The sequence below is a fragment of the Pinus tabuliformis genome, chromosome J, assembly GCF_031772625.1.
Source record: "Pinus tabuliformis cultivar Carrire ecotype Pingquan chromosome J, CPIR1, whole genome shotgun sequence".
In the NCBI taxonomy this organism is placed as follows: domain Eukaryota; kingdom Viridiplantae; phylum Streptophyta; class Pinopsida; order Pinales; family Pinaceae; genus Pinus; species Pinus tabuliformis.
The window spans coordinates 82575085-82647173 of NC_142295.1; the positions used below are offsets into that span (position 1 = coordinate 82575085).

The 72089-nt window shown below is 37.5% G+C and overlaps 2 protein-coding genes and 1 pseudogene across 7 annotated transcripts; 1 reads left to right on the top strand and 2 right to left on the bottom strand.

The window, feature by feature from the left end:
* Positions 1-16219: 16219 nt before the first annotated feature.
* On the bottom strand, positions 16220-16771 carry LOC149225615 (4-coumarate--CoA ligase 2 pseudogene; annotated as a pseudogene).
* Positions 16772-21373: 4602 nt separating this feature from the next.
* Positions 21374-24878, bottom strand: LOC149225616 (uncharacterized). Of its 6 annotated transcripts, none has more exons than XM_089375131.1 (9): positions 24667-24878; positions 24383-24460; positions 24031-24199; positions 23227-23303; positions 23088-23124; positions 22846-22999; positions 22637-22761; positions 22312-22394; positions 21374-22005 (listed from the first exon to the last, which is right to left on the bottom strand). In XM_089375131.1, the coding sequence occupies exons 3-9, from the start codon at positions 24155-24157 to the stop codon at positions 21685-21687; spliced, it is 924 nt and encodes a 307-aa protein (XP_089231257.1). In that variant the 5' UTR covers positions 24158-24199; positions 24383-24460; positions 24667-24878; the 3' UTR covers positions 21374-21684. The 6 variants fall into 6 exon arrangements, with proteins under 6 accessions (XP_089231257.1, XP_089231253.1, XP_089231256.1 ...); XM_089375127.1 differs by having other exon boundaries at positions 24031-24203; XM_089375130.1 differs by having other exon boundaries at positions 24031-24203; positions 24321-24460.
* Positions 24879-41435: 16557 nt separating this feature from the next.
* Positions 41436-42359, top strand: LOC149225617 (uncharacterized). Its single transcript, XM_089379970.1, has one exon. The coding sequence runs from the start codon at positions 41436-41438 to the stop codon at positions 42357-42359; it is 924 nt and encodes a 307-aa protein (XP_089236096.1).
* The last annotated feature ends 29730 nt before the right edge of the window (positions 42360-72089 follow it).

Genomic DNA, 72089 nt, shown 5'->3' on the forward strand with positions numbered 1-72089 from the left:
GTTTTATGGTTGATTGCTAGATCAAATGTGAAAGGCAGTTTTGGGTCCAGGGAATGAACTCAGTCTTGCAGAGGTTTCTGTGGGGCGAGGTAGGCAAGTGCTTTAGTACTTTGAATTAGGTGAAATGGAGAGTCTTAATATTGGTGAGGAGTTGGAGAGGGCATGGAAGTGTCATGACGCCTCTTCAAACAGTAGAAAACAAGTAAAACTAAAGAAACCTTAAGGTGGAGCACTGCAATATCAATGATTTCCACCTTTATAATTGATTCATTTAGTTAAGCAGAAAAGAGAGAGATAATGGCACACATAAACGTATGATAACTTGAATCATAGAAGGAAAAACAATACTAAGTCACATTGCCACAAGAATCTCACAAAATGTTGCAAACCCTGGTCTATTTCCTCGCCAAACTGCAGAAATGATGTACAATAGTGCTCAAAGCATTCACAGGAGTCTAACCTTTACAAATGACTGAAAAAGTACTAGATATAGGCAAAAAACAGCTCATGCTGGCCTTTAGGGGTCGAACTCATGATTTTAGGAGCTTTTTCAACAAGATCTAAGCTAAGAACTGAAAAATAGGAAATGGAACAGCTTGCCTCTAAAACCTAGGAAACTGATTCATTTAGTTCAAAATCACCTATACATGATGTATCTACCTCCATGAGTGAATTTTCATCATTTTTACATCAAATTCCATCAATGTACATCAATTTACATCATGAATTTGACCATGAGATAGAAAAAGTCAAACTGAGAAAAAACTAAGCGAAAAACAGAGTTTTTTTTGCAAAAATGGCACTTTTCCATCCTGTGCGTAGTGCCACTTTTCTTGTGCGTAGCGCTTTTTCCCAGCTGATTTTGGAAGCCTTCCCATGCACCAAATTTTCCCCAAGTGGGCTCGTTGGAAAGGTCTGTCTATCTAATTTCTAGGACAGATGGAATTTTTGAATTTGGTGTCCATTGGCACCTCCAAAAATCAGTTCTCCCAACACTATTTCCTGTGTGGCCAAAAAGTGGCAGACATGGCACTTTTGAGGTGTTTTTGACCCTTTTGGAAGCCCAAAACTTGACAAAACTTTCTAGTAATTTCTAGGTATGCATGATTTTTCACAAGGAATATGGAACTGTAGAGTTTTCCTCAGAGGAGGTCCCTATCAAAAGCGAGCGCCAGGTGGCGCTACGCACCAGGCTGAAAAACCTTTTTTTTTTCCTTCAAAATTTCAAAATTGTCAAAAAGTGTGCCAAATTTCTTGAAATTTGGGATTAGTGACCTGCATCAAGTACTATGTTGGGCCAAGGAAGCTTCAGCCAAGATCTTAAGCTTATCTTTGTCTTTCTTTCTCCTCAAAGTTTTCCTCAACTTGGCTTTTAGGCCCCTTATTCTCGCTTTGCAAATCTTGTTTCTTGCAAAATAATGAAAAGTCATGTGCCTCAACATCTTTTTCTCCTTTTTGGCCTTCTCAAGAAGCTTCTCCAAGTGCATATTTTCCCTCTCTAGCCAAGATTCCCGGTCAACATCAACCTCTTTCTCAAGCGGTGTCAACTTGACTTTCCTCCTCTTGGCTGCTTGCCTATTTTCTCTTATGTTTTGCAGCTCCATGATTGTTTGTTTGTCTTCCAACTACTTGTTCCGTTGCTCATGGTAATTTATGATCCACTTAGCTCTTTCAATGTTAAGAGATAAGTCATGAATGTCAGCTTCTTTGTCTTTGATGATCTCCTTGAGTTTTGAGCTTTGGGAGCCCAAATCAGTATCCTCATCCTGAATCAAAATGAAATCTTTCTCCTGACCTTCAGAAGGCTCTTCATCATGCAATGGTTGTTTCCCTTTGTCTTGTACCTGCTTTGCTGAAGAACAAGGAAAAGCCCCTTTCACCCCGGGTGAAGATAGCGTTTGCCTATGGTCTGATAAAGGAAACGAGACCCCTTCCACCTCGGCTGGAGATAATACTCGTTTGGAAGCTACAAATAATCTCCTTGTGCCCTTTTGGTAAGTGACAAATACTGGCACTCTGGTAGTTTGAGTCTCATGTACTTCTTGCTGATTTGAAGGCCCTCCTGCCTCATGAAATACTGATGGGGTCACTTGAGGGCTTTTGAAAACCTTGTGTGAAATGAAATCATCCCATGAAACATTCAGCAAACTCAGCTGAAGCAAAACTACAATCTTTATCAATGAAAAGTGATAAATGTTGTTGTACTGTTGATGAGGAGGTTTACTTTGCACCAATGTGGTCATTTATTCTATGTTTCTGCATATGAAATAGGGGAGGTTCATCATCCCCACTCTAATGAAATGCATCAATAGTCTAACATGATAAGTGTATAAGCGAGAAAATCTGCCTTCACAGCTGAAGTCTTTGATAATGAGCTTCATGAGTGGAGCATATGTGTCTTGTAGGTATCTGAAAGGGAAGACCCTATTGATTTGCTTCTAATATCTAGCCTTGATATAAGGCTCATAATGCTCTTTGTCCACAAGCTATCCTTTGTTCCACTGTTCACCCACATTAGGAATACCTGTTGCTTCAGTTATAGTTTCAGGTGTCAAAGTGAAGGTAACACCTACTAAGTCGACCTGACCATTGTGAAGATGAAGGAAAAATAGTCTAGCAAGCTCATGGTGGTATTTCACTCTTTCCACCATCTCACAAAATTGGTAGCAAGACTGATGTTTGAAACATGCTACTGCAAGAGGACAAGCCAATAGCTCTGTGAGTGTAGTGGGCTCCTCCTGGATGTGTTTTCCTCCCTTGTGTGGTTTTCTTGGTGCATGAATTTCTTGGGAGGAATCACTCACAGTTTCCTCATCCCTTTCATAAGCTGAATCTGTTTCCATATTTGCCACTGTATGGTGTTTCAATGATGAGTATGAAGAGATTTTATATCAAGAATAGGTGATTGCTATTTGATGAATAGGGATGATGAGTGGGACTGATCAGGGGAGGATTTGATGGTGGCTGTAGGGTTTTTAGGGAGTGATAGGGTTTGGGGATGCAAATTAGGGTTTGTGTTGGGTGTGGAGCCTGATTATCTTATGTATTCAAAGGCATCGCCACATTGGACCGCAGTTCGAAATGGGGCGACAATGCTGCCCAAAAAATATTCGCTGCAGGGGGGGTCCAGGGGGGGCGGCTGCAACCTTTCGGGAGCCCCCCCTGGCAAGGGGTTTGGGGGGTAGCACCCCCGAAGCTAAGAATAGATGTAAAATTGTCTTGTAAAAGTATAGTAATTTCTAGTCAATCTGGGTCGTTTATTAGGCAGAGATCTGACGATAGAAGTTATGTTTAATTTAGGGTTTTTTGCCCTAGAAGGCAACCCCTCACTATATATGAGGGAATTGTATTGCGTCTATGTAGATCTGTATTCTGAGTGAGAAAGAGAGAGGAGATTGAAAGCGAAGAGGGTGTTACAGCGGATCTGCTGTAGGTTGTATCTCTTAAGTTTGCTGGATAATATAAATGGAAGGACTGGTTGTTTCTCCGTGGATGTAGCCCAAACTGGGTGAACCACGTATATCTGTGTCTCTCTTGTTTTATGTGTTTTCTGTGTTTATATTTCTACAGTATTTTATTTGTTCCATTGCTCTGTAATATATAATTTTCTAACAGTTTGGGAATAGTGGGAATTTGTATTAGGGTTTTAGGGTTTTGGGGATAGGGGGTAGGATGAGTGGAAATGAGAGGGGGAAAGGGAAATGAAATTAGTGAAATGTAGTGAAGGGGAACGTGAAAATGATGCAGGGGAGAAAAACAGAAAGACTGTCAAAAATTGCAAAACCTAGACAGTTTTTGTAGTGCAACTGTGCAGCAAACTAGGGTTTGTTTTTTCACCTATTAAAATACCATCAAAACTAATCAAATCTCTTGTAATGGCACTTAGGAATCTTTACTTACTTGGAGGAATGAAGTTGGCAAGATTTTGAAGCTAGATGAGGTCGATTGAGTGAAGTTTAGACTTGGAGGACTGGTGCACCGCGCCAACGAACAGGTGCGCTGCGCCCAACAGGTGCGCCGTGCCCATTCAGTTCCCAGTGTATTTTCTGTGCTCTGTGCGCCGCGTTGATCAAGTGCACCGCGCCTCTACCCAAGTGCGCCGCACCAAGAAGCTTTGCACAATTTTGTTGCGATTTCTCTCCTTTACCTCAAAAATGTGATTTCACCTTGTTCTCTCTTTCTTTAGCATGAAAAATGAAGTCTTCAATACAATGGGCACTTTATATACAAGTGAATTTAATTTTTCATTTACAAAAAACCCACTTTCTAATGTTTGCTTTTTCACTTTGTCCTTTAAGACTCTGTTTTGCAATTTGACTTTCTTTTTTATTTTTGATGGATTTGAATTTCTTTTCTCTTTTGCAAGAGATGGAGTGTAGGAGCTTAGCAAGGTGACCAAGGGTTGTAGCTAAAGCTTTATTACATATGAAAACATTAAAATTAGATAAAATTTCTACATAAAATAGAAAAACTCTGTTTTCACCTCAAAACATAGTTTTGAAGTAAAAACCCTTTATGAAGCAAATTATCAGTGAAATTTGTGATTTTATGAACTTATTAAACATTCTCATGTGGTTGCTGACCTCTTATTGAGTTTTTGAAGACCATGGTGACAAACCCTAGACCTAATGAGACCTAAAAACCCTAAAATAACTTTTGCAAATGGAATGAAATAAAAATGACAACAAATGATCTGTACATGTGAAAATAGTCTAGCAGATGAAAAGCATGAGGGAAATTGACAAAGAACCACTACCGTCAGATGATCCATGACCTAATGGAGTGCAGCTGATCGGATGAGACACCTAATAAGCATGCAAAAAGAGAAATTTGATCACTAATGGAGGGATGAAGATACCGACACTAACATGGTGTTCGACTTCAAATCATTTATTCACACCATGCAAAATGTACTATAGTACCTTGAGGGTCATTATCATTATCAGTGATTCCTCTCACGTCTGTTAACAACTTAAATCATTGGCTGGGAATCAAATGATGTCTTCCCATGTTTGACTTCAAATCATCTATTCACATGGTTAGACTTGTACTTGAGCGAAATATTGAATGAGATTGAAGACCCCAGATCTAGTTTCATCCATCTGGGCTATGATATTTTCAGGAGTACTAAATCAAATGTACAATGGCCTTACATTCATGGTCATCCATTCATGCGTCTATATCTGTAGACAACTATATTTGTACATGTAATGAAATTTTAGAATCTGAGCATGGGTATGCCTTCCCTCAGCAAGTTCATGAGAAAAAAAATCAAATTATCATGATATATGTATTGTAATTGATACATGTCACCTTCCACTTCGAAACCTCCTCTCCACATAGTAAATTATTTCACTCGACATACATATTTATGACTTCATGCTTTAGGGGGCAACTGTTACAGATCCATTTGGGCACATCAACCTTGACTTACAGATCAATACTATTAGGGCCCATCAAACCCTAATTTAGTTGTTACATGCCCTAATGAATTCAACCATTAGAATGCCTCCTTCCAAAGAGATTCCATGACTGAAATCATCTAAAAACATCCTCTAAGAAGATTAGCACAGGCAGGCCTTTATCAAGGTGCACTACAGTGTAGCCCAGTACACTGCCAGGGTGCATTGCAACACACTTGAGCCCTCTTTGGCCTGCATTGGGTGAATTTGAGTGAAATATGCATTGGGGTTTGGAATATTCTTATCCATAGGATGCTTCTAGAAGTTTCCCAAGGCTATCCACTCCTTTGGGCTCGAAATTGGATGAGGGAGGAAGTTAAGGAACATCAATCCCTTTATCCCTTCCTCCATGGAACTAAATCCTAAGTTTGGGAGGGCATTCATTGTCACCATTTATGGCATAACTTCCTTCATTCACCTATAAAAATACCACTCATATAAGTGATTAGGGGTTGGAAATCATTGAATTATAGGGAGATGCTATTAGTATGAGACTTGAGTTGGTTTCAAGTATTGTAATGATGTCAGAATGTATTGCTTATCATGAGGAGAGGATGGGATTGAACTGGAGGAGTGGCACTGAATCAAGCAAATTGGGTTGTAACTCTTCCTTTTACTAATAAAGTGTTCAAAGCTTTTTCCATATGTTTGTATTGTTTATTGATGCTTTCATATGTGTATTATGCACTTGATTCCATTTTATGTTTAATCAATAGATCATTATCATATGCTTTGATTAGTTTTTGTCTTCTGTCTATGTGCAAGTACTTTTCAAGCGGATTAAGTATGGAAAGGAGCAACAGAATTGGTAAAGGGATATAAGGAGTAAGCAAAAGCTTCAGGTAGGCTTCTTTACTGTCTTATTTAATCTATTGGTTATAGAAAAAGTAGAGAATGCTTTGCACTGTTGTTCTAGACTTAGCCACTAGTCTAGGGGTTTAGGTGTTTATCCATAGACACTAAAACTTCCCAAAACAATATCACCATCCACTTTTGCAAGTAGAAGAAGAAGATATATCCAAGAAGTTAGAAGGAGGAATGGAGAAACTCTACTTTTTCAACCCATATTAGCAAGGAATGAATGACCCCTAATCTTTTGGTACAAGTTATAATGCACAATTTCAACCTTGGTATCCACCTAGCACCTCAGCTTCGTCTATCCCCACTCCATGATCTTATCCTACCCAATGGGGTGATCGATATTTCCCTGAGTGTAAAAGGTATTATCCTCCCTAACCAACCATTCCTTCTTTTCAACCATATTTACACTAGCCTGCTCAATGGGGTGATCCATATTTTCCTCAACAACTTTAGTATTCTCAATTCTAATAGCAATACCATCCACCTCCACCACAACCAAAACCATATCAAATACCTACTCCCACTCAACTATCTACACTACCATTTCCAAACCCAAACAATAAATTAACTCAACCCACTTATAATGTTGAGGTACAAAATTTTCAAACAACTCCTCTTGATATAAATGATATTCATCTTAGATCAAGAAGAGTATTGCAAAAAAGAGATTCACTTGTTGCCATTGAAGAAGAACATCCAAAAGAAGAATATCCAGATGAGAATAAAGAATCACATACCACATTTTATGGAGAGTAGCCATTGGAGCTTAAGATTGAATAATTTATACTATGCTTATCATCATATCTTGTATGTGTTCAAGAGACTAAACAACAAAAAGTAGAAGAGTGGAATGTAATGGCAAAAGAGGACATAGAGAGTGATCCATATGATCAAGTAAACCAAGGGCATCATATCTATATTGAAAATTAGTTCTAGATAATCATTAATCTAGGCCACCACACTCGTATTCAGCAGTTTTTGATATCATCTCAATTAAAGAAGATGATATCTCATATTTTGGTATATATCAAAGCATATATTTCAAACCTACATATGAGATTATTTTGCATCCTGGTATGTGCATGGATCCATTGGAATTATTCTTATACTTTAAATATATTTTCTTTTTTTCAAGTAGAGTAGGATAGAAAAAAGAAATTAAAAAGGGAAAAAGAGAAAAAAGAAAAGTAGAGGAAAAAATAAAATCTCAAGTGAAAACCTCCTTTGAGGCATATGAGATTGCCTCATTGATTGAAAACCTCTATAAGGTGGTCAACGGGTTAGAAAAAAGTAGAAATGAAATAAGATCCTCGGTGAACACATCCTCTCAAGTACCTAGGTAGACCTGCTCATTGAAAATCTCATTAAGGTAGCCAGTAGGCCTAGAAAAAAGAGAGAAAAAAAAGAAAGAAAGGAAAAATAAAAGGATTTTTTTTGCTCTAATTATACTTCTTTGTTTATATGCATATACTCTCCCACCTACACAAGCAAATGCAACAAGTTAGTACCATAAGGAGAAGTTGATCGAAAAAGCAGGCATCTATTCAAGGGAAATCAAACTTGATTTTTTCACATCTTGTGCCAAGATGCTCCAACATGGCCAAGGCAAGGTCAATCCATCTCTTTTCATCCTCATAATGCATCCCCATGCCATTTCCCTCTAATTCCCATTCATATTCAGCACATTTGGAGCCTTTCCCTAAAATTTTATAGGAAACTCTTGAAATGCTATATGAAACTACCTGTCTCAGTAAAAATCTGTAGGGCACAATTTATTTTGACTTTCAAAGGGAAGGCAACCATAGGTTCAAAACATTTCGTACTACACCTCAAAGTGTCAAAAAGTGGGTTCCATCACTTTGCATTACCTCTACAAGTTTATTATGGTCTTATTTATAGGCGTGTTTTAGGAAAAAGTTACAAAAACAACTTTTCTCACCTATTTGGCTAAGGGAATGTGCCATTAGGGTTCTAATTTAATACCTCATAAATCCTCCAAGTCAAAATCAAGTCCAGAGCACTTTCAAAAATGGCCTTAAAAAACTCCATATATTTAGGCCTATTTCACAAAAATAAAAAATAGATCTAACTTTTTTCACTTTTTGAGGAAAATAAAGCCACCACCATGTCTCTAATTATCATCCTCATCAATCTAATTAAGTAGAATTGAAATCCTAACAGTTTCAAAAAAATGGCATTTTTGTATGGGCTAGTTTCTTGCCTCCTTGCCACAGCCACAACTTGACCTTTCCATTTTCCACTGTGTCCACCTACAAAAAACCCTCACCTAATCCCCATGAAATATTCAGAGTGGTTACAACTCCAAGAAATGGTGATTTTATGGAGCCCTTGTGATTGCTACAGGAAAAAGGGAACTTTGTTTCTTGTAGCATCCTTCAAGGGCCTAACATAACCACCATTTACAATCATAAATTGAAGTAAAAAGGATAGAAGTGACTTTACATCATCATGTTGATCATGAAAGGACCCCAACAATAAGAAGAAGAAGGTTGGGAAATAATGAAAGAAGTAGACCTACAAGTAGTCAAAAATGAGAATCAAATCTCCATGCAATAAAAAATGAAAGAAACAAGCCTCCAATAGCACCTTCAAACATTCTTCATCTCCAAGGCACCATCAAGAAACTTCATAGTGATGCAGGTGAAACATAATTATACATTAGTCAACAATATTGTTACGGGAGAATTTCGCCTGAGCTGGTAGGCTACTTTTAACCTGGTAGATCAACTAAGGATATACTCAGATTTTTGTGTGATCATGAAAATAGATAGAAAGATCTAGCCCTAATTCCTCCCTACACAAGTAAGCATACTCAACACTCATACATGATGCTATAAGAGAAAGGTCCGAGAGTTAGTAACAAGCATCCTCACAGATCAGTGATGTCTCTTAGGCCTGATGTAGAAAAAACTTGCTTCTACTCAATGATCCAACTTCCACCTACAATAATATAAGACCTCGTGAAACATACACAACCAACCAATCCCACAATATCCTTCCACAGAGGGATTATTAGTCTAAAAAAATCATGTAAGACTAGTAAACATGAATAGATCACAAATATAGGAGGGGAACATAGATCTATTCATTATAAATGACAATACAAATGTGTATACCTCCAATCAATGAATTCCTCTTCTCAAGCTTGCAACACAACCTCCTATTCTAAGTGCAATAAGGGCTCTCTAATCACATGAGGCTAAGATCTAAGATCAAGGAAACTATAGTTCTCTCAGTCTCTCCAAGACTAACTAGCCTAACCCTTTAGAATCACTGGTATAAATAGTCCTAGAGGTCTCTCAAGGAGGATGAATCTAAATGCTTGGGGTAAAGAGAAGGTAGGAAGCTTCTCTAATAATGCACCCAAGCCAACTCGAAGACATGATCCTCTAATCCAATCTCATATAGAAAGTAAGACTCTAGAATTTCAACCATCTTTGCTAGGAAAGAATAGTCAATAATGGAAGATCTTTGCTAGGATCACAAGAGCTCCTAACAAAGATAGGGTATCTTTAATATACTCAACACTAGGTCCTAGTGAAGAAGCATAAAAATGGCTAATAAGAAAGACCAAGAATCAACAAAAAGGTCATCAATATACAGGCTCATGTACACTAACTCTAAGGAGGAAATTAGGCTGATAACGGATGCCTCCTAATGCATGAGGTCCTAAGAGTAACTAATGGCTAAAATGTATTACAAAAAGTCTCAGAGGTCAAAATGGGAGGGAGGAGCCATGACTATGAAGTTGGATCAAAGGAAGCATGGAAGAATTTTTATCCCCAAGATGTTAGGGGGATTGAGATTATCTGATCATGAGATATTGAACAAAGTAATTGGAGTGAAACTATGGTGGAGATGGATCCAAGGGGGAGCGTACCCGTGGAAGCATATTTGGGACATAAAATATGGAACCTGCAAACTTAGGCTAAGCAACTAAGAATGGAGGACCTACCTGCAGGTTCATTAATCTAGAATTTAGCCATAAATAACATAAGTTTAATACAGATACATGCCTTTTGGAAAGTAAGAGATGGACATACGACACGATTTTGGTTGGGTGTATGGCAACAAAGGCCTAAACTCACTTCCAAGGATGATATGGGAGATCTCATATATTTTACCACCACAATCATAGATTTTTGGAAACAAGACACAGAGGAGCCACACTGGCAATCCTAGTAAAAGAAAGAAGATTAGTTGAATCTTGTCAACGTGGAAAAATTGGTTGCACTAGATCATGAACTCCAAACATGGAAAATTCCCCTGGACAATAACTTAGACACATTGTGATGGGGATACCAAATGAGAAGGATGTTCTCCTTAAAAATGATTACTCATTACTAGTATAACATCACATGTTGGATCATGAACCTCTATGGAAAAAAATCTAGATAGCTTGCTCATGACCTAAGGTAACTCATTTTTTGTGGTTGGTGGGACATAGAGGATATTAACTTGGGATCAAATCTAGTGTCGACGGGTCCATGGCCCGTCACTCTATATTATGTGTGGTCAAAATGAAGAAACAATGGAACACCTCTTTAATAATTGTCACTTATCCAATTCAATTTGGCAGAGACTCTAGGAGATTTTTGGTCACTCAGACAGATCTCATAATAACATCTTGGAGACATTAGAACTATGGAGGAAATATGTATTCCATTATCCTGTATTCAATCAAGCCTAGGTTCTGGCATTGGGATTCATGTTGTGGACCATTTAGAAGGAGAGGAACAAACACATATTTAAATATGAATAGATGTATGTGGAAAGAACACGGTAATGATCAAGCACAACATCAGAGAAACCATCTTGGTAGAAACATGGAGTCATGATGACATGAAGACTCAACCTTAGGAATCTCTCACCTTGTACAAGCTTGAATTATCATTCTAATATGATCTTCCCCACTTCCTGGAAGATACCCCCTCCTCATATTTCTCCCTCCTTAGCTTATTCCCCACCCTCTAAGGGTTTTTTTCATCTAAATTTTGGTGGAGCCTCAAAGGTAGCCTAGGTCCAACAGGACTTAGAGGAATCACCAGGGACTAGAGACACCAAGTCCTCGAGATTTATGCAACAAACTATGAAATCTCCAGCAACAATGAGGCCAAATTTTATGCCCTAGAGTGTGGTATTAAACTCGTTCTCCCTATGGGGTTTATGTAGATACACATTGCTGGTGATTCTCACTTGGTCGTCCACACTGCTTAGAGACTAATCCAAGGAACTCCCATTGAAAAACTGATAAGGAGCTAGTGACTCATTAATTTGAACCACATAATTCTCAAATTGCTTCAATCATTTAGCTATGTTATTTTGTCCCATACTCATAGAACTGAGAATCAAGAAGTTGATTTCCTAACCAATTTGGGTTGCACACACTAGGGGAGAAGTCTGGAGTGTGGATGGCCCCCGATCTCATAGATGGATGATATCAAAGATTTATTTTCCATTTTTTAATCGGATAGAACACAAAGTGGAATGCAAGATGAAGACCAAAACTCCTCATTGGGGGTGCGAAGCATGGATGGAGGTGGTATGGGCATTAGTTCCCACCACCTTAAAAGCGGATTGAATGACGTGCATTAATGTCGAGGGTTTCCACCCCCATGCATGAAATCACATGTGAAACACGGAAATCTAGAAACTTCCAAGGATGGATAAAGTTCATCGCAATGGGACTTGGAGGTCTTGGTGGAACGCTTGGTTGAGGGAACCTCGACCCCTTACCACTATTGGTAGACCATAGGTTACACCTTGGAAACTCAAAGCAGTAGGAAGGTGATCCAGGTAGATATTGGTGGCCACCCACCTATTCCACTTGGACCCCAAACACTATTTCTTTTCAATTTCCTATTTTCTAGCACGATTTCCTATTTCGACATTTTTCTATTTTTGGCATTTTTTTAGGTCATGAACTTCTAGAGTTTTTTTTAGGCCCTAAATAGATTTTTTGCAGGAAACGGGAAAACGATAGACCATTGGCTCTCCATTTGCAATTTAGAGTTGTTTTTCTCAAATATATATTTCTAACGAGATATTGTGTGTGCCAAACAATCATATGCCAAAGTTACAACCCTGGGAAGTTGACGTTCCAACTAACCCCAATAGGGCCCACAAGATTTTGGCACTTCATCTCCTAAGGTTTTTGCATGTTTAGCATTTTCCATTGTTTCTTGATGATAAAAAGGCCCTTGAGCCTCATTGTAACACATTTTAAAAGGCATGTATCCATCACATCTCTTCTTAGAGATGAGATGTTATCGCTTGAGCTAGTTTGTTTCCATTCTGCATGTAAACTATTTTCAGAATTTGTTATTAATTAATTGAAGTTCATTTTTCATTGTATCTCTATGTTTATATTTAAATTTGTATTTCATTTCATTCCTTCATAAATCTGGATCAACAAGGTGGTGTGTTTTCTTTAGTTTTAGGAATTTGTTTGCAAGCTTGATGGAAACTATGGAGGAATAAAGAAATCCACATGAGGGGTGAACTTGGTGTGTCAGCTCGCATTAGACGGAAGGCACTTGCATTTATATACAACACTAGGAACTTATCAACTAGTTAGTATTTTCTACATGCAAAAGCCAAGACTCATATCTCTCATGACAATTCTAACCTCTATTAGGCCTTACAATTTTTCATTTGTGTTTTGGTTCAAATTTTGGATTTCTCAATGGTGTTTTTATTCCAATATGATAATATAAGTTGGCATATAACTTTCGTTCACTATCAGAATGGTGGTATTTTTGGTGCAATTGTGTTGGTTATTGGGCCTGCATAAGGGCTTCTTTCTTATTTAACTGACCCTTGGGTTTTTTCCTGGAGAATTGTTGTGTGATTTTGTTTCACTATGGTTTTGGTTGGAAAAGTTTACTTGTGGCCACTGAGCTAAGAACCTAGTCATCAGTTTCCAGATGGGTAGAAAATTGAAACTTCCAGTGTAATTTTATTTCATCACTCTGGCTGTGTTATTGGGTAATTGTTGTATGGTTCTACCTTCATTGTGGTTTTAGCTATAAAGTATCTCATGCGGCTCCTAAGCCAAGATCCCGACAAAGGATTGTATTTCATTTAATCTATCGTGCATGGTGTTGTATTTTTAATGGGATATACCCCCATGATCTCACCACCATGCAGACATAGTGTATGAGGAGCTGGAGAGGTGGGGGGGTGGTTGAGGCCCCCAGGACCAGAATTGCGACCACCAACAAGTTTAGGAGGTCGTTTATTCCCTTTGCTCAACCATCCCTGATGAAATTCATAATGAGATACAAAATCTAGAAGCCATGGTAGCCAAATATCATCATGCAATGTCTAACTCAAAATTACTGAAAGGATTTGGGCAACGAATTTTGAATCCTAGCCACCCTAGGTGTCATAGGAAGTAGTACCTCCAAAACTTACTTTTATATTGGAAGTTGAAAATCTTAATGGAAAGAAACTTGTTGGAAATATAAATTGATCAGTACAACATCTTTTCACACAGTGTTGATGTGAAACAAGAGCAGTGTAACATGTGATTCCATATGGAGAGGATAAATGCTTGGCTTGCCCAGATCAAGCGTCACATGTCGTACATTGCCACATCCTCTGATCCTCCATGTTTCAGTGCACAAGATCCTGCACCAGTAAACTCTTATGATTCATTGCTATTAGATGGTTATTGTCGATCTTTTCTGGTATGATATTCTCATAGATTCAATAGCGATGTTGAAGAAGTTACACTCTTTAAAATTTTGGTCTTACTACATCGACAGATGGTCAAAAATACCTGGTTTCCCACTCAGCAAGTTGATACTATATGTCGTAAAGTTTGATGTCAATAAATGGATGAACTATGTAATGGATTTTTGGTTGATCAAAGGTAATAAAAACCAGCTTACAAAAAAATAATAATAAACCAAATCCACCATAAAAATGTATTATTTGAAAACTTTTAATACTTTATGGCTTAAATAGTTGAAGAAATTTATAAATAAATTATGGTTTAGTATTAAAAAAAATATCTATGGTTATTCTTTAGATAAAAAACTAATGCAATGAAGAATATGTGGTTATCCAGTCCATTAAATGTTATTTTATTAATTATATATATATATATATATATATATATATATATATATATATATATTACAAGTAATCACAATGCAACATGAGTGCATAGTCCTCAAGGTTAGTTCACTTGGTCGAGTCCCCATTGTTAAAGCACCTTTGCTCCTAATAGGTTGCAAGTTCAATTATCTTAACTCTCGGGGTTAGGATCTGTAGTTGACCTAGTAGGAAGTGATCCCTTCAAGTGGATCTACCTAGTACAAATATTCCATAGACGTAGTGGTCAGGGATCTCTGGGGTCCATGAACCACATAAAAAATGTGACAATAGTGCATTTATCATGTGCACATTGGTGCACTAAGTTAGTGCATTGGTGTGACTATTGTGAAAAAGATTTAATATGCACTAGTGAACTTAAGTTAGTGCACTAATGCAACATACATGGATGAAGTACATGAAACTTTCAATTACCACCTCCCCTAGAAACAAAGAGAAATTTTTTGGGAATTTTTATAAAAACTTTAGTTAAATGGTGTTTTAAAATCAATGGTGTACTTATGTTGCATGCACAAGAGATTTACTACCTTGAAACCTATGTAGAGGCACATGGGGGATTTGGATAGGAGATATCAATGACTTAAGACTACAATTTTCACTGTTGAAATATAATACATTGGAATTGGTTCTTTGTTCACAAACAAAGAATGTGGTGAAATGCAAATGGGTTAATCAAAATATGTTTTGGATGGTGTTATTGAGAGGTATAAGGTTTGGTTGGTAGTGAAAGGTTTTATCAATAAGAAGGAATTGGCTACACCGTGACATTTGCTCATGTAGCCAATATGAATTTTATTTGAATTATCCTTTTCCTTACTCTAAGTTTTGGTTGGGAGGAAAATAAAATGGATATGAAGAGTGTTTTCTTAAGTGGGGATCTTACTAACTTCATTTGTGCAAGGTTACATTCTCATATGAAGATTAAATAGATCTATATGTGAGTTAAAATAAGTCCCTAGAGTATGGTATGAGAAGATCGATATGTTCTTTCTCTATATAAGTTTCAAGACTTGGGAATCAAATCATAGTTTTTTTTTATTACAAGTACATGTTCAGTTATACTAATTGAGTTGAATGTTCATAATTTGACATTGATGGAATTCTTGGGTTAAAAGAGTAGTTAAATGATACATTTAATATGAAAGACCTTGGTCTTATTTTTTCTTTGTAGTCATCCAAGCTATACAGTTCAATATTGGAATCTTCATTTCTCAGCTTAAGTATGTGTTGGATCCCTTAAAGAGGAACTCAAATGAAAAACTATTAACCTTGTTCTTCTCATTTTCAATTTGTGGTTAGATTGACTAAGGATAGTGATTTTCTAATAGTTTAAGCTACAACATACCACATACTTGTGTTGGAATATGTAATTCCTACTTGTCTCAGTTGTGTCTTTCTAACTAGAGGAGTCTGTTCCTAACTATGTTCCTAGATTTGTATGTGGTTGAGATATTCTCTCAACCAACAGATTGTATGTCCAAGATAGTTTTCCTATCTTGAGCCAATACTCCTGTATATATGTAATATGATATTTGATTAATAGATGTGAACATAGTTTGCACTATCAGTGTTTATCATGGTATCAAAGCCCTGAGGGCCTGGCCCCTCATGGGCTTGGCCCGTCCTGGGCTGAGGAAAATAAAGAATTTGGTGTTTTTTTTGTGTGCGGGTTTTGGGTGTGCCAGGGTCGGTGATGGAAAATGAGATCAGAGTGTTGAGTGCCCCAACTCAGGAGCACCTGCTAGGAAATAAATTCAGGGTCCTAGGCCTTCTCCTTTGAATATTTGTAGGGATTCTCGTAAAATTCGAAAGCTTGCCCCTGTGGTGGCTCCAACTATTCCACACGATCCGGACTTCATCGGAAAGGGCTCCTTAGCGAAGGCCAGACACATTGATAGCACAGGTCTTGCCTCTGTCATAACGTATCCCTGAACAAGAGTGGCTTTGGGAATTCGTAGCCTCAATGCATCCTCTAGCTCCTTTCCGAGAGGCGCAGCACCGGACATCACAATCCAAATGGATGACAGATCATAGCCTTCCACCAGCGTGTTCTTGGCAAAGGCAAGAACTATGGGAGGCATGACAGGTGCCACCGTGACCTTGAACCTCTGCACCAGATCTAGCAGGCTCCCGATCTTGAACTTGTGCATGAGAAAAATAGCATACCCGACCTTGAGTGAGCAGAGCAGCACAGAATTCAATAAGAAGATATGAAACAGAGGGAGAACGCACAACACCACGTCCTCAAAATGAAAATACACATTGGGATTTTCACCATCGAGGTATGCGTGATTTGTTATCTCCATTCATTGTTCTTTTTGAGGATGATGCAGATGCATTCTGGTGCTTTGAGAAGTCTTCTCTGAAGAATGCAACCAAATTTCTAGATGGAAGGTCCAGTTGGTGTGATGAAACAATTAGTTGCCATGGGAAGAATATTGCAGCTGACTTACATCCAATTATTCAAGAAGTTGGCTCAGATTGGCACCGAGAGTCCTCTCTTTACATTTCAGATGTTGCTTATCCTCTTTCACCTGGAGTTATCTTTCGATGATGCACTTTGCATGTTGGAGATGACATGAGTTGTTGATTTTGTAGATTGTGAATGAAACATTTAAAAAGCATGGGGAAAAGGTTGTGGGGGGAGATTTGTCGCTGAGATCAGAGAGATCTGGACAGTGTCTTGCTCATGCAACCCGAGGTTTATCGCCCTCTTCTTTCTCTTCGAGTCAATTTGAGAGAATTGGATTTTGGGAAGGTAAACACATTAAGCATGATCAACTCAATGTAAAAGGTGTAATTTGTTAGAATTACATATTAAAAAAAAAAAACTCAGATGAGAAACAAATTAATGTGGTATATATAAATGTTTTGGAATTAGCAGCATTGAGCTTAGTTAACTCAATGGAGTGGCCTTGTTAGAATTAACTACTCTAATAAATCATGCACGTGAATCCAAGACAATTAAATCAGAAATAGAAAGAAGAGACCAAAGGCGCTCGGTGGTCAAGGTTGAAGTGCAGCAAATATTGATTTTGAGCAACAAAGACACAGGAAATTAAATAATGATGGACAACTAGGTGAATGTTTGTGTGAGTTAGTGTGAGTTTTTGGAATAGACTCACTAGCATGATGTATTATGAGTCACACATTTTATAAGTAAGCAAGTCTAGGATGTTTTGTAGTGGTCTTTGTAAAATATGTACCTCATACCTCCAAAAGTTGGACTTGTGTTGTAAGCCTTGTAAGGCATGTGTACCCCCATACAGTTCGTGGTAATCTAAAAACCACTTTGTATTTGCAGTGTCGGTTTGTGGTAAGCTAGAAACCACATGTAAGAGTGAAGTTGGACAGAGATTCGTGTTCGCATGGTTTCGGGTTAGCTAAGAAAACCGTTGGCCTGGTTGAATCAGGTCTTTGGTGAGCCTTAGTGGCTAGAGTGCCCTAGTGGCAGGTTTGTAGCCCAGAGTGGCTGGAGTACCCTAGTGGCAGGTTTGTAGCCCAGATTGGCTAGAGTGCCCTAGTGGCAAGGTTGTGGTCGAGAGTGGCTGGAGTGCCTTCGTGGCTGAGTTGAGCCTTCATGGCTGAGTTGAGCCTTCATGGCTAAGTTGAGCCTTGGTGGTTGTGTTTAGCCTTGGTGGCTGAGAGCCCTTGGTGGCATGGTTGAGGGTAATCTAATCAAACCCAGAGCATGGTTATAGGTAATCTGATAAAACTCATGATGATGATGGAGGGGGATTTACACGTACAAGTACATTTATGCGGTTATAATGGTTGATGGAACCATGTATGCGAAGTGAATCCTAGTACACTAGAGGTTGCAGCGGTTGGCACCCATGCATTCCCGATGGATGGTTGCTCCTTTATATGGACATCAACATATTCTTTTGTTATGTTTGACCACAACTAGAATTTGCAAATTGATATCAAGACAAGTACTCATTAAGGGGGTGTGTTGGAATATGTAATTCCTACTTGTCTCAGTTGTGTCTTTCTAACTAGAGTTTGTTTCTAACTATGTTCCTAGATTTTTGTGTGGTTGAGATATTCTCTCAACCAACAAATTGTATCTCCAAGATAGTTTTCCTATCTTGAAACAATACTCCTATATATATGTAATATGATATTTGATTAATAGATAGTGAAGATAGTTTGCACTATCAGCTGAAGTATGTGTTGGATCCCTTAAAGAGGAACTCAAATGAAAAACTATTAACCTTGTTCTTCGAATTTTCATTTGTGGTTAAATTGACTAAGGATAGTGATTTTCTAATAGTTTAAGCTACAACATACCACATACTTGCTGGTGATCTTTCTTATTTCACTGATATTAGGTCTAATATTTTCTTCAGTGTTAATCCAATCTTGAAATTTACATAGGATGTAAAGGAGATCACTTTAAAATCTCAAAAGAGGATTATTTGGTATATCAAAGATACATATGAGCTTAGATTTAAGTTCATCTAAAAACCAAATATATTGGGAAAATATATAGGCTCTAATTGGGCACGTGATGGAGATGATCTAAACTTTGCTTCAAGGTATGTGTTTCATCCTAGATTCAGTATAATTACTTATTATGCTAAAAAAAACATAAGGTTGTTTCATTATCAAATGTTGAAGCTAAATACAAAGTTGTAGTGAGGGCTAGAACATAAGAAGTTTGTTTGCACCTTGATGAGTGAGCTTCATGTGCACTATTTTGAACAATTGATAGTGGTGTCCCTTCTCTAGAATAGGATTGATGATGAGATCATTTATATCTTTATAAGGCCTTTCACCCAAACAAGTTAAATTTTAGAAAATATTGATGAAGAAACTACAAGACTTGTTTGGTGAACACTTCACTTATCTTTAGGGACGGCAAGCTTGAATTTTCAAGCTGGGACCGCAAGCTTGAATTTTCAAGCTTACTATCCGTGAATATTGGTGAAGTGTTCACTTTAAACCTCACACATTGCAGTTTCTCTACACAATTTTTTTCCAAATTTGTCTCCAGCATGAATTCAAACTATGAAAATTTGTATTCTAAGTTTTAGGAAGGTGTCATTACATGGGGAATTGTGCAAATTTTTACCTCCTACATCCATCAAATTTTGTTTGGAAGTGGTAAAATGTTAAAACTATAAACCCAACTTAAACTACAACAACACATGGTGTGGTTAGCACATGTTTATATGTTCATTGTGTTGAAGCTGACATCTTATTAAAAAAGTAAGAAGAAGTGACTATTGAGTAGATGTTGATTGTTACCAACTAAGTAGGAAAAATTGACTATTGATTAGATGTGGATAGTTACCAACTATCTATAGATAAATAAACATAGCATTTGAAATCACCTTGAAAGGCCAATTTAACTAGATAAATTAACCTTAATTTGAAGGAAATTAATTAAATATACAAATAAAAATGCATTGATATTAAATATTGAGATAATATATTATGTTTTATTCTTAAAAAATATAAATAATATTTTTTAACACCACTCATAACTATCCTAAACGGGTTTGTTTACTTTTTAGAATATACCACAAAAACAGCCAACAATGTTTATTAACACCACTAATGCCTATATTTACTTTAACAGTACGCCACAAACGCAACTAAAATAAAAAATTAATGATGGCCAACCATCTTCACATCTTTAATTTGCCACACACAACTAAAAATAAAAAAAATTAACGATTGCTAACCATCTTGACATCTTTAATTTGGCACTCACAAAGGTGCCTTAGAGGATCCTCACAACTCAAGTGATTTGCCAATAGATTATTATCATAAATACATCTTCTAAAACAATACATAAGGAAGCCACTAGAAAGGTTGGGGGGTTCTATTGTTAACTAAGCAATAGCTCTAACCTCCCCATACAAAGAGCGAAAACAACACAGGGAAAACAGTACACAGATGACCAACTATCCAAGCAGGGAGTGGAAGTTCCCTTGGGAGAAATGAACATTGTTTCTTTCAGATAGACTAAAGAGGAGCATCTTCCCGATGTTACTCTTCTAAGTATTTTAAAGAAAAAAACACTTTTTGCTCCTATGAATTCAAAAAAATAGGAAGAATTTTTGAAAAGGATGAATTCAAAAAGTGGTTGAATATATGGTATAGGAAGAATTTTTTAAAAAGATGAATTCAAAAAGTAGGTTGAATATATAATATATAAGGAATTTCTTTCGAAAGATGAAGTGATCTTATACCAAAATTTTGATAGATATCTGGAATTCAAAAAGTAGGTTGAATATATAATGTAGGAGGAATTTCTTTTAAAAAGATGAACTCAAAAAGTATATTGAATATATAATATATAAGGAATTCCATTTGAAAGATGAAGTGATCTTATACCAAAATTTTGATAGATATCTGGATCTAGTTATGATTTTCCTGATTTGATTGATAGAAAATGCATGAATATTAAACGTATAGTTTTGTTTTTATTGAATGAGATAGATACACCACTTTTGCTGCGAAAAGAAATTAACAGCTGCACTCAATAAAGAATTATTTCTCTGATATTGAGAACAAACAGCATTGCAAGCAGAACATGAATAAGGATCAACCTGCCACCATCTTATAAATTCTCGTTGCCATCCAAACCTCTTCCAGTGACTTCCATTGCCACGGTATTAAAACCTTTACGATCATAATTGTTCAATACTTTGTGATTATATATAGAAGGGTTATATAATTCCTTCATGGTGTATGCCCTAAAATGGCTAGATGAATTAGATTTAATTTTTGGGTTTGTTTTGGATGTTGTCACTCTGATCTCAATAATATATCTCAAGGTAATTTCTTGATTAGTAAGCCATCGATCCATAATTTTTCCCTTCTGTGAAGAAATATTTACGTTGTGCCATCTGTGCTTAAAAGTTGCATAGATCATATATATATTCTTGTCTGCGTGCTTGAAAATTGCATAGATCATATATTCTGGTGTGTTGGTCTCCCAAGTCCAACACTGTTAAACCGATCTATTACAAGTAAAACGAGAAACAATGAAGAAAAGAAAAAGCACGAGGCATTAAGCTTTTGAAGAATGAAATTCTGAAAGTTTATTGAAACTAAGAGACGAGAATTTAGCAAACTTGGTTATCTTCAACCATAGCGAGGACCCTGTAACTAAGAGAAGAGAATTTAGCGAACTTGGTTATCTTGAACCATCGAAATCAGCATTAATATTCGTTCTGGTCTCTGATTTTTCGAGCGCCACGGTTCATATCGTCAAATCCAGCTTGATATCGTTCTGATCTTGAAAGCTATTATAGTTTAATGAGAGAAGACCGCTTTCTCTTGGGCATGATGTTTTTGTTTTGTTATATGCTGTACTAAGGCTAAGTGATAGATTAGTAATATCAACTGTCTCATGAAATGGATTTTCATCTTTTTCATCTTCCCATTTCCCATTTCCTTGGCATAATCTTCCTGTCAATTGCAGTTCAGAAGGGTATCTCAATGGCTCCTGGGGCTTATCCATCGCATTACTTTGTTCATGTCGCAGTAATAAGATGTGAACCAGATGTTCGACCTCATTCCCCTGTCCACGAAGGAAAAAACAAGATCAACAAAATTTCATAGTTTCACTTACAAATTAATTGTAAAATGAATTTTTGCAAAAGAACTGTGTTGGCTAACTTAGTTGGTCAAACATTTCAGTACACGTCAATAAATGTGTAACAAACTAATTATTTTCCAAAAATTCATCTCACAATAAAAATCTACATCAAAAAAATTATACATTATCAAATTTAAAAAGCTTCTTGCACTGCACAGTAACTCGGAAAATTTATCTAATTAATTAATTTAGTAAAATGAACTAATTATTTAGGGTTTTTTCGCTGACCTTCAAACTTGTCTGTGATCTGCAGTCGGAGTTTCCTTTGTTAAAAATATCAGTTGGAGTTGGAGTTTCTTCCGCGATATGACCTGAGAAATGAAAACACTTTGCTTTCAAGCCAGCAATTTAACTATTTCAAAATGTCAAACATGGTTCATGTCTAAATATTAGAGTATTTGTTACTCAGACATACATTTACAAAACAGGTTTTTATAGAAAAGGTCAAAAGAATCTTCAAACGAATGAAATAAATATATTCATCATCAAACTATGATATCTTAGAATTGTAAATTAGACTGAAAACTATTATGAAATTTTCCAACCAAGTTACCATGACGACCAGTGCCAGGTTGTATGGAATCACTCCAGGTTGGCTGCTGTTCAATTGAATTTACATGATCGAGAGCACTTCGTTCACTGGCCATGATAAAAGAGTCCGTATCTCCCATCCAAAGCCTGTAATTTTGCAGTCATGAATTCACACATTCTTGAAAATCCAAAATTTCAAAATTAAGAAGGATTTATGGTTACAGTGCTTACCTATTATGAGTTGTTCCAAGTGAATACGCAGAGGAGCACGTAGATGTTTTTGAAAAATCAGAACACAGATCCTCTTCACCATCGTTATCTGTGATATGTTGCTTCTGGCCATTTGTTGGCATAGATTGTTGTTGGCAGTTTTGGGTTTGGGATTCTGTAAGCCCAAAGTTGTTACTGTATTGACAAAAGTAGAATTCAATAAAAAATAGTGTAGAAAAGAAGAACTAAACTAAATTAATTACCATGGTTGCGTTGGTTGTTCTTTTCAGTACGGTACATCTGGAAAACATCACAGAATATTCCATTAAATACAATGTCAAACTTTTGTTCTGGAAAAACAATAACTCTGCAGCTTGGAATTAAAAAGCAACGAGTGCATACCTGCAGATGGCTTTTGACATGGGAAATCGTAAGCCCTCTCACATTCATCAGCTGAAGAACAAGCTTTGGGGTTGCCTCTGCAAAATATCAGCACATTTATATGCCCAGTTAACCCTCTTGCTCCATTTTTTTAAAAGTAAAGCCCAGTAATTTTTATTTTTTTTCCAAAAACTGTATTGATACATCTGTAAATCTAAATCTCTGAAGCAATTAAAGGTTTGCAGCGCCGAAGGATTTTAAATTTCCAAGTCTGTAAATTTTCTCAGACCTTTTAACAGTAGCATTTAGATCCAAAACTTGGAAACTAGAAAGGAACTGCAGCATTTAGATCCAAAACTTAGCAACTACAAAGGAAAATATCAAGGAAAAATCCATACAACTTGGTAACTGAAAAAATGGCAAAAGCTAGATAGAACTTTTGGGCAAATATACATTAAGCTCATTATTGGCCTTTTTCTTGTCTACTGAATGAATATAAAGTGATATTCAATGAACCAGGATAAAAGGTATTTAATGCATGGTTTTTAATATTTGACAGTACTGAATGAATATAAAGTGATATTCAATGAACCAGGATAAAAGGTATTTAATGCATGGTGCTTGTTATTTGACAGAACTTCCCTGGCAAAAGCTCAAAAACAAGGTATTAGAATTTTTTACAACAATGATAGATACCATGCCAGGAAAACCAAAAACAAGATATTAGAATTTTTTACAACAATGATAGATACCATGCCAGGAATTAGGTATAGGGTTTACGTTAGGGTTTCGAATATTTCTGAACAAGAGATAAAACAGACTTACTGTCTCGTCCACCAAGGCGTTCCACTGCATTGACAAAACATCGATGAAGACTAGGAGTCCATCTCAGGCGAGGAACCGTAGAACGTATGTACTGTCTCACTCGCCCTTTTCTTTCACAGCTCTCCATTTTGTTCACTCTCAAACTTTGATTCTACCTACAAAGATCCTGCTGTCTGTATAAAAGAACTCACTCAGCAGTCATGAACTTGTTTTAATCTTCATGCAGCTACACGAAAACCTAACATTAAGATAAGAAAATTCTGAACCATTTTGAGAAGAAATTGCAGTACCCAGATCATGGAAGAACATGATAAGGACACCATCTATTTTAAAGTGCAGGGACCTGTCTTACATGAGAGACGTGAAACTCTAAGATAACAACGTTCAAGTCCCCTACGACTCTATGCTGCGCCTGCACGGGCCCTTCCTCCTTAAAAAAGCAAACCATGAACCAGTGAATTTAAACGGTATAAACCGCGAGTATAATTGCCTTGAAAATAAGGAATTTAAACACTAGTTTCTAAATTCCTGGTGCATGACACCTGAAGTTTGACTAAAATTCTAACATCCTTCCGACAAACAGGCCATGTATAATGGGATAATAAATTATGCCGCTAAATTCCTACATCGTCCAACCTGTTGCCAAAGTTTGACCCAATCTCTACCTTCCTTCACACAGACAAGCCAGATGGTATAATAAATTCAAGCTCACTCCTGCCAAATTAGCCATGACATATGTTCAGGTGTTAATGAAGTCAATTCTCGATAGAATTATTGAAGATACTAGTTTCACATTTATCAATATCAATTGATCACAGGGTATGATAATTTGTTCGGCATTGCATCTGGCCACTTTAAAGTTTTATTTTAAGGTGTTTTTTCTTCTACACTGTGTAGGGTTTTTAATGTTTTTAATTTTTTTAAATAAGGATTTTTCGGATTATAAATTTTTAATTTTTTTTTTTTAATAATATCTAAGTTAACATTTTGTTTTTTAGAATTTATTTATTTATTAAGTTATTGTGTTTTAAATTTTATAAGAAAGTTAATAAATTTAGTTTTTTTATAAAATTTAATAGAGATTTGCTACAACTATAAATTTGAATTATATTTTCTATATTATAAAAATTTCAACTAAATAAATTTATTTATGTATTTAAAATATAATTTAAATTTAAATATAACCAATTATTTATATTTCTAGATTTAAAAAAAATAAACTATACCAATTAAATTAAATAAAAAACCATAATCATAAAACAATTATATATATAGATATATAATTTATTTATTCTCCATATTACCAACCATCACTAAATATTATTGATTTCATATTTACCAAAATCAATAACCTGTTTTTAATATAATTGTTAACCTATTTTTAATATAATTGTTTTCATATCGACAATAACCTATTTTTAGTAAGCAATAAAAATCCTATAATGTTTTTAGTAACGAAAATCACCTATTTTTAGTAAGCATCATAAAAATCCTTTTATAATGTTTTTAATAAGTAATTGAATTTTTTTCATAATTAATATATTGTTTATGCTATCAAATTTTTTCATTGATATAATTATAATGTATATAATTTTAAGGGATTAAATATCAATTTTAATAATGATTATTATCATTTTTATTAAAATCATTAACTTATTTTTATAAATATTCATGAGTAATTTTTTAATAATTAATCATAATAATTTATTTTTTTTTTCATAATTAATATATTATTAAGAACTCATTTAAATGTATTAAGATTTTTAAGTGACATTTTATTCAAATTTTTAGTTAAATTTTAATAATTAAAAATATATAATTATGATTAGAGGTGCTCTCTAATCTAATATGATAGATAGAGATATTATAATCTAATGTTTAACATTTTGAATAAATCAAATAAAAATTAAATTAAATTAAAATTTTAAACTAAATAAAAATAAATAAAGTTAGATATGAGACTTTTGTGATCTATATAGTAGATAAATGTCTTTGGAATTAATCACATTATTAAGATTTGGTTGAACCAACTAATGTGGTTCATCCTGAGGACATTTTAGCTCCATCAAAATAAAACAAAAAAGTAAAAATAAAAATAAACCCTATGAAAATAAAATAAAAATGGCCCATGATTGATCCATGAGAATCCATGCTATTAGCTCATGGTATTCATGTGGAATATAGCCTATTTAATGAGGGGAATTAAACCGGCCTACATCTATCTTAACTCCCAATCTACTAAGCACTAGGGGTATCAAATCTCTTTTAACTCTAAAAAGAGGTTTGCATATAAATAAATTTGATCCCTCTCGTTATTTAGTAGATTTAGAGATAAGATAGATCTAGGCTGATTTAAATATTTTAATGTATTTAAGAATAGTGTATTATCTTCAAAAATATAAAATTAAAATTAAAATGGCTCATGATATTGATTCATGGTAGTGAGAATCCATGGTATTAGCTCATGGTATTCATGTGGAATATAGCATATTTAATGAGGGGAATTAAACCAATCTACATCTATCTTAACTCCCAATCTACTAAGCACTAGGGGGATCAAATCTCTTTAAACCCTTAAAAGAGGTTTGTATATAAAGAAATTTGATCCCTCTTGTTATTTAGTAGATTTAGAGATAACATAGATCTAGGCTGATTTAAATATTTTAATGTATTTAAAAACAATGTATTATCTTCAAAAATATAAAATAAAAATAAAAATGGCCCACGATATTGATCCATGGTATTGAGAATCTATGGTATTAGCTCATGGAATATAACTTATTTAATGAGGGGAATTAAACCAACTTACATCTATCTTAACTCCGGATCTACTAAACACTGGGGGATCAAATCTCTTTTAACTCTAGAAAGAAGTTTGCATATAAAGAAATTTGATCCCTCTAGTTATTTAGTAGATTTAGTGATAAGATAAATCTAGCTAATTTAAATATTTTAATGTATTTAAAAATAGTATATTATCTTCAAAATATAATTTAAACCATATAAATTAAGAAAGTAATTAGTAGGACATGTTTAGATTTTTTAGGTTTTAGGTTTTGCATTGGAATGGGGTAATTTTTATTGAAATGTTAAAATATTTAACTAAATTTTAAGTAAAATTTTTAACAGTTTTTTTGTATAAATAGATTTATAACTCTTAAATAATGTGAAATTTATGATACAAATCTATGCTCTTCTTTCTTATTATTGAATAAAATTAAAATTTAAGAGAAAACTTAAAAAACAATCAACCTAAAAGAGTTTGAAGACGGCAATGTATAATGTCAATCCAGCTGAACATCAAATTCAATAAAGGATGAGATGACCGAATTCCAACAGAAAATTGGAAAATCACCGATAGGTCAGTTATCCGGCTCCTTCCTTGAAGTTCCGTCGCCAGAAGTTGGGCAATAGAAAAGTTGTCCTCTGACGGTGAACTTCCAGAGTCCAGACTCCGTGTGTACTATCTCCACCGTGGGTATAACCTAACCATCTGTCCACACATAGTAGCTTTTAAATCGCAATTTATGGCGATTGTCTGGCGAAAGCACATCCCGATAAAAATTAATTAACTATTGTTCAAATTTGACCCGAGCTCTTGAAACTATACAAAATCATGGATAGGTTAGAAGAATATAAAAACCACAACCACCAAAAGTGAAATATTATCGAGGTGGATCGAATCAAGGCTGCATGGAAGAATGTTGCTTTATTCTTCGGCTATTAATTTCCACTCTACTTCCTTTCAATTGGTTGAATTTCATTATTAAAACCCACATAAATAGCACCACCACCACAGGTCTCTCTCACTATAATCTTAATATATCTAAAAACTTGACTCTGTGATTTGTCTTTTTTACTCCATCTTTCTCAATCTCCACACATTTTGAAAATATACAGAGCACTGTAAGACATACGTATCTCCTCCTGTCAATTCAAGGTTCCCATGAAAGCAAAATGAATTTGACATCTTCTAATCCTTCCAAAAGATAAATAAAAATCTTTACACGTCATCAATCATCAACAGGAAAATTTCCACAGAACAGACAAACATAAACCGAATCACCGAGAATCCTGAGATCCTTGCAATTATTTCTCATTCCTTGTACAGACCTGAATGGTCACTTGTGCTTGGAGATAACTGGGTGCTTACCAATGCTAATAAGAATAATTTGAAGCAACCATTATCTTAATTACAATCCAGTGTGATCTCGAAAAATCCCATCTGGGCCCTTGTACCAGCGTGTACGGGTGGTTTGCTTAAACCCTAAACCCTACGTCTAGTCTTGCTTAAACCCTAAAACCCACACGTCATGTATTTGATTTTCGCGTTGACCTGGAACCAATACAGTAAATGTTAACTGCTCATTCCAAGTAAGAGCACATATGTGTAGCTGTAATTCTTGAAAATATGCACTGGAAACCTCCACACGTCCACCTCTATAGCCCCATTAATGCGCGGCTACATGCGCCGGAGACAGGCCGATATAACACGCGGGCGGTGTAACACGCCGTTATTTTTTTTTATCTAGTTATCACCGGCTATCTCCGGCGCATGTAGCCGCGCATTAATGGGGCCATAGAGATGGAAATAGGAGTTTCCCCTCCACACACACCATGCATTATAATTGCGTATTTATACTCTTCAAATTTGAAAGCAAAAGCTCCCCTAGGATTCCTTGCTGAACTGGTACTTTGTCTCTGTGATTTGATGTCTACATGGAACCAAAATTAATCTCTGCTAGGCAGATCCTATTCATGTTAAAATCATTGAACTTTGCATGGCCTTGTCATGTGTCATGGAATGTTTCTTTAGTCAAATCATGAGAGGATTGGTATGGAAAAGTAAAACCAGAAGACGAACATAAAAGAATACTTTGTGCCGTGGAATGTTTCTTTAGTCAATGTCACCGAGAAGCTTGGTATGGAAGACAAACCAGATAGGACGAGTCTAGGGAATAGGTTTGACAGTGAAAATATTTTATTTTTTAAATATCCTTGTTTATAAATTTACTCTGATTTTGATGGATAGGTTTGATAGTGAATAGATATTATTTTTAAATATTTTCTTTATAAATTTATTAGGATTTTTTTTGGTTGATAGTTGGAATTATAAATTGTTATTATTTTGAAATTGTAATATGTAACTATTTCAATAAGAAAAGCAATTTCAAAATTTATAAAGTTGCAGAATGGTAATTTTTTTAAAGTCAAAGTTGTGATTTTCATTGTGAAATTATATCTATTTACTTGTTACATAAATAAAATCATGTAAATACAAAAGTAAAATCATTAAGGGAAAAAATTATTTCCAATAGACGAAGTGAACTAGACAGTAAAATTCCAATAAATTAGAGTTTCAATATGGATTTTTAATGCTCATATTATAACTTCTAATTATATATATATATATATATATATATATATATATATATATATATATTATTATATGTGTTGGTTGCATCATTTGGTGAATATCTATGATGCAAAGAAAAACTGCTTAAAGGTAATTTTCTTTTCATTTCATAAATCCCTTACGTGAACCTGTGGGTTATGGTCCACCTATACATATTGGAAGTCTTTACATTGGTGGATTTAAATAAAAATCCGACGAATCACCAAGCACCGAAATAACACATAATCTGCCAACGAACGTTGGTCACACTCCAAACGCGCAAGACCAGACCCCAAATAAAATAAACCCACATCCATAAACTTCTCGGATCCGCTGAGGCCCAAGCTTTATCGGCTTCAATCTCTGCCATTGATCTCACCTTCCAATCCAATGGTTGATAGTAAACCCGATCAACGAAACTAATCGTCGATTCTCCACCGTTTGATCAAGGCACTTTTGATCCAACGGTCATTAGCGATATCAGACATGGATCATGCATGACGTCTAACCGCCCTTATGGAGCCAATAAGGAATATAAATCCTTGATGTATAAATGTTCGGGTCCGATTTTGAAATTAAAGTTCGATCACTTTATGACTGGATATTCGTTGGATATAAGAGGTCATCAAATATACGGTTTGTGGGACTTCAACTAGCACACGGATTAAAATAGGCTTAACCCCCGCAGTTGACTATGATCTAAGAGGTTGAATATGAGATCGACGGCTAGGAGTGAGTGCAGGACTTCAGCCATGATCAAGAAAATCCGTACTCTCCTACCCCCGCAGTTGTTGATCACTATCGATCTGACGATCCAGATCTATTCCTCCGCCATTCTTCCTTCGTCATTAATATCTGTCGATCTGAACGATCTGACAAATCCCTCTGCTCTTGTTCGCTTATGATGGAATTTGCGTTATAACACAAATTAACTCTGTCGCTCTCTGTTTAAGCCCTCACACACGTATATCATATTAACACTAGATCGCCATCGATCGTTATAGTGATCGATGGTCGATCAACAATCCTGCAACATGGAATTTCACTTATTCAACACAGACATATAACTATTGGTAACCAGACACACGAAATCCACATAACAAACATATTTATATTATACAGAATGAATTACAGTCTAAGGCATTTCAGCCTTAGTCACAATTCCTCTATCGATTACATTGTATTCTCACTCTCTGTCTATGCTCTATCCATCTTACAATACAGAAGCTCTTTATATAGGAAATTACATAAGCGTGGATCATCTCAGATCCACGATTTACTCTCACAAATCGCCTAAATCTCTCAACACACATACATGGCAGATAATTACATTAATTCAAGTCTTCTAAAGACTTATCAATTCCATCAAATTAGCTCGTTTTTGACATAAATTTGCTCTCGGTTTACATGATTGTCCACGTCTCCTCCTCCATAGATCTGAGTTTGAATTTTGATTAAAGGTGCCCGGATTCTCCCGCATTAGACTCCCGAGGCACAAAAATTTATGACCTCCTAGTCATATGCTTCTCCTTAATCCCATAGCAATTCTACCCACTTCCTCAGTGGAACTGCCTTCATGATCTTTCTGTGAGCTGCAACAAAACCTCTGCAGTAATAGTCTTCTCTGCTACACGATACCTCACCAAGCTTCTCTCCCCGAGCTTAGTCTTTCGGCATCTCTCTGGTTCTCTCTTCTTGGAACCATTTGAGCACTCCGTGCTCTAGGTTGCTGCAAGTTTTCTCACCTTCTACTGCTGCTATTGACAGTACAAAGATCATAAACTCTCCTATCTTCAACATAAATGTACCTCCTTCTTTCACACACAAAATCTTCTTTCTCGCAGGAAACCTTTCCCTACTCTGATATCACTTGATGCAAAGAAAAACTTCCTAAAGGCAATTTCCCTTTCATTTCATAAATCCCTTACGTGAACCTGTGGGTTATGGCCCACCTATACGTAACGGAAGCCTTTACATTGGTGGATTTAAACAAAAACTTGCCCAATCACCAAACAATGAAATAACACATAATTGGCCAACGAATGTGGGTCCCACTCCAAACGCACAAGACCGGACCCCAAATAAAATAAACCCGCGTCCATAAACTTCTCGGGTCCGCTCAGGCCCAAGCTTTATCGGCTTCAATCTTCGTCATTGATCTCACCTTCCAATCCGATGGTTGATAGTACACCCAATCAACGAAACTAATCGTCGATTCTCCACCGTTTGATCAAATCACTTTTGATCCAACGGTCAGTAGTGATATCAGACAGGGATCATGCATGACATTTAACTGCCCTTATGGAGCCAATAAGGAATATAAATCCTTGATGTATAAATGTTCGGTTCCAATTTTGAAATTAAAATTCGATCACTTTATGACCCGATATCCGTTGGATATAAGAGGCCATCAAATCTACAGTTTGCGGGACTTCAACTAGCACACGGATTAAGACGGGCTTAACCCCTGCTGTTGACTGTGATCTAAGAGGTTGAATATGAGATCGACGGCTAGGAGCGAGTGGGGGACTTCAGCCACGATCAAGAAAATTCGTACTCTCCTACTCCCGTGATTGTTGATCACCGTCGATCTGACAGATCTGTCGATCTGACAATCCAGATCTATTCCTCCGCCATTAATATCTGTCGATCTAAACGATCTGACGACTCCCTCTACTCTTGTTTGCTTATGATGGAATTTACGTTATAACACAAATTAACTATGTCGCTCTCTGTTTAAGCCCTCACACACGTATATCATATTAATGTTGGATCGCCATCGATCCTTATAGTGATCGATGGTCGATCAACAATCCTGCAACATGGAATTTCACTTTTTCAACACGGACATCTAACTATTGGTAACCAGACACACGAAATCCACATAACAAACATATTTATATTATACAAAATCAATTACAGTCTAAGGCATTTCAGCCTTAGTCACAATTCCTCTATCAATTACATTTTATTCTCACTCTCTTTCTATGCTCTATCCATATTACAATACAAACTCTCTTTATATATGAAATTACATAATTGTGGATCATCTCAGATCCACGATTTCCTCTCACAAATCGCCTAAATCTCTCAACACACATACATGGTAGATAATTACGTTAATTCGAGTCTTCTAAATACTTATCTATTCCATCAAATTAGTTCATTTTTAACATAAATTTGCTCCTCGTTTACATGATTGTCCATGTCTCCTCCTCCATAGCTCTAACTTTTACTTTTGATTAAGGGTGCCCAGATGCTCCTGCATCAGACTCCCGAGGCACAAAAATTTTTAACCTCCTGGTCATATGCTTCTCCTTAATCCCATAGAAATTCTACCCACTTCCTCAATGGAACTGCCTTCATGATCTTTCTGTGAGCTACAACAGAACCTCTGCAATAACAGTCTTCTCTGCTACATGATACCTCACCAAGCTTCTCTCCCCGAGCTTAGTCTTTTAGCATCTCTCTGGTTCTCTCTTCTTGGAACCATTCGAGCACTCCATGCTCTAGGCTGTTGCAAGTTTTCTCACCTTCTGCTACTGCTATCAATAGGACAAAGATCATAAACCCTCCCGTCTTCAACATAAATTTACCTCCTTCTTTTGCACACAAAATCTCCTTTCTCGCAAGAAACCTTTCCCTACTCTGATACCACTTGATGCAAAGAAAAACTGCCTAAAGGCAATTTCCCTTTCATTTCATAAATCCCTTACGTGAACATGTGGGTTATGGCCCACCTATACATAATAGAAGCCTTTACATTGGTGGATTTAGACAAAAACCCGACCAATCACCAAACAGTGAAATAATACATAATCTGCCAACGAACGTCAGTCCCACTCCAAACGCACAAGACCGGACCCCAAATAAAATAAACCCTCGTTCATAAACTTCTCGGGTCCGCTCAGGCCCAAGCTTTATCGGCTTCAATCTATGCCGTTGATCTCACCTTCCAATATGACGGTTGATAGTACACCCAATCAACAAAACTAATCGTTGATTCTCCACCATTTGATCAAGGCACTTTTGGTCCAACAGTCAGTAGCGATATCGGACAGGGATCATGTGTGACGTTTAACTGCTCTTATGGAGCCGATAAGGAATATAAATCCTTGATGTATAAATGTTCGGGTCCGATTTTGAAATTAAAGTTTGATCACTTTATGACCCGATATCCGTTGGATATAAGAGGCCATCAAATCTACAATTTGCGGGACTTCAACTAGCACACGGATTAATATGGGTTTAACCCCTGTTGTTGACTGTGATCTAAGAGGTTGAATATGTGATCGATGGCTAGGAGCGAGTGCGGGACTTCAGCCATGATCAAGAAAATCCATACTCTCCTACCCCTACAGTTGTTGATCACCGTCGATCTAACACATCTCTTGATCTGACAATCCAGATCTATTCCTCCACCATTCTTCCTCCGCCATTAATATCCGTCAATATGAACGATCCGACGGCTCCCTCTGCTCTTGTTCGCCTATGATGGAATTTGTGTTATAACAAAATTAACTTTGTCGCTCTCTGTTTAAGCCCTCACACATGTATATCGTATTAACGTTGGATTGCCATCAATCCTTATAGTGATTGATGGTCGATCAACAATCCTGAAACATGGAATTTCACTTATTCAACACAGACATCTAACTATCGGTAACCAGACACACGAAATCCACATAATAAACATATTTATATTATACATAATGAATTATAGTCTAAGGCATTTTAGCCTTAGTCACAATTCTTCTATCGATTACATTTTATTCTCACTCTCTATCTATGCTCTATCCATCTTACAATACAGACTCTCTTTATATAGGAAATTACATAAGCATGGATCATCTCAGATCCACGATTTCCTCCCACAAATCGCCTAAATCTCTCAACACACATACATGGCAGATAATTACATTAATTCAAGTCTTCTAAAGACTTATCAATTCCATCAAATTAGCTCCTTTTTAACATAAATTTTCTCTCGGTTTACATGATTTTCCACGTCTCCTCCTCCATAGCTCTGACTTTGACTTTGATTAAGGGTGCCTAGATGCTCCTGCATTAAACTCTCGAGGCACAAAAATTTATGACCTCCTGGTCATATGCTTCTCCTTAATCCCATAGCAATTCTACCCACTTCCTCAGTGGAACTACCTTCATTATATTTCTGTGAGCTGCAACAAAACCTCTGCAGTAACAGTCTTCTCTGCTACACGATATCTCACCAAGCTTCTCTCCCCGAGCTTAGTCTTTCGGCATCTCTCTGGTTCTCTCTTCTTGGAACCATTTGAGCACTCCATGCTCTAGGCTGCTACAAGTTTTCTCACCTTCTGCTGCTACTATCGACAATACAAAGATCATAAACTCTTATGTCTTCAACATAAATGTACCTCCTTCTTTTGCACACAAAATCTTCTTTCTCACATGAAACCTTTCCCTACTCTGATGCCACTTGATGCAAAGAAAAACAGCCTAAAGGAAATTTCCCTTTCATTTCATAAATCCCTTACGTGAACCTGTGGGTTATGGCCCACCTATACATAATGAAAGCCTTTACATTAGTGGATTTAAACAAAAACCCGACCAATCACCAAACAGCGAAATAACACATACTCCACCAACGAACGTTGGTCCCACTCTGAACACACAAGACTGGACCCCAAATAAAATAGACCCGCGTCCATAAACTTCTCGGGTCCACTCAGGCCCAAGCTTTATCGGCTTCAATCTCCGTCATTGATCTCACCTTCTAATCTGATAGTTGATAGTACACCCGATCAACGAAACTAATCATCAATTCTCCACTGTTTGATCAAGGCACTTTTGATCCAACGGTCAGTAGCGATATCAGACGGCGATCATGTGTGACATTTAATCGCCCTTATGGAGCCAATAAGGAATATAAATCCTTGATGTATAAATGTTCGGGTCCGATTTTGAAATTAAAGTTCGATCACTTTATGACCCAATATCCATTGGATATAAGAGGCCATCAAATCTACATTTGCGGGACTTCAACTAGCACACGGATTAAGATGGGCTTAACACTCGCAATTGACTGTGATCTAAGAGGTTGAATATGAGATCGACGGTTAGGAGCAAATGTGGGACTTCAGCCACGATCAAGAAAATCCGTACTCTCCTACCCCCACAGTTGTTGATCATCGTCGATCTAACAGATCTGTCGATCTGACGATCCATATCTATTCCTCCACCATTCTTCCTCCGCCATTGATATCCATCGATCTGAACGATCCAACGGCTCCCTCTGCTCTTGTTCACTTATGATGGAATTTGTGTCATAACATAAATTAACTCTGCCACTCTCTGTTTAAGCCCTCACACGCATATATCGTATTAATGTTGGATTGACATCAATCCTTATAGTTATCGATGGTCGATCAACAATCCTGCAACATGGAATTTCACTTATTCAACACAGACAACTAACTATTGGTAACCAGACACATGAAATCCACATAAAAAACATATTTATATTAAACAAAATCAATTACACTCTAAGTTATTTCAGCCTTAGTCACAATTCCTCTATCGATTACATTGCATTCTCACTCTGTCTATGCTCTATCCATCTTACAATACAGACTTTCTTTATATAGGAAATTACATAAGCATGGATCATCTCAAATCCACGATTTCCTCTCACAAATCGCCTAAATCTCTCAACACACATACATGGCAGATAATTACATTAATTCAAGTCTTCTAAAGACCTATCAATTCCATCAAATTAGCTAGTTTTTAACAGAAATTTTCTCCCCGTTTACATGATTGTCCACGTCTCCTCCTCAATAGCTCTGACTTTTACTTTTGATTAAGGGTGCCCGGATGCTCCTGCATCAATCTAGGGGATATTTAGTTTCTCCTACTTTTTTTTTAACATCCTTCGAATTAGACTTATGTAAAATTACTAGTTGATTTTTATCACAATCAAGATGACCTTTGCATGTAAACAAATGTTCAATTTGGAATCAAATTATTTAATTTATGTGATTATTTCAATCTCTTTATAGAGTCCTTTATCTGAAAAAATTGCACAGTAATGTTGGGTTCACTCTCAATCACTAAGTATGGAAAAATTGCATAATATTGTTGGGTTCAATTTCAATCACTAAGTATGATATCCATCCCTTAACAAAGATGGAACCATAAATTAATTAAGCATTAAGCATAATTAATTAAGATGAATGGACTTGCTTAAAGAATTCAATTATAGTAGATTTTGTAACTTTCCCCTTTCTCCCTAGTAAAATCTTGGCCTTAAGGCATACCTCACTTAAATGGTTGGTTTCTTAAAGCACTATGTATCTAAAAGTTGTATTCTCAACATCTCATTCATAGTTTTAATAGGAATCATTCCACTTAGGGATAATCTTATCTATGATACTGTAACTCAATTCGAGTTCTACATAGATGTGACAATGGGAAAAAGTTCCCTTTAGGATCTTGTTAATGTCAACATTCCAATTAATTATACCACTAGCAAAACCCACATAAAAAGGAGATTATTTGGCATGTGCACTTGCACAAGGGTGAAAGTAACACACTCTACAAGGATAATATAGAAGTAATGGGGTAATGTGTTCTAACCAACATAGCTTATCATTGCTAAATTATATTCTTAAAGCTAATGTTTGGAATCTCTCCCTTCTAGGTTGATTGCCTCATGCCTAGTGTATAATGATGATGAATAAGCTTAGAATCTAGATTTCATCCCTATTAAATATGAGGGATGGATCTCATCATGGGAAGAAACTATAAAGAGAACTCATTGCTTTCTAAGGGTTTGGGGATGAATTGTGGATCTAAACTATAGATCAAAATCAATTATAAAAATGATCTATGGGGCCTAGGAGGGAGAAGGTAGCTAATATTCAAGTTGGAACTCATTTAATTGGAGTGGGGGATAGGTATGCTAAATAATATTGGATCCTAGCCAATAAAGAAGATATATGCATATTATTATAGTTAGATTTATTGGCATTGATTTCCCTAATATGAAGATTCTATCATACCTCAATATTTGGTATATATCTCTACCCATGGGGTGATAAAAAATTCGCCCTAGATGACACACCTTGTGACCCTTGATGTGATGACTGTAGATAAGTACACATATCTTTATATATATGCCTCTAATTTTTACAAATCCACTTGGGATTTAATCAAGTTGACATGATATAAGTTTACAATTCATTATTAAGACCAAAATTCTAAGAGACCTTATCAAACTAGGAAATATAAAGTTCATTTGTAAGGCAAGTGATTATAAGTTTATCACTAGTTGGCATCCTATAACATTTTTGAGTGTTTCTTACTCGAATATTTAAGCAAGGTAAAGTAACTTACTTTGCCTATTTCCTTAGCTTCATGCTAACTTAATATGCACCAAAGTCCTTCTTGCCACTCATGTTTGGTAATTGTAAAGTGGACCCCACTCAACAATGCATACACCAAGATTTACAATTATTTCAATATTTTATGTAGCTAATTAAGAATGGAAATGAGGTTTTAATCATAGTGGAATATGTGTAATACCCCAAAGGATCATGTAGGATTTTGAGTTATTAACATTTGAAATCAAGGCCTTGACTTATTATTTGTTTCCTATAAGTGGGCACATTGGTGTGAAAATTGCTCATGTATAAATGTGTTTCCTCTAGCCCACCTTCTAGGACAGGACAATGGGAAGGAATTAACTTGTAATCCCTACTCCTCATTCCAACCTTGGTTAATATAGAGGGATATTTTATTGTTGAGTATATCTCGAAGACTCGAGGCTTTTTATTCACAATATTAAATCAGGGGTGGCAAGAGCAGGAGGGTGTTTTATGACCCTGAGGAAATTAAAGTTGTAGAGTATTCATGGGGCATAGGATGCTTGAAAAATAGTCAATATGAATCTTATGCCCTATACTAGGGGATTTATTTAGCCAAAGAAAATCGAGTAGGTTCTCTCAATGTTTTGGGAGACTCCCTCCTTATTTTTTATTTAGTGAAGGGCTCTTCTCCTAGGCACAAAACATTAGAAATTATTATGAAAGTAATTACGAAAGCAATGTAAGGGTTCTCTTCAATAGAATTTTTTGGTGCTCTACGTGATATCAATAAATATATGGACTTATGTGCTAATGAAGGGTGTAAATTAAGACGGGGAGATTTAAAAATCAATGGTCGAATCAAAACTCTCCTATTCTTTAGAGCTAGATGGATTGTCATTACAAAGTTATGAAGGAAATCAGTAACAGAATGACATGTAATTTATTTATTTTTTGTGGGTTAGTTTTGTAAGGTATATACCTAGAAAACCCCATTTTTTGTTGTCCAAATTGGAGTCCCTCTCAAAAAATTTGTAGTTTTGCTAAATGAGAGGGCTCAAGTTATTTTTTTATACATATTTGAAAACATAAAGGAAAATGAGAAACAATCTTACCATTGTTGTGATGGGAATCTTATAGATACAATGAAGGGCCCTCATATCTTATCATTTCCCCCATTGAAGGTCCCACAAATTGTGCCCCATAAGTTCAATGTTCATGAGAAAATGAAATGAAAGTGAACTTGTTTGTTTCTAATTTATTTCTAAAATTCATACATATTGCAACACAAATCCAATGTTCACACATTTTTTCCCAATCTATCTGTATTTATGTCACATTTGAGTCGAGCTTGCATCACATCAGGATGCAAAGGTTTCATTTCCATCTTTGGGTAAATTTATGTTGTGCATTGATATGATTTCATGATTGGGTCAATATAATTTTTTTCGTAGGTCTTCTAAGTAAAATAATAAAACAATTCCTAAAATAATAAAATAAGGTTATGAATTTTCAATGAGAAAGAAATAAAACTAGTTTTTTAATTTCATTTTCAATATATCTTCTTATGAGTTTAATCAAATTGCAAGTGTAGGATGTAGAATTAAATTTAACATTTAATGGGTACTCACTCTAAGTACTTTTGATAGACTCATAGTGAGATAAAATAAAAATATATGTTTCTTGAAAATAAACATTGATAGAACTTAGACTGGGCGGGAATGGTGGAAACGAGGGTTTCTGAGGGTTTCTGAGTAACTGCAACAGTCTCAGAGCTGGAAGTGAACAGATCACGGATAGCAGCACTGTTAAGAAGGGGACAAAAGCTGACTGTCGAGATGGGTGCAGAGGGGTCCATTGGGACCCCCACCTATAAGCAAATAATCATGCAGAAACAGAGGCAGCAAGCTAAGGAGGGAGTCAGAATCTCGGGGAATGACAGGCTCAAGCAGAGAGGCGGGAAAAACAAGGAGAAAATACAAGTGGAAGACAATGAACCAAAAAGCAATACAAGAATCAAAGGCAAAGAAGATGAGGGTTTGGAAGATAATGAAGATAGAAACGCTTCAGGACAAAACCTGACAGGGAACAAGGAAAAACAACAAGGAGCAAACGGGGAGCCCATAGACAGCAGATGGGGGAACACAGAGAAGGAAGGGGACACAAGCTTGAACCCCAACAAAGACTCAACAGCAAACGATATTTGTAAACCAAGGAAAGCTGACAGTCTTAGAGTTGTAATAACGGATCCAGAGATACAAGCCTATCGAGAGCACATGACAGAACATGCAGTCATATGCAAGTTCATGGGAATGTGGCCAACTGAAAGGGCCTTGTGTCAGTGGATTAGACAGCATTGGAAGCCCAGAGGAGATGTTAAACTGCATTTGGGAGCCAAAGGTTTCTTTACAGTTGTGTTTACTAACCTGGAAGACAAGGACAGGATTTTCGATGGAGGCCCGTATTTCATGGCCTCAGCTGGTCTATACATGCGACCATGGAAACCGAACTTTGTTCCGGAGAAGGAATCCTTCACTCAAGTTCCAGTTTGGATCCGCTTGTTTTCTCTCCCGATAGACTATTGGGGTTTGAATGCTCTGAAGCAAATTGGAGATCAGTTGGGGACTTTTATCAAAGCCTCAGAGGCAACATTGCAGAAGAAATACACATCTTACGCAAGAATATGCATAGAAATGGATGTATCAGGGGCACTGTACGAGGGGTTATGGCTCGAATATAGGGATGAGGATTACTTTCAGGCAATAGACTATGAGCAGATCCCGTTTCGCTGCAGGAAATGTCACGAGCACGGACATCTAATAAGGGAATGCCCTTTGAACAAGAAGGAGGAAGACACTAAAATAGAACCAGCAAATAAAGGTAAAGATAACTTCATAACCCCGAAGTCAAGGCAGAGAGCCAACATAAGAAGGGCATACAGAGCAGGAATAGATAGAAACAACAACAGCAATACCTTTGAGCTCTTGGATCTGGAGACAGACTCAGAGGAGATACAAAAAACCAAAGCAGCAGATAAGGAGCCAAGAGACAAGGAGGAACGAACCAGGAAAGAAGAGGAAGAGGACACAAACAACAACGAAGTCCAAATGGGGGAGCAACCAGAAGAACCGGAGGAGGACACAGACATGTTGACCAGCGATGGAGGGAGCGAGGACATTGAGTTGGAGGAAGTTTTAGCCTGGGAAGGGATGAATCTACCCGCCATAGTGGAGAACTGGAAAAATCAAGGTATAGAAATAGTACCAGAAGAAGAAATCAAAAAAATCAGTGATCTCTTTACAGCAAGGCAGAAAGCAGCACTAGAAAGGCAACATAGAAAGCTAGGCATAGCAAGAGGTAACAGTCTCCACCCGAAGAGTCTTCTATGGAATTCATCAAGCTCAAGGCAAAAGAAGAAAAGGGGCCGAAAGACAAGCAATGAAGCTCTGCAGGAGCTAGGAATGATAATGATCAACTCAGGGAAGATGAAGGCTCTTAGTGCCTTCCCGTCCTTTCAATAATACCTCAAGTTTGTCGTGAAGATCATATCTTGGAATGTAAGAGGGCTAAACAGGCAAGCAAAGCACAGACTGCTGAAACGCAAATTCCAGAAATATAAACCGAAAATCATGTTCTTACAAGAAACCAAATGCAATGGCTCTAGCATGGCAAGGATAACCAAGAAGATAGGAAGGCACATAAATTTTCTAGAAGTTGAAAGCCAGGGCAGAGAAGGAGGCCTGGAAACACTATGGGACACGAGAGAAATTCAAATACTATCTGCAGAAGCGAACAAGCACTTCATTGTTGTGGAAGCTCAACCTACATGTAATTCTGAATCATTTTTATGTGTAAATGTTTATGGACCTCAGAAGACAGAAGATAAAATCAGTTTCCTGAATTCCTTAAATAGGCTCATTAGCAGGCATCCAATGTCCAAATGCATTATGGGGGGTGACTTCAATATGATAACAAACCTTCTAGAGAAGAAAGGGGGTTTAAGGAAACTTAATAGGGATGCAGAGTCTTTTATTAGTTTCATTGAGAATGCTAAATTGGTAGACATTCATATCAAAAGTGGCAATTTCACATGGAACAATAGAAGAGGGGGAAATAGATTGATAGCCTCTCGCTTGGACAGGTTTTTGGTTTCTGAGAGTATCATAATGGATGGCATCCTTGTAGAGTCAGATATCCTTCCCAGTGGAGGTTCGGACCATTGGCCAATATCGCTCATAGCTGATGTTCATGGCACACCAAGGAATAAACCCTTTAGATTTGAAAAATTTTGGTTGGATCATCCCAACTTCCTTCAGATGGTTGATAACTGGTGGTTAGAACCTCTGGAGGGTGAGGGCTCCAAAATGTTCAATTTGCAGAAGAAATTAAGACTTATTAAAGATAAGATAAAAGAGTGGAATAGAAAAGTTTTTGGAGATATCTTCAAGGAGAAAACCCTTATAGAAAATAAGTTGGAACAAATTCACAGAGAATGGGCAGCTGGTCAAAGCAGTGAGGAATCCATCGACCAGGAAAAAACTCTAACCCAACAGTGGCACAGTCGATGTTGGCAGGAAGAAATTCTCTAGAGGCAAAAATCAAGGATTCAGTGGCTAAGAGAGGGAGAGCAGAATACCAAATTTTTTCACAGATCTGCTCTAGATTACAGAAGTTCAAACAAAATTCTTGATATGAGAAATGAAAATGGGGGGTCAGTGAAGAACCACCACGACATATCAGAGTTTCTCTCAGCTCATTTCAGATCCATAGCACAGGAACCGCAGTTAAACAGAGGAGGAGCCATTAGGGAACTGCTAAAAGCCATTCCCAAAGCTGTCACCTCTGAGCAAAACTGGGCCCTTAGAAGGGAAATCACATTAGAAGAGGTAGAGGAGGCTGTAAGAAGCATGCCAAACGATAAAGCCCCTGGGCCAGATGGGTTTACAATCAATTTTTACAAGGCTTTCTGGAATACTGTGAAGCAGGATGTTTGGGAGGTTGTAGAGGATTCCAGACGTTCTGGAACCATACTCAAATCCATTAACTCGACCTTCATAGCACTAATTCCAAAGGTAGAGAAAGCCAATACCCCTGAAAAGTTCAGACCTATTGCTCTCTGCAATGTCATCTATAAAATAATATCAAAATTTATTGCCAATAGGCCGAAGCCCATTCTCCCGGGCATCATCTCTGAAGAGCAATCGGGTTATGTAGAGGGAAGGCAGATATTAGACAACATTATCCTTGCTCAAGAGATGATCCATACTCTCCATTCAAGGAAAAAAGCAGGGATGTTAATGCAACTGGATTTATCGAAAGCCTATGACAAGGTGAGCTGGAAATACCTCGAAGCCATTCTGGACGCCTTCGGGTTCAACAGACATTGGGTTAACTGGATTCTGGCCCTTATCAAATCCTCAAGATTCTTGATCCTAGTTAATGGAGCCCCCTCTGAACCATTCTCACCTTTGCGAGGAATAAGACAGGGCGATCCTTTATCCCCTTTCCTATTCGTTATCCTTATGGAGGGTCTCAGCAGAATTATAGCCAAGAAGAAAGCTGAAGGAGCAATTAAGGGTCTTCAACCAATACTATCTATTCCTGCTACTACCCATCAGCAATTTGTGGACGACACTATGTTACACGGCAGCCCCACAGTGAAAGAGGCCTTGGCATTCAAGGAGATCTTAGATCTCTTTAACAGAGCCTCAGGAATGGAAATCAACTTCTCCAAATCCACGATTTTCTTTTTCAACACTCATCAAGCTATTCAAGCTCACCTTTCTCAACTTCTAGGCTTCTGGATAGGTAGTTTACCTTCAAGATATTTAGGAGCTCCCCTCACTCTGCGGCCTTGGCAAAAAGTGCACTGGGAAAAGATCATAGCCAATATGGAAAACAGATGCAAACACTGGACTCACAGGGTGCTTAACTTTGCCGGAAGATTAATCCTCACCAAGGTTGTGTTACAGGCTATACCGCAGTACTTATTATCAATGCTACCGACCCCAAAAGGGATTCTTCAACAAATCAGAGCTATACAGAGATCCTTTTTATGGAGTGGGAATGGGGACAAGAGAAAATGGGCGTTAGTAGCCTGGAACAAATTATGCAAGCTGAAATATGTGGGGGGACTAAATCTAGTGGATCCGGCGGTTGTCAACACAACCTGTGGAGCAAAGCTATGGTGGAGATGGATCAAAGAGTCCAATCTGCCATGGGCCAGACATTGGAAACACAAGTACGTCCCAAACTGTAATCATCAGGATCTCATAAGATTGCAGGAGGTTCTAGAGGGCTCACCCATATGGAATCTTGCAAAACAAAATCGCAGCCTAGTGCAGGAAAATAGCTTCTGGGAAATACGTAATGGTAGGTTAGCCCTGTTTTGGGAAGATGCATGGCAACAGTTCCCCAAACTAGATACCCCAGAGCTATTACATCTCAAACAGATCAGCCAGAACGAAGGCAGAAGCAGAGTCTACCATTACTGGGACCTGAGCAGCAGAGATGCAAACTGGAGAGAATGGATACATCTCAATGCTGATAACAACATTGAGGGAAATGAAAGCACAAAACAACTCAACAGTCAGATTCTTAAGAGAAAGATAAGGAAAACAGAGGAAGAGGATCAGCTGAGATGGGATATGACAGGAAATGGAAATTTCTCACTAAAAGAAGCAAGGGAAATGATAGTAGAGGCAGAACAGGAGGAATTAGTGCCCTGGTGCAACAAAGTGTGGGACAGCCTATTTTGGCCGAAAATCAAGACATTCCTATGGCTACTAATGCGGAACAAAACCCTGACATGGGACAATCTGCGCAGAAAAGGGTTCGGTGGTCCTTCCAGATGCCCGATGTGCTTAGGAGAAGAAGAATCTATAAACCACCTATTTAATTCGTGTGACTGGGCAAACCATCTATGGAACTGGATGGAGGGAATTCTACGGAAATCAAACCGTGATCGAGAGTCCATCCAAAATACGATTCTAAACTGGCAAAGCAATTTTTCCAAAAACCAGAGAGTCAATAACATCTGGAAAGCCATGCCAGGCTTCCTATTGTGGACAATATGGAAAGAGCGCAACAGGAGGGTATTTCAGGATGAACAGAGAAATATTGAGCAATCAAAAGTAACTATTCTAACAAATATTAAACAATTGATTCAGACTAAGTGCAAGGTAGATCCTAACGAGAAGCCATCGGCTCGGGACTTACATATCTTGAAGTGCTTTCAACTGGAAGCCAACCACAGCATCACGACGCCGAGACACCAGCAACAACCAAACTCGGAGGCCGATAGATGGAATTGCCCGCCAGAGGGAGGTCTGAAGCTGAATTTTGATGGTGCCTCCAGAGGCAACCCCGGGATAGCTGGCATTAGAGGTGTTATTAGAAACCAGGAAGGAGAAATTGTGCATATTTACTGCAGGGCGTTGGGGGAAGGCACGAACAATGAGATGGAGTTCGCGGCGTTAGAGCAAGGGCTGAGAATTCTTAAGAACCTACGGACAAGCAATGCAATGGTAGAAGGCGACTCGTCCCTGGTCATCTCAGTCACAAAGAAAATTCAGAGAGGTACTCAGGCTTGCAAAGCCACGAGACACTGGAGGCTAGCCAAGGTGACGAAGAACATTGCACAGTTAATTGGCGAAATGAAAGGTTTAGTCTTTCAATCGGTGAGGCGTAGGGCAAATGGGCTCGCTGACTACTTGGCAAACTACAACATTGACAACCAAGACAGGGGGTGGGATAGCAGCTGGAGACAAGTGGATAGTCTGAGCCTTAAGGAGAGATGCTTACAGCTGGCAAGAGAGGACGTGGGTAATTTAAACCGGGCTTAACCGGAAACCGGTAGACTATTTCGGTTCCTCAAAATGGAATACTCGGGAGACGGTATGAGTAATGAAAGTTGGCACAGGTCGAAAGGACAAGATCGGCGAAAGTATTTATGGCGACAGCAAGTGCATAGAGTTCAAATCTACAATTTGATTCATCGAAGGGACTACTGCAGCTCCCTCTTCAGCAGGATGGACATTTGGCACGAACACATTCATCAAGGTATGAGCAACATTTATTTTCATATCTGGAGGCATCACGCAGCATTCACGGCCACCCACAGGAACTATGATGATAGTACTCCCACGACGTTTCGGAAGATGAGGCTTAGCATGGGAAACCTCAAGGCGAAAAGCTATTTAATAAATAGTTGGAGCAACGTTTCAATTACTTCTCCTAAGGGTATTACTCTGGGTTACTATTGTTCGCGGCTCCGAGCTAATCACCGAGCGACGGATAACAGGGGCAACATGGATACTGGAGGCTGTTGAAGCATAACTGCAAACCAGGAGCTCCAGGCTGCAAGAGGAATGTATGAAACCCAAACAACAACGAGAAACAAACGAAGGATTGCTGAGATGGAAGCTGCAGTCAAGGAGGAGGAACAGCCGTGCACAGAGGAGGATATCGCAAGGGAGGTTGATTGGATGATGGACCCAGGCACTGCTTCTAGACGAGCGACGCAATTCGTGCGCACACAAGTGGAAAGTTGGAGGATCAAGACCCTTTTGGCGAAAGCTCTGGATTCCACGGATGTAGGGAGCCAGAATTCTCAAGAGGAGAACCATATATCTGAAGCCCAAGTCAAAAGTCTGTTTGAGATTTGTGAGGCACTAGACAACAAAATCTCGGTCGTGCATAACGTTGCGGAAACTGTCAATAAGAAGTTAACTCTGCTCATCAAACTTCTTCGGCAGACGTTGAGTCCGGATCCCCCGAGCTCTGATAGTAAGCAGCAAGCACCGCCGAAGGAAATTCACAATTATCAGTCCCTGCTGGAAAGAGTGAATAAGCACGTCCTGGAGCAAGGATTGGACACTGCAAGCCGGATCGGGATGCCCCCGCAGTAGGTCGGGAATGTCTGTGTGATCTCTTTGGTTTTTTTGTTAACTGTTTCGAAGGACTTCTTGGACTATAGCTTTGTCATTTCCTAATAGTTTTCTAGTTACAGTAGCGCAGTTCAATAATAGTCTATGTTAATGTTATGCGTAGTAAATAAATGGCTATGCCACCCTGCGTGGTGTGCGGTTAGCATTTTGAACGCTTGTAGTATCTTGTTGTCTTAGGGTTGGTGTCTTGTGTCTATTGACCTGTATGCCTCAGGCCTCGATCTGCAACTGCAGATTTTTTGTACTATATTTTGTTCCATAATATAACTATCTGACTTACACAAAAAGAAAATAAACATTTTTCATTTATTTTCAATTCATCTCATTGTGGGTCTACCAAAAGTATGTAAAGCGGGTACTCATTGAATGTGGAATTTAATTTTGTATCCAATGAATTATTGCACTTTGAATTTGAGTGAAAATGCACGGATATAAGTCAAACATACAAAAACAAAGATAATTTTCTTTCATTCCCTCCAAAACTATTTACTCATGGTTGACATGACCATTTTGTGTCCTATTGGTTCTTTCAATGTTGAAGTTGATAACATATTTTTTGTTTAGAGGTTCTTTTTTTATCTGCAAGGTTTCTCTAATAATAATAACAATGATAGTGTTTATAATTATTAACACAAATATGGAGTTAGATGTGCAAGATAGAGTCTAGGTTGAGTATTTTAGAAATATAAACAACCAAAAACAAAATGAATTAAAACACTAATAACATCAAATCTGAAGCAATAGGACTTTAATATAAAAAGTACATGTCAAAGTAAAAAATTGTGTTTCTAATTTAAGAGGAGCTTTAACATAATAAAAACATTGATATGCAAATGGGAAATGGGCTAATTTTTTTTATAGAAAATTAATATGAAAAATAGTGAACCCAAATACTTAGGTCACTAGTATAAAAGGAACAATAATAGAATATAGGAAACTTTTAAAAAGAACCAAGGAAAATGTAGCTTTCAAAAATACATTATTTTCATGTATTTCCACTTCATCTCATTTTTGTTCTATCAAAAGTATGTTGGGTGGGTACTCATTATATGCATAATTTAATTTGTATTCAATGAAAGCCTACACTTAAAATTTGAGTATACATGTAAGGAGATAAAGTACTCATATGATAAGAAAAAGTAGTCTCTTTATTTCGTCTATAACAATTTATCTTTATGGTTGACATAATCATAAAGCATGCTATCAACTCATTTAAAGTTGAGATTGATAGCACATTTTTTAAATATCATTTTACCTCAAAATTTCTCTAATGATAATATCCATAGTGTTGACGATAACAAGAATTAAACAGTTAGCACAAAATTATAGCTAGATGTGCATGTAGAGAATATTGATATGCGTCAAATATTTTTAGTAAATTTACAAATGACTAAAAAACACAATAAACTAAAAAACCAATAGCACTAGATTTAAAATAATAAGCCCTTTATATCAAAAGCATTAAGTAAAAACTTAGATGTTATTGATAAAACTACCTTAAGGCTAAGTAATGAAACCCTCATTTAGTGGGTGAGGCTTAATGATATATGTAGGCATATATGACATATTTATTTCTCCTAAGATTGACAAGAATTTTAAAAAATAAAAGAGAGAAGTAACATGGAAAAAGTATTATTCCAAATGGATATCTAAAGTATCCAATGACTTTCTCTTGATCTCATTCTAACTCCAATACTTCACTAATTAAGCTACAAAATCATTCAACAAAAAACACCTTCAATACTCATCAAACAATAAAGATAACTTGCGTGCAAAAAATATTAATATAATAACTCAAGCTAATTAGAATGACAAAAGACCTCATTAAAGATCCATAAAGAAAAAGACTTTTTTTTTAGTGTGGGTGGGGAGGTGGGAGGGTGGAGAAGCTAAATCTATACTAATTAAGAGAGAGTTACAACATGAATGATTACCTTGATATTTAGTATTATATTCCCATCTCTAAGACCTAAAGTCCTCCTCAAACACAATTACACATTTGTCAAACAATCATGATTGATACCTATATCATGGCAAGATAGTCAAGTGAATGGTTAATATATGCTCACATAATATCTTATCACACTAATGATAATGCCAAACACTTAATAGTGGTATCCAACTCATGAATAAGGATACTTACTATAATTTGATAGCACGAGGATGCTTCAAAATAGATTCCCATCCCTAGCTTTGGCTTTTATACTTGTAGATTCTTAAGGAGAAATAAAGGGATACATGGATTGTATGTTGTGAACTTATTAGCTATGTGAAAAACCACGTGATATTTTTTTTCCTTTTACCAAATGAAATAATTTCATATTTCCCCATGAGTTTGTATTTTCTAAAGTTTTATGGGATGGCCACAAGTTTATATGGGAAAACTACAAGCTATCACATTTAATCTATGGGAAATTTGTAACTAACCACTCTTTTACTAGGAAAAAACATGACCTTAATTTCCCTTAGATAATCAAGACTTTTGTGAGAAAATTTATCTTGATCCAAAAGTGTGTTTTGGTTCACTATGTCTATCTTGGTCTATCATGCTAAATAGTTCACAAGGGAGAAAATTGGCTATCACTTTAACCTTGAAAGGCCCAACCATGATCCAAAATGTGGACATAATAAAACTAAGTAATTCTTGTATATCTATCACACAAAAGATGCACTTAAGTGGATCCAAACAAATGGTATACCTCTAACATATGGTTAATAAACATAAATATCATATGGATGATCTGCATGACTCTGGTATCAAGTGGCTAAATCATCCAAATATGCTTCAACAATATGTTTGATGTCATGAAAATCATATGACATAACCCAATAGAATGTGACACTATAATTTTTAAGACCAAATGACACCTTATGATATGAAAAAGTATCTTGAGGATACATAAATGCAATTTGATACTTCTTTTTGTTCTTTATTTGAATATGATTATAGTTGGAGAAACCATCCATGAGTGAAAAGATTTCACTATCAATAGATATATCATTTATCTAATAAGTGAAATGGGTAGGATAAGTATCCTTAGGACAAGCCTTGTGTATAGGCTCAAATTGAACCTTGTTTCTTTCCAACCAAAACAGGATTAGAAACCCATTCAATCAAAGGAGCTAGGTAAATGAAACCAATATAAAGAAACTTTTGAATGTCTACTTTAATGGTAGTTTCCTTCTTCATATTGATGAGGAATAAATTTAGCTGAATAAGCTTAGCATCATCATATATTGTGATTTTATTTTCGACAATATGAGGATTAACGCCTAGCATCCCCACATAGGTCGAAATGAAAACATCATGAAAATCCTTGCAAGGGGTAGTATAAAGTTCAGTTTTGTTAGGAGCAAAATCTAAAACATTTTATATTTTTTTTACAACACTTAGCTTCAATGAGATATCAATGGGAATCATTTTCAAAATATTTAAAAAACAAATCCTCTTTTGTATATACATCACATGTTAGGATGGGACATTGGTACCAATTGATATAACTAGATGAAACTAATCTTTGCATGCTAACCTCTAATTTCTCCAATTCTGAGAGGAAAAATTATCTATGATGCATATCTTCTGATAGTCTTTTAGACTTGGTCATCGCTTCAAGGATATCCATATCAGAAGGAATTTCAATATCTTAGAAATTATGTGAAGAAGAAGGGTTAATGACCAAGATGAGAGAAGTGAAATGATAATATTTTGTAATGGACTGCTCCACAAGAATAATCATGCATACAAAAAATCATAAAACAATTGATTAATAAAATAAATAGCAGTTACTATAATTCCAAAATCCACATGAGTAGTGTGGTGGAACTTACTTGTGAGGTGAATAAATCATTATAAGAACTTTCAGCATCCAAATACTAATTATGAAATTTATAATAATTTTTCAAAGGTACTAATTGGATAGGTTGAGAAGCAATGTCAACTACACTCAACAACATAATCAACCCTAATGTCTCATTCTCAGATAGATGAGGCACTACCTAGAAGAGTCTTGGTTAACAATGAATATGTAAGATTAAATCAAGTGATGAAGCACATGGTCCAAAATAAAAATAAGTGCTAAGGAAAAATGTTGTGACTCAATAATATCTAAAATAATCATAAAACAGGATATGATTTAATGAAATTGATTGTTAGAGGGAAGGTTAATATGCCTATTAAATATGAATCTTTGAACATACCAAGACTAATATTGTTATAAGCACCCTTGGAATCACTACTGAATAAAACACTCATACTATTATTAGTCTATGAATTAGACATATAGTATTCTAGTCTATTTATGGTGACCAATTTACCTTGATGAGGAAACTGGAGGACTTGAAACATGAAAAAAATATTTTTTTTATCACATAAAAACAACTTTTTCCCTAACAAACATTATAGTCTAAATAAGCATCAACTACTTCAACCTCACTTGAAATAGTCTTTCCACTTAATGTTACATGAAAGTTTGTGATGATTTCATGGGGATTAAAATCATGACCATCAAATGCTTTCAACATGGTAATTGATGGAACAAGCTTTGTAGAGCCTAAGGATATTGAACAAGGAAATCCATAACACATGTAGAGGCTCCTTCAACAACAACACATCTAAAGATGTGTGCGTTATGTGAATATATTTGGAATTAGAAAGCAATTTGGTGGAGAAGCCTGAGTTGATCTTGGTAAATTCAAATGTAATCAGATCAATGTCAAAGAGATAAAAATATATCAATTACAATCAACAATGAACTGCATTGCACATGGAAATTCCTAGGGACATCAATGGTGAGCATAAAACATGGTGCTTGAAAAAAACCTCAATAATACTATAATTTTGAGCATCTCGTACATTTGTCTTGTGTGTAGACCTTTGTAAGACATAATGAGGTAGGAGTGGGAGGGAGAATTGTGTTGTTGGATGGATTCTTTATATGTAGAGAGTTGTCTGACTAAGATGAAAATGGATCCTTATTAGTAGGACCATTGTCAATCCTACCATAATTATGAGCTCTCATATGAACATCATATTCACACATGTAAATGTTAACATTCATGGTATTGCACCTTGCATGGGATTACCTTGTTTTCCCCTTGTATAGGTGCCTGGATGATTCTAACCATTTATTTCTGCTATGAGAGAAAAGGATTCATTAGGATCGTGGGTTGTCACTGGGATCCCCATTGGGCTAAGTATCAATGAATATCATCTATTTGAGGGAACTTATGAGTAGGATAATCTCAATTTCATATTATACAAATAAATTTCATTTTTTTCTACTCATTAGTGCCTCTTGCATTAGCGTTGGTATTAGGGGCAATCAATTTCTCAGAAGTAGACTTTTCTTCTCATTTTTGTTCTTTCCTCCTGGACATTGATTATTCTTCCAATTTTTTGATTGTAATGAACAAACATCAAAGGTTTGAGTAGGGACTAACGCATTTATCTATGTTTGTACAATTATTGGTGGATTATGAGAGATAGTCATCTGTGACATTTTTCCTTCTAATTTGTCAGTTGAAGCATGGTAAACAAAACCAATAGTAGAATTGGAATGTGGTCCTAAGGTAGGTTTAGAAGGATCTGTTGATGGTTGGGGAGCATGAGGTATCAACTCAAACAATGTGCTAGATTGAGAGTATATAAAATATAGCTTCCATGTGCATCATATAACTCTCTCTTTAGTTATGGATCCTAATGTTATGAAATCCTTGGATATATTGGGTAACAAAGACTTAACAAAACAATATACATAAATTCATCCGTAATTTTAGTTGTGATGAGCCTATGCTATCATCTACATTCATGGATATTGATGAAAGGAGATTTTGGGGTATACCAATTTCCCCTTTCTTTATAAATTTCGACCCTGAGGCCTGTGGGTTATGGCCCACAAACCTATCGGAAGAATTATTCGTGGCCTTAGCCTTTAAAAACCAGGACCATACGACTTAGTCGATTTTTCTTTATATATCGGGACCACAACACTTTATCGGAAATACACAAGAATACACAGGAAAACACACAGTTGAAAGCATGGCCAGACTTCAAAAATAATGAACCCGCGTTCATAAATCGTCAGGTCCGCACATCCGGTCCATCGGCATCCTGTTGAGCTCTCCATTCACAGATCTCTATCGTCCATTACTTTCCCAGATCCAACGGTTAACATTCACTCCGAATATTCAAACTGGCGCATCAATCCTCCATCGTTGATCTACGCTTAGTGGATCCGACGGTCCACATTGATTTCGGGTGGACAAATAGCATGAGGATTAACCGCCCAATAAAGTGGTTTCCTCTCTCCTCCTCGCTGCTACATGTCAATCACTAAGTGGAATCGGGTGCTCAACCTTCAATACCACTTACCACTTTTCGCTCGCCCGAAATACCACTTCCATTGTTTCGAAACCAATTTTTTTCATGAATTAAATTCCATGCTCTTCCACCGTGCGATGACCGTCGATTTGTTCCATTGGACAGTTTTGATGATTCCTTCAGGTTCCTCTATATTTTGATCTAGACCGTTGATCTCTGAGATCCAACGGATCATGTGCATTCTCTCATTCGTTCACCATTTGATGGATTTTGTGCTTAAAACATAGTTCCGCCACCGAATCTATCTACACACTGCACACCATATATAACAATATTTTCATTAATCAATGGATCGCCATCGATCCTTATAGTGATCGATGGTCGATCAACAATCTCGGAACAAAGGAATTAAGCCATCATCGCATATATATACAGATAACACAAAAAGGCATTATTACATATACACACACGGAAATCCACACAATATCAACACTAAACACACTTTATATTATACATGATATGATTACAGATCTAAGGCATTTCAGCCTTAGGAACAAATTCCCCTTCAACTACATTTTGATCACTCTATTCTCACAAATTTACTATGTTCTCACTCTGTCCTATTGAACACGCAAGTTCATCATTTATAAACACACTGGATCGGATCATTGAAAGGATCTGATCAAATCCTCTCCATGAATCACTCAATTTTCCCTAATTCTCTCTACATGCATACATACATATGGCAGATTACATTAAATAATTCTTCTAGAGACTTTATCCATTCCATCAAACTAGCTCTATTTTAACAAAAATGTCCCCTATTTACTCCGATGGTCCACGTCATCCTCCTTGCTCCACTTTGGATTCCTCATTTGATTAAGAGTGCCAGATGCTCCTGCATCAGACTCTTGAGGCACAAAAATTTATGACCTCCTAGTCATATGCTTCTCCTTGTCCTTAGCAATTCTACCCACTTCTCAGTGGAACTGCCTTCATGATCTTCTGTGAGCTGCAACAAACCTCTACAGTAACAGTCTTCCTCTACTACAAGATACCTCACGAAGTTTTCTCCTTTGAGCTTTAGTCTTTAGGCATCCTTCTGGTTCTCTCCTCTAGAACTAATTGAGCACTCCTCGCTCTAGGTTGCTACAAGTCTTCTCACCTTCTGTTGTCGCTATCTGCATGATAGTAAGACGATAACTCTCTAGCTTCAACAACTGTACCTCCTTCTCCTTCTGCTTGCACTCTTTTGCAGGAAAACTTTCCTTTCCCTTAACCTTTACCTGCTCTGATACCAAATGATGAAAGGAAATTTTGGGGTATACCAATTTCCCCTTTCTTTATAAATTTTGACCCTGAGGCCTATGGGTTATGTCCCACAAACCAATCGGAAGCGTTATTCGTGGCCTTAGCCTTTAAAAACTGGGACCATACGACTTAGTCAATTTTTCTTTATAAATCGGGACCACAACACTTTATCATAAATACACATGAATACATGGGAAAACACACAGTCGAAAGCATGGTCAAACTTCAAAAAGAATGAACCCGCGTTCATAAATCATCGGGTCCACACATCCGGCCCATCGGTGCCCCGTTGCACTCTCCATTCACCGATCTTCGATCAACTGATCTCTGCCGTCGATTACTTTCCCGAATCCAACGGTCAACATTCCCTCCAAATATTCAAACTGGTGCATCAATCCTCCACTGTCGATTTGCGGTTAGTGGATTCGATGGTCCACATCGATTTCGGGTGGACAAATAACACGAGGATTAACCGCCTGATAAAGCGGTTTCCTCTCTCCTCCTCGCTGCTACGTGTCAATCACTAGGTGGAATCGGGTGCTCAACCTTACACACCTCTTACCACTTTTCGCTCGCTCGAAATACCACTTCCGTTGTTGCGAAACCACTTTTTTTCATGAATTAACTTCCGCGCTCTTCCACCGTGCGATGACCGTCAATCTGTTCCATCGGACAGTTCTGATGGTTCCTTCAAGTTCCTATGTATTTTGATTTGGACCGTTGATCTCTGAGATCCAACAGATCCTGTGCATTCTCTCATTCATCCGCCATTTGATGGATTCTACACTTAAAACACAATTCCGCCACCGACTCTGTCTACACATGACACACCATCTATAACAATATTTTTGTTAATCTATGGATCGCCATCGATCCTTATAGTGATCGATGGTCGATCAACAATCTCGCAACACAGGAATTAAGCCAGCATCGCATATATATACAGATAACACGAAAAGGCATTATTACATATACACACATGGAAATCCACACAATATCAACATTGAACACACTTTATATTATACACGACATGATTACGATCTAAGGCATTTCAGCCTTAGGAACAAATTCCCCTTCAACTAAATTTTGATCACTTTGTTCTCACAAATTTACTCTGTTCTCACTATGTCCTATTGAACACGCAGGTTCATCATTTATAAACACATTGGATCGGATCACTTAAAGGATCCGATCAAATCCTCTCCATGAATCACTCAACTGTCCCTAATTCTCTCTATATGCATACATACATATGGCAGATTACATTAAATAAGTCTTCTAGAGACTTTATCCATTCCATCAAACTAGATCTATTTTAACAGAAATGTCCCCTGTTTACTCCGATGGTCCACGTCGTCCTCCTTGCTCCGCTTTTGATTCCTCTTTTGATTAAGAGTGTCGAATGCTCCTGCATCATATATGATCATAGATATGAGTATCAATGACCTCATGCAATAATCTCAAGTGCTCTGTTCCAATTTGATAATTGATAAGAAGTTGAAAATATGGTAAGAAGGCTATTTCTAAAGATGACAAATCATTAAATGAAGAACTTGGGAACTCAATGTACCACTTAGTGGCACTCTCAATCATGGTGCATTGGAAAATACATAATCTCGCACTGACATCCACCAAAGAGATGGATGAACACCAAAGATGGAATTTCATCACATGGGTAGACAGATATTTTGAAATTGTCAATCAAACTTTGATATGCCTAATATATTGTAATTTAGTATGGATTACCAGCCAATATTGGTGATGCTTTAATGTGGTCGTTTATCAATTGAGATAAATATGGAAAGTTCAAGTAGTCAAGAATGGAAACCAAATGCTGGAAAATGTATTACAACATATACATGATGGGGGTTGTGGCCCTTTAGAAGTCATTGATCCCCCCACCTCACTACTCCCATGGATAGTAGCACTAATTGCAAAGCTATCCTCTTGTTTAACATTCCAACCAAATTGAAAACATGTGTAATTAGTTATTGGGATACCTATGGGTATATAAGAGACAAGTGGAAACCCACTACCATTTTTATAACCAAGGCTTTTCCCCCTACCAAAAATGAATATAGTTGTAGGCAATTATGTGGACATAGTGTGAAGGCTAATAATAGGTATACTTAAGGGAGGAATAGGTGTAATGATCGACTAGGTTCCCTAATTAGGGGCATTTGATGTTTGAGACTGTTGTGGTCACCAACAACCCCCCTCTTTGTTTGATATTAGTAATAACATCAAGCAAAGGGGGACCCTTAACCAAAAATCCAAAAAATATTTTTGTTTGAAAAATCTTTTGTATTAACTCCCTAAGAAGCTATATCGCGTCGCAAAGGAAAAAAGGAGCGCTTTCCCAAAGCGCATAAATACACTGAGGAGGAGCGACGCGAGAACTCATCGCATCGCGTGCATTAAAAGCGCTCAAAAAGGGAAAACCTAAAGAATCGCCGACGGCCGATATGCAACGTCACTCGTTGCAATGTCGCATAAAGCAGCACAGAGTGACAAAGCGAAAAACTTGCGACCTTGCGATATTGCGATCTGCGACCATGCAAAGCTGCGACCTGCGATCTATGGTGTGCGACAAATGAGACTATCAATTGCTGCGATGCCACCTATTTACATCGCAATCTTCGATGCTGCGATGCAAATCGCAGAAGCCATTCGTCGCAGGCATTCCTCGGCATGATCTGTGAGCCCAAAATTAGGCGCACACCTTACGGGAAATTAATGATTGTACGCCTGTGTATCCAAAGATGATTATGTTGCGTTTTTCGAAGAGTCAAGTCATAATGGGTGACATGATTATGCATTCATTAGAACTTAATGCTTTCATGTCAATCTTTTCTTCTGTCTCTTTTCATTTATGTGAACTATAAGTAAGCAACTGATATAAATCTATATGCAGGAAACATCTAAGGAAAAGCGCCAGAGCTAGAAGAACAGAGAGGAGATGACTTCGCAGATGGATACCGCATACAGCAGGGCCGCGGATTCCAAAGTATCACTCAACAAATGCTGATGGAAATAGGCTATCCAGGACTCAGAGTCAAAGGCGCACAAAAGCAAAGCGTTTATGAAAGATCCTGAGTCCCAAATTGGGTAAAGCAAAAAGAAAAACGCTTAAGGGGAAAGACGTCTCAGAAAAGCCTGGAACAAAGAATGGAAACAAGTTTCAATTGAGAAAATCATTCAGGCAACAAAATCCCCAGCTCATTGAGTCATTCGCACGGCCGGAAACCGAAATAGCAACAACACAATCAGTTTGAAAGAAATCTGAGTTGTACTAAGTATACACGCCGTGAAGACACTCCTCCAGAAGAACACTTTCAAAAATATCTTCTAGTTTGTCAGAAAGAGGTGCCAGCTCTTGTTATTTCTAATTTTCAAGCTTGAACAAAAGGAAAGGACAAGCAGCCGACTCTTTCATGGCGAACAGCGCATCGCTTACAGCACTAAGGAGCAGATACAGAAATGGTTAGAAATTAGATTCAGTTTTTAGAAATAAATTTGTTTTAGTAAAAGGGCGGTCATTTGAAGCCGTTCCCTAAATTTGTGTAATTAAAATTAGCCGGTTAGTAGTATTTAACCCTTCTCGTTGCATTGGAGAAGGGTCCGGAAATTTGTCAAAAAACTTGTCCTCAAAACATGCACTTTTGCACCCTCGGAGGGGGTTTTTGATGAATGGACGGATCGAGATTTATTTATGTTTGCATTTTAATACCTGCTACTGATGTTGCACTTCTGTACTCTTAGTAGGCATTAGAAGTAAGTAGAAATATATCATTATTGCTTAAGGTCTGTGAGTATAAAATCAGTCATAAATGGTACTTTTATCTCTTGACGAATTTCTGCTTGCATTCTTAGAGTAATATACAGCTGATGTTGTTTATATGTTAATGTATGAATGAGTGGACTACCATTTGGCACTTTTTTACGGTGGAGTCATTGATTTGTGCTTAATACATGAATAACTGATTATGCGATATGCTGTTCACAACCGTTTTGCTTAACATTTTATGCAGGATGGTTCATCTTAATTGATTTATATTCTCATAATAGCTGAATAATATTCATTACCAGTTATTGTGTGAAATCTTTCTAGATCGCATAATGGAAAAAGTTCTATCCCGGGTTAGCGTAGATTAGATGTGTTGTTCTTGATAGATTAAAGTAGTATAAAATTCAGTCTCAGAGTTTAGAATTAGATTAGCTTAGAAATAATTCCATATTTTCATTATCATATTCTACACACACACACATCACCAAACTCTACACACACACACACCCCCTTAGAACGGGAAGCTGGTCCCGTTATCCCCAGTCGGACCCGCTACACCAAACGGGCACGGAGCCGCCAACCAGGTTCCCGACCGGGTGGGTATCCCCCTTGTTGTTGACCCGATTTCAGGGCCCTCAACATATTTGGCGCTAGAAGGAGGGCCCGAACTATGAATGGCACCTAAAGAAATATCTAAATACCATTCTGAGAGTAATACACCCTCATCAACTCCCTCGACTTCTCCAACACGGTTAAAACGGAATTTGAAGTCGCTCGAGTATCTACCACTGCTACATATTCGAATATATCAGACCAATCTATCATTGAACCCCCTGAAATTCAAAATTTGATTCGTAAACTCCAGGGATTCTCTATTTTTAACCAGAAGTCTGATAAATCCAAAAGCAGCGTGACTTCGCAGTACAACCCTGCTCATCCCCTTACCAGATTAAAGAGTGAAAAATTTGGTATACAACCAAGTGAACTCCCTCTTCCTACCAGGAAAAGAGCAAGGAAAACTCCACCAGAGTCTGACAGTAAGACTCCTTCATCCACTTCGTCCATATCAACTCCCTCACCGCGAAGTCAACCACCCACTCTTTCATTTCAACTCACTCCCCCATCTTCTACAAACCTTCCTCTTCAAACATCAAAGATCTTAATATCTTCATCTTCTCAGCATCAGGGATCATCTTCTGCACTTCCATTAACTAGCAGCTCAGCGATGGCCCAGTCTCCATGGAACAATCCTGGGGCGGTTTTAATGCTTCCACCCCTGAGCCCTATACCGGCCCATCCTGAGAAATGGCTGCCTAAATTCAATCCGGAAGCAGGAATGCTAGCCGAGGAACATATCAATAATTTCATGCTTTCTGTTAATCTCAATGGAGTCACTAACGAAGACGCTGTTGTCTGGCTTTTCCCTTATACAATGCAAGGAACAGCCGGGTCGTGGTACTTTTCGTTACCTTCCGAATCCATCACAAGCTGGGACATTTTTCAAAGTCAGTTCCTCACCAAGTTTGGTGATGACAGATCCACAGCGACATTGATCAATGACCTATCTAATCTTAAGGCTGAGGCTAGAGAACCCATTAAAGATTTTAACTTACGGTTCAATAAGATCCTCAACAAAATCCCCGCTGCTTCACAACCCAGCGAGGAAGTAAGATGTGAATGGTACATCACGGCTTTACCTCCAAACTTGGCTATCTTCGTAGATAGGGCAAACAAGACCACCTTAGTTGACAACTTGACAGAAGCGTTAGCAGTGGAAAAATGCGTGGTAGCCCTAGAAAAGAGATCTGCTATAGAAGAACGCAAATCTAAGAAGATCTTTTTCAAAGAAGACACCAAGAAGAAGCAAAAGAAAGACCCGGATTTGGAAGGATTACAAAAAGTGTTGAAAGCCATGTCCAATGAGATGATTGATATTAAGAAACAAGTAGCAGAGACTTCTTCGAAAAAGCCCTTTAGGACTTTTAAAAGAAATCCTCCCATGGAGGTAAAACCACCCAGTGTTGTCTCAAACGTTGAATCTGAAGAAGACGAAGAAGAAGAGAATACCACTGAAGGGCAGACCGACGAGGAAGAGGTCATAGAACTTCAAGGAATGTGGGACTTCATCCTCCCACAAGAAGAGGATCAAGAAGCATTTCCTGTTAGCACGAGAAGCAAAAATCAACTTGATCCTCCCCAAACTACCCCAAAACAAAAGGGCGCAAGCCCTGCAACAAAAGAAAAGGTCGCAACAAAAAAGACAACTGCTAAAGCGACCCAGCTTAGCCCAGTCCAATCTGATCAAACGCCTCCATCAAGAACACTAATAGTGTCGGATGAAATGGAGTATAACATCATTGATGACATGAAGAAGACTAGGGCTAATATCACTCTGTATGAATTGAGTAAATTGAAACACCAGCAGAAAATAATGATGAAAGAATTACATGCTGTGCCTACTACATCTTTACCTACAGCTGTAGCTTCCCACAATCTGGGAAGGCCTCCAACCAACACGATCAATAAAATTGATCCAAATGACATCGCCTTGATTGGAGGAAGATCAAGATCTCATACCCCTCCTTTTCTTCTCACATATGAAATCTTCAACAAAAACGTGCACAATTGCTTGGTCGATTCTGGTGCTTCAACGAATATTTTACCCAGGTCAATATGTGCTAAATTGAATGTGCAACCTCAAAAATCCGCAATACGTATAGTTCAACTCGATCAATCCCAAGTCGAAGTGATTGGTGAACTTAATCAGGTGACCATAAGATTGTCGTCTAACCCAAAAGTGTGTCAGGTTATCGACATTCTAGTAGCTGATATCCCTGAGTTCTATGGTTTGATTCTTAGCAGGGATTGGTCGGAGAAACTCCACGGATATTTTTCAACCGATTGGTCGCACATGTGGTTACCATACGATGGTAAACCAAATCAGATAAAGGTTGAACGAGAGTTGCACCAAAAATACATAGTGACAGAACTGGAAGGAGAAAATGAAGCCATAACGTACAATAGCAGCATTGTAGGCAATTACGCAATAGATTCTTTCCTAGGTAATTTCAATGCTCATATTTCACCATACTTAGAGAATTCAATTTTATCCCAAGTTGAAAATTTCTCCCAAACTGATGACTCAAAATGTTTTAGTTTTTTAGATAATTCTGTAAATACATCTTTATTTTGGAAATTATATTTTGACGGATCTAAATCCAATGAGGGGGCAGGAGCAGGATGCGTTCTGATTAACCCAGACGGGAACAAGATTATGCTCACATGCAGACTTGAGTTCGATTGCACGAACAACACAGCGGAATACGAAGCCTTGGTTCAAGGCCTATACAAAGCAATCGGATTGAACGTTAAGTATCTTCAAGTCTTTGGAGATTCGGATATCGTCGTAAAACAGGTATGTAACACCATACATTGCCTGTCAAGTCATTTAAAGCATTATCAATCATTAGTTCAAGATCTCACTGCGCATTTCGTAGCATTCAACATCTTGTCAATTCCAAGAATTCAAAACGCGAGCGCAGACCTGTTAGCTAATGTAGCCTCTAGACTTATCCCTTCCGAAGATTTTAGTCCTGATAGGTTTTCAATAGAATTAATCTTTAGACCATCCATCCCTGACAATATCACCAATTGGAGAGTGTTCAATGACGATCCTGACATCGTAAATTTCCTTACTTCTGAAGGATCCTACTCAAATCAGATAATCGACGAAGACCATCATGATCACCAAATACAACAAAATGGCTCTGACAATGCTATACCGAAATCAGTGGTCAAATCAGAAGATTTATATGATTTGAAAAGTCAGTTTAAAAGGTCTGCCAATGCTAAACTTTGCAGTTCTACCCTGAACTATGAATTAGTAAACCTAGGAACCGATCAGAAGCCACAAAACGTTAACCTAGGTCACGACCTAGCTCCTGAAGAGAAATCAGCATATATCCGTCTTCTGAGACAATACAAGAACGTTTTTGCCTGGAATTACGATGAGCTAAAGACATACAACACTTCTATCATTCAACATGTTATCCCTATGATTGACAATGAAAAACCTGTCCAGCAGAAGCTCAGAAAAATACACCCTAACCTAGAAAATCAGATAAAAACTGAGCTTAATAAGTTGTTGAGAGCCAGAATAATCTTCCCCGTCAGGCATTCTAAATGGGTATCCAATATGGTGCCCGTTAGGAAGAAAAACGGAGACATTAGAATCTGTATCGATTTCCGAAATCTCAACAAAGCCTGTCAGAAAGATAACTTTCCCCTCCCACCTATGGAGCAAATATTACAGGCAGTAGCAGGCTCAGAATTAATGTCATTCCTGGATGGATTTTCAGGATACAATCAAGTACTGGTGCATCCCGATGATCAGTTAAAGACTACGTTCCGAACCAAATGGGGCACTTATGCATATCGGAAGATGCCATTTGGTCTGATCAATGCCGGAGCTACCTTTCAGAGAGCCATGGACATCGCGTTTAAAGGGTTAGTCAATAAATCAGTAGTGATTTACCTGGATGATATAACAGTGTACTCCAAAAAACGAAACAACCATCTCAAAGATTTGAAGCAAATCTTTCAAAGATGCTTGAGGTATGGGATTTCGCTCAACCCAAAGAAATCTTTCTTTTCATTAAGCGAAAGGAAATTGCTCGGATTCATAGTGTCGAAATCTGGTATTCACATAGAACCCGACAGAATCAAGGAAATTTCTGAAATATCCATACCTCATAACAAGAAAGCCATGCAATCCTTCCTTGGATAGATCAATTTTGTCAAAAGATTTGTCCCGGATTTTTCACGTATTATTTCTCCCTTACAAAATATGATAAAAAAGAATTCAAATTTCAAATGGGGTCTAGATGAGCACGAAGCATTCAAATTAATCAAACAAGCTATCATCAATGCTCCATCTTTGGCCACCCCAAATTTTTCAGAATCTTTTACCTTATACACTTTTGCCTCAGAGAAATCCTATGCCGCGATTTTGACCCAAGCAAATCAAGAGAAAGCGGAAGCTCCAATCGCATTCTTTAGCTCGAACTTACAAGGTGCTGAAATTAATTACTCAGACGTAGAGAAACAAGCATATGCTGTTTTCAAAGCGATCAAATATTTCAGACCTTTCTTGCTTAAAGCCCACACTAAAGTCATAGTACCGTTTCCGGCGGTAAGAAACCTTTTGGTGCAGAAAGACGTGGGCGAAAAGAGAGCTAATTGGATTACCTCTTTACAAGAATATGATCTTGAAATCAAACCAGCAAACATCGTAAGAGGTCAAGGCTTCTGCAAGATGTTAGCCGGAGCATCGCAAATCCCGGAGAACTCATCTGAAGAGGTACAAGCGTATGAGGTAAGCCTAAACGATGCAGAATCATCATATGCTGACACCATTTATTTTCTTAAGAATGGGTATGCTCCATCACGTCTGGATCATACCAAGAAAAGAGCTCTGAGATTAAAAGCTAAACAATACCAGCTCATAAATGATGTCTTGTTTAAAAGGAATTACGATTCTGTGCTTCTTAGGTGTCTTGAGAAAACTGAAGCCGAAAAGGTTTTGCAGGAACTCCACGATGGACCAGCAGGTGGACACTATGCCGGAGATGCGACTGCACATAAAATCTTGCGTGCAGGATATTATTGGCCCACGCTGTTCAAAGACTCATACAATCACGTAAGGAAATGCCAAGTCTGCCATACTGCTGCAGGAAAACAAAGGAAACCGTCCATGCCGCTACAACCAGTCAACATCGACCAACCATTCAGTCAATGGGGCTTGGACATAATAGGTGAGATCGTTCCTCACTCTTCTAAGCAGCATAAGTATATCCTTACGGCAACTGATTATTTTACCAAATGGGTAGAAGCAGTTCCTCTCAAGACAGTTCATTCTGAAAATATTATTGAATTCATAGATCAATTTATCATCACTAGGTTTGGATTGCCAACAGCATTAATGTTTGATAACGCTTCATATTTTTCTGGAAATACTATGATTGAGTTTGCGCTTAAAAGAGGTTTCAAACTGAAATATTCTGCCAACTACTATCCGCAAGGTAATGGATTGGCTGAATCAACAAACAAGAACCTAATCAGAATTATCAAAAGAACAGTCGACCAAAACCAAAAGAATTGGCACAAAGCGCTGGTAAATGCTTTATGGGCTGATAGAATCACAAAGAAAGCTTCAATGGGCACTTCTCCCTTTAATTTAGTTTATGGGAGAGAAGTGGTTCTTCCGACTCACCTAGTCATTCCCTCTTTGTCTTTAGTGCAATATATCGATGAAGTATCTACTTCCTCTTTACAATTAAGACAAATGGAAATAATCAAACTAGAAGAGCAAAGAGAACAAGCTAGGAAAACCCATGCTCATCACCAAGCGCTAATAAAATCTTCTTTTGACTCAAGCATCATAACTAGAAAAAGCTTTCAGATGGGTGATTTAGTTTTGAAATGGGATAAGGCTCATGAAGAAAAGGGCAAACATACGAAATTTCAAAAGCTGTGGCTTGGCCCTTTTCAGATTGTAGAAGTCCTAGGCCCGTCTACATTCGTGTTGCAAGATCTGGCAGGTAGGAGAGATTCTTTACCTGTCAATGGATTGATTCTTAAATTATATTTTCCATAGAAGAGAATTCTTCTAATTTTTGTAGGATAGATTTAGTTTTTAGTTTTTATTTTGTTTTGTTTTTCTCTTGTTATGAATAAAACCCGTTGTAATTGATCATTTAAAAAGGATTCATGAAAGAGCACGCCAATTCTCTATCAGATTTTGATTTCGCTTGTACAAATAGCAAATTTTTTTTTGAAAATCTGAATTTTATTATTGACAAATAGAGTTAACTTCACTTTGATTACGATACTCGTTTCAACCTCTAAAAAACTTTGACAAAAGCAACCTTTGGTAAAAGAATTGTTTTGTATCAGCACCATGAAAGGTATCATCAATAATAAAATAAGCATTCTCTGCAAAGCTGTTGTTTTCAAAAACTCTATTATTGTCGTCCAGAGCTTTCTTAAGGAAAAACAATGACTTCCTCCCTGCTAAAAGGAAATTACAGCATTCAGAGAAACAATCCAAGCAAAACACTATATCTCAAAGAATAAGAGGTCTCATCACGAGCCGGCTTATCATGATCACAGATATTATTACTTGCTGACTTTGCCAATACTGTCTATCAAAACAGGGCAACGACTTAAGATTGTTGCAATCAAAAGACAAGAGGTCTCATCATGAGCCGGCTTGTTCAACAAAAGTGTAAATCAAGTGAATGACTGTGTCATAATTTGGCCACCAAACCAAGACATTGTTCTTTAGAGAATTAAAAAAGGAAAAGTGTGTCAAAAAGGATTTTTCTCTGGAATGTTGCGAGTAACCTCAAGCAGGAAAAAGGATCATTGCTGGATAACATGGTAACCCTGTCGAGGCTATGGACGCTTGCGGGCAGCAGAGGCTCTACCTACGACAAATGAGCATACTTTTAAGCCAGTACGCAGAGAAGACCTTATTTTATCTTTAATCAAGACCAAGTAATGTCTGGTGCGAATGCAAGAAAAAACCTGAGGAAGCAAGTAATTGGGATATGAAAAGGGTTGAGACAAAATATCGTTGACAAGGTGAGGGGTAAGCTACTCTATCTGTCCATAACAAAATTTAGACATATAAAATTTTTGTTGTTTCGGAAGTGAACGGTCAATAGAAATGCAGAGATAACTAGTTCTTCACAGTGAATCGCCATTGTTGTGGTCACCAACAACCCCCCTCTTTGTTTGATATTAGTAATAACATCAAGCAAAGGGGGACCCTTAACCAAAAATCCAAAAAATATTTTTGTTTGAAAAATCTTTTGTATTAACTCCCTAAGAAGCTATATCGCGTCGCAAAGGAAAAAAGGAGCGCTTTCCCAAAGCGCATAAATACACTGAGGAGGAGCGACGCGAGAACTCATCGCATCGCGTGCATTAAAAGCGCTCAAAAAGGGAAAACCTAAAGAATCGCCGACGACCGATATGCAACGTCGCTCGTCGCAATGTCGCATAAAGCAGCACAGAGTGACAAAGCGAAAAACTTGCGACCTTGCGATATTGCGATATTGCGATCTGCGACCATGCAAAGCTGCGACCTGCGATCTATGGTGTGCGACAAATGAGACTATCAATTGCTGCGATGCCACCTATTTACATCGCAATCTTCGATGCTGCGATGCAAATCACAGAAGCCATTCGTCGTAGGCATTCCTCGGCATGATCTGTGAGCCCAAAATTAGGCACGCACCTTACGGGAAATTAATGATTGTACGCCTGTGTATCCAAAGATGATTATGTTGCATTTTTCGAAGAGTCAAGTCATAATGGGTGACATGATTATGCATTTATTAGAACTTAATGCTTTCATGTCAATCTTTTCTTCTGTCTCTTTTCATTTACGTGAACTATAAGTCAGCAACTGATATAAATCTATATGCAGGAAACATCTAAGGAAAAGCGCCAGAGCTAGAAGAACAGAGAGGAGATGACTTCGCAGATGGATACCGCATACAGAAGGGCCGCGGATTCTAGAGTATCACTCAACAAATGCTGATGGAAATAGGCTATCCAGGACTCAGAGTCAAAGGCGCACAAAAGCAAAGCGTTTATGAAAGATCCTGAGTCCCAAATTGGGTAAAGCAAAAAGAAAAACGCTTAAGGGGAAAGACGTCTCAGAAAAGCCCGGAACAAAGAAAGGAAACAAGTTTCAATTGAGAAAATTGTTCAGGCAACAAAATCCCCAGCTCATTGAGTCATTCGCACGGCCGGAAACCGAAATAGCAACAGCACAATCAATTTGAAAGAAATCTGAGTTGTACTAAGTACACACGCCGTGAAGACACTCCTCCAGAAGAACACTTTCAAAAATATCTTCTAGTTTGTCAGAAAGAGGTGCCAGCTCTTGTTATTTCTAATTTTCAAGCTTGAACAAAAGGAAAGGACAAGCAGCCGACTCTTTCACGGCGAACAGCGCATCGCTTATAGCACTAAGGAGCAGATATAGAAATGGTTAGAAATTAGATTCAGTTTTTAGAAATAAATTTGTTTTAGTAAAAGGGCGGTCATTTGAAGCCGTTCCCTAAATTTGTGTAATTAAAATTAGCGGTTAGTAGTATTTAACCCTTCTCGTTGCATTGGAGAAGGGTCCGGAAATTTGTCAAAAAACTTGTCCTCAGAACATGCACTTTTGCACCCTCGGAGGGGGTTTTTGATGAATGGACGGATCGAGATTTATTTATGTTTGCATTTTAATACCTGCTACTGATGTTGCACTTCTGTACTCTTAGTAGGCATTAGAAGTAAGTAGAAATAGATCGTTATTGCTTAAGGTCTGTGAGTATAAAATCAGTCCTAAATGGTACTTTTATCTCTTGACGAATTTCTGCTTGCATTCTTAGAGTAATATACAGCTGATGTTGTTTATATGTTAATGTATGAATGAGTGGACTACCATTTGGCACTTTTGTACGGTGGAGTCATTGATTTGTGCTTAATACATGAATAACTGATTATGCGATATGCTGTTCACAACCATTTTGCTTAACATTTTATGCAGGATGGTTCATCTTAATTGATTTATATTCTCATAATAGCTGAATAATCTTCATTACCAGTTATTGTGTGAAATCTTTCTAGATCGCATAATGGAAAAAGTTCTATCCCGGGTTAGCGTAGATTAGATGTGTTGTTCTTGATAGATTAAAGTAGTATAAAATTCAGTCTCAGAGTTTAGAATTAGATTAGCTTAGAAATAATTCCATATTTTCATTATCATATTCTACACACACACACATCACCAAACTCTACACACACACACCCCCTTAGAACGGGAAGCTGGTCCCGTTATCCCCAGTCGGACCCGCTACACCAAACGGGCACGGAGCCGCCAACCAGGTTCCCGACCGGGTCGGTATCCCCCTTGTTATTGACCCAATTTCAGGGCCCTCAACAGAGACATAGAAGTGGGAGTGGCTACCCCACTAGCATGTGTTATGGAGGTGTCAATGTTGAATCCTCCCAATACATTTGAGGTAGTGAGAGTAAGTATTCCCATAGTAGATGGCCCACTAATGTTTTATATCATATGTGAACTACTAAAAAAGGAAAAAGGGCCATGCAAAGGTGGTTCACCCACCTTGATAAGCCAAAATATGAAGGATTTTTCAAATAAGGATTAAAATTAAGTAGGATATTTTTTTATGACTTCAATAAATAAGTGTTCAACCTCCTCTAAAGTTGTCAAAGTATCCCTTAGAACAATGTGTGTGTTGTCCATTGTGGATAGTCATTGCTTGATGGCCATGAATTCATCTATCTTTGTATGAAACCCTCATCACCTATGAAAGTAATGAATATCATGTTTAGCCACTATTAAAGTTGTGTTTTAATAAAAGAAAACACAAAGTAAGGAAAGTTAGACACAAGTAAACATAGAGCACACCCAAATAATCTAAAAAATAAAATAAATAAGAGATTCGTTCCAAAATCTAGCTTAGTATTATCAAAGCCATGAATGATTAATGAAGGTGTGAGAGACAACTATGATAACTTTGCTGCAACAATTAACCAAGGTGTGAGAGACAATTATGATAACCCTGATGCAACAATCACCCAAGGTGCAAGAACCCTCATGAAGATGGGTACCCTTTAGAAGATTTGAAATGAAGATAATGCATTTGTTGTAGGTACCATAAGCATTGTCCACTTGCAGTCACCTATGTGATACACTAGGAGAAGCCACTAAATCTGCCACTTCACAATTGGTGGCTATGAGAATAGTTGTGAGTCAAGTCTATGCATATGGTAGTGAATACATGATAATTTCTTTAGCCTAAAGCTCTAAAGAGAAGTGGTTGTTATAAAATATTTTGAGACCCTTTCGTCAATGATGCATATTGAAGCCTTAATCCGTGATTCCTTTGCACATGCGAGCCTCATTAGCCCTTAGAACTTTTTTAAAAATGATTTCTAGCTTGCATACATGTTTGTTATTCCAACAACTTGCATATACGTGCATGTTACACTTTGAAAACTCATGTAAATATGCGCTTATACCTTCAAAAAAGCATGTATACCTTCAAAATGCATTAGAAATATTCAATATGTGCACAATAGTGATTTTTCGACAGGGGTTACCAACTTGTCCTCGTTATTCACCTCTTGCAACTAGTAGAAAACTAGCCCAACCAACTTCCAAATGTATTTAAGTAAGCCCGAAGGGGAATCATGGGGGAGAAACCTTAGGCTAATAGTTTAATGCCAATATATGCAAATGAGATTTGACTCCTAAGTTTTTAAGAATACTTTTTGGTAGGAAATCCTTGTTTCCTATGTTATCATCCCCTCCCATTTGACTTTGACAAAAGATATTATGTTTCTATAATTCAAGTGTTGTGAGAGTTTGATTAAGAATATTGTTTTGGGTTCCTAGGGGGAGGAGTGTTTTATGGCCCTGAGGAAATTAAAGTTGTATAGTATTCGTGGGGCTTAGGATGCTTGACAAATAACCAAGATGAATCGTATGCCCTATGCCAGGGGATTTATTTAGCCAAATAAAATTGGGTACCTTCTCTCAATGTTTTCAGAGACTCCCTCCTTATTTGGCATTTGGTGAAGGGCTCTTATCCTAGGCACAAAACATTAGAAAGTCTTATGAAAATAATTAGGAAAACAATGGAAGGGTTCTCTTCAATAGCATATTGCAATGCTCCATGTGATCTCAATAAAGATGTGGACTTTTGGGCTTGTTATCACTCAGGTTGTCCTTAAAGCTCCTTAAAGGATACGGCCGAGGTAACCACAAACCAATCTTTGGACTGCAGGTCCTAGCCTACCAGCAGTCAGAGAGGGCTCTCTCTTTATGATTTAGCTTTATTGATGATGATTTTAGGCTAGTTATTGAGTTCAAGGGGTTTTGTTTGATTTTGGTGGGATGGATGAGGCTTCCAAATAGAGAGGTAAGTATAGTGTGAGAGTTTCAAACCATTGGGCATGGAGTCAGGGAGTGGGACTGCTGGTGCGTTTTCTTGGTCATAAGAGGAATATGGAGCAAGATAGCTACACATGAAACAATTTTCAAGCTAAATGGAGATGGATTGAATGCTAAGAAAAGAGAGGCAATTAAGAATCTCTCTTTCAGCTTAACAGAGGGAGGGTGAATGAGCTCTATCTAGGAGCAATAAAGAATCCCTAGATAACCGTCAAACATGAATGAAACAGAGCAAATACGAGCCATGAGGAATTCATATTTATGCCTGAGTCAGAAGAAAACATATAGAAGTCACAGAAACTGAGCATAGAGTGCAGCCATGCAAATTCTAAGCTAATCTTTCTTTCTGTAACTTAGATGGTGATATATGTATGATAAAAACATGTATGAAATTTAAAACAGAGATAAGAACCACTTATTGGATCATGTTGCAGCACAAGAATTCCATATTCATTCTTCGGAACGGTAACAACACATCAGACAGTCCATCCTCCAAGCTTTTCAACAGTCTTTGATTAAAGAAAACGTTATCAGATATACAGAGCGAGTCTCTCTTGGGGCAACTCAACCAACCAACCCTTTAAACAATGCATCAAGGTGGTTTATATAGGGAAAATATCTAACAATATTCATTACAGCAGATCTTAAACAGATCTGAGGGAAATGAGTTTTTTAATCTAATCTTGTCGTGAAATAAATGCAAGAAGATATCTAGGCGCCGCACTCGGTAGCTGCGTTAAAAATATGATTTGAAATCTGTCCTTATGGCTCTGTGCGTTTCATTTAGCCATAACTGTGCTTTGGGATTTGATCCCCTACTCTAGAGTGGATTTGATGTGTGTTAACTGTGATCTGAGAGCCTTTAAATGGCTGTACCGCTTTCTTTGATTTTGTTTGGGGGATTTTAATGTTCGCCCGCTTCGAACTGATACTCTTTAATTTAATCCAGGCTTCATCTTTCCTCTGATACTCTTTAACACTTGAATCGGGTCATTTTCTCTCCCTCGGCGTGTTTGAAACCGTCAAATCGCCCCTTTTCTGCCCTTTCAAGGCAAGAATGGCTGCTGCAAATGATTTCCGTGGCTTCTGGAATGCTACTGGCGCTGGCCGATGTGAATAGGAATCATAAATGAAGAAATCCTGTTAAAACTGTGAATTTTCGGGCCTCTTGGAAGCCGAACGATATGAGGCTTTCCATTTTGGTCATTTTTCCTTAGCGATGCGCGATTAGCGCTAAGCGCTAATCGCGCATCGAAAACTGCCTCAGATTTTCATTTCGGGCTCTCTTTGCTGCGATTTGTGCCCTTCGCGCCTTCCTTTAGTGATGACGTCGGCATGACGTCAGTATGACGTCAACAGGGGGTCCCAGTACGGTAGTGACGTGGCAGGATGACGTGGCAGTACGGCGGGGTTTTAACTCGAAGATCGACAATCGACAGGGACAGAGGACAATGGTTTTTATATATATGATGCGATGGGGGCGATTGCGATTTCGGAAAGGCGATATGGCATGTGGCGGTGTGATAATGAAAAATTACGGAAATGTATGGATTGTGATGCGATATACTTTCGGATGCGACAGAAATATCGCATCGGCGGACGAGAGGCGGCATATGTATATAGGTAAAAAACCTTGCGACTGCCGATCAAGAAATCGCATCGGCGAAGCGATTTCGGGAGAGTATAAAAGGGCGGGCCGATGAATGAATGATGCGACCTCCGACAGCGATATCGCGTCGGAGGAGAGGAAGACTTATCGAAGGGGAGTTAATGCGATCGGAAAGGGCCTTTTAAAGCTTTGGAAGGGTTCTTGATGCATCGGAGTGAGTCCAATGGCATCTGAAAGGGGTTTTTTGTGTTTTGGAAGGAGTCCAAACGCTTTAAAAAGATGGTTTTTTGAGCGAAATGAGG

Bases quoted from the DNA above. Each gene is read 5' to 3' on its own strand.
- LOC149225616 (XM_089375131.1), bottom strand. From the start codon at position 24,157: ATGGAGAGCTGTGAAAGAAAAGGGCGAGTGAGACAGTACATACGTTCT. The intron at 23,125-23,226 runs GTATGCACTCGT...GATGTTTTCCAG, and splicing joins ATGTCAAAAGCCATCTGCAG to ATGTACCGTACTGAAAAGAA. The intron at 22,006-22,311 runs GTCAGCGAAAAA...CTTCGTGGACAG, and splicing joins GATCACAGACAAGTTTGAAG to GGGAATGAGGTCGAACATCT.
- LOC149225617 (XM_089379970.1), top strand. From the start codon at position 41,436: ATGGCAAGGATAACCAAGAAGATAGGAAGGCACATAAATTTTCTAGAA.